Here is a 72089-nt window from a genome sequence, read left to right as displayed (position 1 = left end):
CATTTTTGTGACCTGCAGCAGCCATCCCCAGCGCCGGAGACTGATAGCTGGGCGACCACTCCCAGGAGAGACTTTCTGAATTTGTAATCTCTTCAGAACGGTGAAAGAGTTTTGTCATCTGGTGTTGTTTTTTGTATTGGGGAGTGTTTTGCTTGTTAAATAAACAGGTTTTTTTCCACTTCTCTCTGAGGAAATCCTTCCCGAACCAGGTGGGGGGAGGGGCCGTGGGGGGTTTGCTTTCTGGGGGCTCCTTCTGGAGGTCTTCCCCAAATTTGCCCTAAACTAGGACACATGGTTAAAATGTGCACAGTCTACACAAATCACCACCTTTAAACACAGTAAACGTCCTCACCTGTAATGAACAGTTTCCACGTGCTCCCCAGAGATGTGGGCAGGGCCTTCTTAGTTCCCATGGCAACACTGAAAAAAACCTACTAACTCTAGCTAAGTACCGATATTGAAATGTTAATTAGCTAATTGCTCTGTTTGTTTTCTCTAAAATACCTAGAGATAACTGGCCCCCCCCCCCCCCCCCCCCCCCCCCCCCCCCGCTGCCATTCTGGGACTAACATGCAAATAAAAAACCCTTAGGATCATGGGACTATTTTTAGGACATAAAGAGGACCCTAAATCAAAAAAACTAAACACAGTAGAGGGGTCTAGACAAATGCCCTAGCTAAGGAAGAGGGAAACACATCCCCTGACTGACTTTTACCCGTCACCATCACCTAAAAAATAATAGACTAGGTTAGGCTGTGAGAAGCAGGGGGACAGAAAGACAGAGAGCCCTGGTGCTGCCACCAGGGAAGGAGCGGGGACAGCTGTTGTTCTGAACTTCAGCAACAGACTCTGCACGCCACGCCTCCTCATCCTCTGCCCACCGGTGTGCCACAAGGAAAGAAGAAGGGACAGCTGCTGCTCTGGACTTCAGCGACAGGCTCTGCACGCCTCCTTCCTTTCGGCCACCTGTGAAAAGCTACAACAGCGGAGGCGAGCTCCATTTGGGCCCCCTGCCCAGCTGATCATTATTATAAAGAGCTGAACATTTATAAAGGCATTAGCCCTGTTCATTTCAGGACCCAAGTTCCTTAAGTGAGGATGAATCAACTAAAGTGCACTTACTACCTTTGTTTTTTATAAGGATCTAGAATGTTGGCAGACTTGTTGGGACACTGGTGTTCTAAAAATCCCAATCACTTGTTCCTTATCGTATGGTACCCTTTACATATATAGATATGGTTCAAAAGCAGTAGGGTTAACAACACTTCTGTGAATCAAATATCATTGTTACAAAAATGAAGACATCTTTAAGGAAATATTTTAAAGAGCCAAAATTAATGAGAGAGCTCAGAATACCTTGACCCGGGGAAGCCTCACCACTTCCGGGCTGGTTGCCTGTGAAGTGCGCGGGCAGACCCCCAGCTCCCCGGCCCCTATCGGGACATTGGGTGTGGAGCAGTGGCTGCCCCCAAGGCGGGCTCCGACGACCCACGCTGGGTACTCACCCTGACTTCTAGGCGGGCCGCAACCCATATTTAGGCACTCACCGGCCTCACTCGGCTGCTTCAGACGCGAGTAGAACTTCCACCCCCCTGTGCCGCAGGTACACTCACTCGTTCACTCCCTTTATACACCACACACTCACACGATTAAGAACACATAAACCACACAATGTCTGGACACAAGCACACAAACTTCAGGTTCATTTGATCCACCACCAGCATCGATAGCAGCCGCTCCATCGAACAATGAACCCCTCTCCAATCCAGCCGCCCTATCGGCTGGGCTGCCTGCAGGCACAGGAATGACACTGCGCACTCAGACGTCTCTTGAGTGACTTACCAGAAGTCCTGTCTCTCTCTCCCCCGGGGCCCTTTGATATACATACCGTTTATCCGCACACCAGCAGGTCGTTGTCTGTCTCCGCAGGTGGCAAGCCGAGGCAGAGTGGAGCCCCCTCCAGGGAAATTCCCCGGGGCGCGCCAAGGAGGTCTGTTCTCCCCTCTGCCCCTGTGAGGACAGAAATCCTCCTGGCTGGCTCGCCAAAAGAATTGCAGTGAAAAATCAAGACCCCACAATTCCAATAAAGATTTTTATATAAACAGCATATTTTACTTATGTTAGCAAGCTTAAAGTGGCACATTTCACCTAAATCCAAATGGATTTCTACCCTGTTTAATTTTCACTCTGTCTCAGTCCCAAAACCAGAAAGCTGTGCGGATCTCTTACATCATTACTGAGCATGGTCCCTTGGAACAAATGGCGGCGCCTTACAGGGAGTTGCTATATATCTAAATGGTGGCCCCCTACCGGAAATTGCCGTACAACAAGATGGCGGCCCCTCATGCCGAGCATGCGCACTGCCGCGGACGCCATTTTGTGTCCACTGAGACTGCCGACCTCACGCTACAGTGCCACCTTTGGCCGCTTCTATTATTGCAAGGAAAAGGGAAGAGAAAAAGTAGTACAGTTCTATAGAGAAACGCAGGCAGAAGAAACAAACCTACAGGATGCAGCTCAACTATATCCAAAGAAAGAACCACATTTATTTCCTCCAGATACCAGAGACTTTTCAAATTTTAAATCAAGTGCTCACTCAGAAAAAGCAATCCTGCAAACCCAACTAGTAGGAAGCCCAGAGGGCACATATACAGAAATAAGACAAGGGATATCTTAGCCATTCATTTCATCCCTAGACCACCTCACACAAGCCATTGCTGCAGTGCAAACAGAAGCCATCAAGACATGCTTCAAATGTAGGAAGCCTGGACATATAAACAAATATTGCTCAGAGCCCACAAAAAATATAAAGTAACCTAATCATTGTCCTAGATGCAAAAAGGGAAGAGACTATGCACATCAGTGCCATTCTAAATATGACATAGATGGAAATCTTTTAATGGGAAAAGTATTTCCCAGCTAGTAGAACCACCATGTGAAAATATAAGTCATAGTAGCAGTGATTTAACCATCCGAAATTTCTCCGAAGACAGAACAATTGGGGAACTTTGATGAGATCCTATTCGTAAAATTATCAGCTGTTTCCATTTTCCCTAATAATTCAAAGCTTTGGGGATTACTAATAGTGAGCTTATGACCTCTTTTATTTCTGTTTTCTATAGGTAACACTGATGAGTAGTGACTATTATTAATATTACATGAGTGTTTAAAAAAGTTGTCTTAACTTCCTCAGACACTTGCTGCTGATATATTGATTGTATAATGTGAATTCACTGATTTTTGAGATAAGAATCATTTAAAAGGCATTATTATAGTATTTACGGTCGGAGTCATCCCGAGATTGGGGTGACCCCGGGTGGTGGTAAAGTCTCTCCTCCAACCCGTGCCTTCAAAGAAAGACTTAGTAGTCTTCAGTCGTCTGGTCTCAAGGCAGTTTATTGCATGTTATCTCAAGGCACACACACTCCCTGGCATTCTTTCTGACTCCTTCTCCCTCTGCGTCTCTCTCCATCTCCCCCGCCCAAGGGGCTGGTGCCATCTTTTATATCACACATTACGTATTAAATGTTTATAGTTTTTCCCCAATGCCTGTCACCTATATTGAACAGTGACTTTCTACTCTAAACCAATCTGTGAGTGCCAACATCACCATGAACATGGGGGTTAGGAAGGAGAAAGAAGAAGGACAAGGCACGCCCAGATCCCTCCATCTTAGAACTTCTGACCCCTATGTGCAAAACTCAGACCCCTCTGTACAAGGCCTAAACCCCCCCTGTACAGCACTCAAAAATCCTACCTTTCACTTTGTGACTACTTCTATTATAATATCTAAACTTTTGTGATTTCTTGTTCTTCCTGCAAAGTTGGTAAATTGTTCCATGGGTCAAATTCAAAACCACAGGGGTTTCCGGCTGCCTGCCAGGGTCTCAGAGGCTTCTGACCTGGACCCAGAACATCCAAGAGTGTCTGAGGGACACCTTGGGTTCCAACAATTTACAGCCACCTTTCATATGTTTTACCATCTCTTTGTGTGATCACTTAAGACACATGACGCTCCAGGATCCTACTTTTGTTCTCTCGCTGCTTATGCATCCCTTAGACCAGGTTAGCTCTCTAATTAGTCCCTGCATTAACTCCATGGTTTGACCCAATGCTGTCTCATAATTTTAAGTATTTTTCAGAGTTCTAAGAAAATATATTTGAGCTTCATTAAAAGCCTCTTCCAGACTGTTAGTCTTGTGGCCTTCCTCAGTTATTATTAGAGAAGCACTCCAGCAGAGACTCCAGCTGCAACATTAATTTCTTTTTCTGGGTTTCATACTGGGTAATCAGTTTCTCATTCAGCTGCACTTCCTCCACCTTCACACTTTCAGTGTCCAGATAGGCTTGCAGTCCTGTCTGTGACCACTTCCAGATTTTTGAAGAAGAGTTTTGCTGTGTTCGAAGCATCTCTATCCTGAAGGAAACTTCGTAAGGATCCAGATATTAGATGGTTTGATTAGTCTGTAATCCTAAGGTCTTTACTCATAATTACTATTTTTAAGAGCCTTGTTTTAAAATGTGTTAAGAGACATCCACCAATTAGAGCTTGAGCTGTGGCCAGGTGTTGCAGTGTGCAGCTACGCAAACGGAGCAAAAGGGCTTTGTGAATTTGAGATGGGAGTTTCTATTTCTTAAACCTAAAGCTGGAGTTTCTATTCTGTATTTTTACGTGTATTCATCCTTCCCCCTGGAGTTATCCCCATTGGATTTTACCTATACTGTATTCACACTGGGCATTGTTCTACTGGTTTCACCTTATCTCTTATTTTCCCCTATAAAACCTTTGTCTGGACCCCTGATCGTGGTCACTTGTACGTGCGGCGATCGGGCAAATACAACCTACTTTGGACTGCACAACAAGTGTCCAATCTCTTGAGTCTCTTTATCCCGGTCTTGCTCGCGCTCTCTAAACAGCTCTGTCCGTATCAAACGAACCCACAAAGGTGTTTGTTGCCTCTCTCTCTCTCCGGCGGCTCCCGGAAGTGCCTGGCCAGAGCTCCGGGAAACTGTAACCGGGCGAAAACAAGGAAGTCGGAGAGAGAAGAAAAGAACGAAAAGCAACAGCCAGGCCCTGGCTCTACCTGGATGGGATGTTGGCCAACAAACCCAGATGTTTTCTGCATAAAAACTAGATTCAAGTCACTTTGGCTTGGCAATTTGACCTTATTAATATGACAGCTGAACTTATTTTTAAACTGAGCTTGGTGAATCGTTATCTGGACATGATTTTCCAATTCTCTACTGATCTGAGGTTTATCAGCTGTTTCAGACTCTGGGATGACAGTTCAGTGTTATAGTGCTTAGTAATTATATAATTGCACATGTGTTATTGATTGTGTGTATTATCTGATTAATTCTTAATTGCTGTCAGTTTCTTCTTCACTACATGCATTGTTTTGCTTTAATGTTTCCTCATGCTAATAATCAAAGAATGCTAGTAATGACAACTTAAGTTGTTATCTTACCTATTGTGGATATTCTCAGCTCAGTCAGAGAGAAAGAGAAAGGTTTTCTAACCAGGCAAGAGCCTGGGAAACAGGCGTCAGGTGTGCGTCATTCACTGCACACCAATGGTGTGGGATGTTTTTCCTCTAAGACCAATGAAATTAGTCTTCTCGATGTTCTCTATATATAGAGTGGTACATTTGAAATAAAGAGAGAACTCATTTTCTTAGCCTTCTGATCTGGAGTTCTCTGTTCCCATCCTGCTCAACAGCAACAACCTACCTCTATACACTTTTGTAAAACAGAACTAATCAATATTTTGTTTCTCATATCAGGGCTCATTTTTCACTTCCAGGTCTAATTAGCAGTCATTTTCCCCTCATATTGTTTCCTTTGCATCAACAGGTGGAAGAACTACCTTGGCTATCAAGGCAATCTGTAGAAGGCCTCACGGTTTTTACTGATGCCAGTCGAATGACTTCTAAAGCCAGTCTTACTTGGCAGTACAAAGACAAATGGCTCAGTGAAATCCTTGAGGGGCCAGGGGACTCTTTACAGGTTCTTGACTTACGTGCTGTTATCAGAGTGTTTGAAAAATGGCCAAATGATCCTATTAACTTTGTTTCTGATTTCCTCTACATGGTAGGTGTTGTTGAGTGCATAGAGCAAGCATTACTGAAGGAAATTCTAAACCGGCGGTTGTGGCAACTCTTTTTGCAACTATGGCAGTTACTTAATTCTCTAAAACAGGATTATTTTATTAGCCATATACAGAGTCACTCTGGATTGACAGGAGGCCTGGCCTTAGGAAATGAGAAGGCTAACCAACTGGTGGCACCACTTTGGGCCTCCCCTTTTCCCAACTGTCGTGGGGACAGGACATTTTCATGCTCATTATCCCAATCGTGGTTTCTGTTCCCTGTCCTCAGTTTGTTTTGTCTTCCTTCCCCCCCCCCGGCTGGCTGCTGGCTTGCTGCTTAGCTTGCTTGCTGCTTTGGCTTGCTGCTGGCTGCATGCTTTGCTGGCTCTGCTTTCCTCTCTTTTTTCTCTGCTTTTCGCTGGCTTGCTTTTTTGCCTTTTTTTTTCCCTTTTTCCCGGTTTCCGTTTTTCCCTTTCCCCCCCCCCCCCCCCGAAGACATCGGACCTACTCCGGGCAGGAGCTCCCCCGGGGTCTGCAAAAGAAGCTGCGTACCCTCTGCGGCGAAGAGAGATACAGCTCAACCCTCTTAGACTGGTGAAAACATCTGTGGTCATCTTGGGCTATTTCTCTTGTGCTGGGGAGTGTTTTTTTGTTGTGCCTTAATAAACAAGTTTTTTCCACTTTCCCCTCTGAAGGAATTCCTCCCGAACCCGGTGGTGGGGGGAGGTTGCGGAGGGTTTGGTTTCCTATAGGGGGCTCCTTTGGAGGTGTTTTCCCCTAATTTGTCCAAAACCAGGACAAATATTTTGGTGGCCCGTACGGGGAGGCCCAGACAAAGTGGAAAAAACTTTATTCTAATAATATTTTTGGCTTTAACCGTTCTGCGGGAATATTGGTATGTCTCTTTTTAAAGTTATGATGTCATTTGGAGTGAAAGCCTGCCTCTATATGTGGTCATTAGGGTTCTTCGAAGTTTTGATCGCTTTATGGTCCCTGGAGTTATTTTCTTATCCAGAAGTAGCTCCGGTATTGTCCCTAATACGTAGCTTTTGTAGCAGAGGGGCACTGACGAGAATATTTATCGGGCTGGGCTTGGCTGTAATACTCTGCAAGGGGCTTATAAAAATGTTGTTATCAGCTCCAGGAATGTATAACTCGTGGTTGTGGCTGTGTACTAAATTTGTTATGGGGGAGGAGGTTTTTCAGCCTTTGCTTTCCTTTTCCTCCTCCGAATTGTTTACATCTCTGTTAGGAAATGTCCTGTCCTCCCTGACTGCCAAGGATACCATCTTTCTGTTATTTAATTTAATAACCTTTCTCTATACTGTCCGCAGTTTATATAAGATGAAGGCTGAGATTTCTAGAGGGGCTGGTGAGACCTCTGATTTAGGAGAACAACTAAGGGTGAAAAATCCTGAGTGGTGCGGGAAATGGGAGGATATGGGCAAAATTTTAAAGGAGTTTTCTGATCCTGTAGTTTGGGACTTTCCATCCGAACACATCCAGAACCCAGCTGAAGTGGCAAAGTATCTGAAAGGGAAATGCCAGGATAACTCCAAGGAGAAAAGGATCATTGCAGTGAGCTGGGCCCTGGCATATGCTTATCGTACTCTGCTCGATACTGTAGGGCAGCAGACAGAGGAAGGGGGGCAGGGAGATAAACCAGCAGCAATCCCAGTCACTCAGGCTGCAGCCAACAGCCCAGGTTCGAACCCAGTAGTTAAACCAGACTGTAAGCCTCAACCAATGGCCGTGGCTACTAGCACACGAAGTGGAAAGTGCACAGAGAAGACTGATCGACCCGTGGATGACAATGATGAGTACGATGCAGGAGAAGGACCCTCAACACCTCCTGACATAAAATCAGGAGTCAAAGCAAGTGGCACCAGATCAGAGGCTAATATTGATTCCTTCTCCCTGAAGGACCTCCGAGGCCTAAGGAAGGATTATCGGCGACAGCCCGACGAATCTATAATTAGTTGGCTGGTCCGCCTTTGGGATGCGGCAGGGGAGGCTACCATTCTGGATGGCACTGAAGCAAGGCATTTGGGGTCCCTGTCACATGATCCTGTCATCGACCAAGGCATGATGAGGGGGGCTAGCCCTCAAAGCCTCTGGGAACGGGTCCTGGACAGCGTAGCACAAAGATATCTGTGTGCCGATGACCTCTATGTCCAGCAGACACGATGGAAGACCATAGAACAGGGGATCCAGCGCCTGAGGGAGATGGCAGTGGTGGAGATCATTTTTTCAGAAGACGTAACAATTAGGAATCCGGACCTTGTACCATGCACACCTGTAATGTGGAGAAAACTGGTGCGACTTGGGCCACCTGAATACGCTTCTGCTCTAGCAATAATGAAGCGGGAGGAGGTATATGAGACTGTACTCGATATGGCAAAGAAGCTTCGGGCATATGCGGATGCTGTACATGGCCCGACCCATGCCAGAATTGCAGCTGTGGAGACACGACTGCAGGAATTAGAAGGAAAAATAGAGGAAAGCCGCAAGAAACTCAGGGAAGAGATTAAGGAGGACCTCCTCCAAATCTCAGCTGTGCAAATTAGAGGCCCTGGCACCCAACGCAGACGTTCCTTTGTTGGGGAGAGAAGGTACACCCCACGAGCTGAGTTGCGGTTCTTCTTGCGTGAGTCTGGAGAAAACATGAGGAAATGGGATAGGAAGCCTACTGCTGTTCTGGCACAACGGGTGCGTGAATTGAAGGAAGGTCAGAAAAGGAAAGCAGCCCCAGTTGCCCGTAGCCGAACAGCCAGGTATGATGATGACACGTCTGATCCCCTTGAGGGAACCTCCAAGACATATGCCCAAGGAAAGAAGGATAATCAGGCATAGAGGGGCCCTGCCTCTAGCCAGGTAGAGGCATGGGAAAATCGTGTTTTCTGGACGGTGTGGATCCGATGGCCTGGCGCATCAGAGCCACAAGAATATAACGCTTTAGTGGATACTGGTGCACAGTGTACGTTAATACCATCGGGATATGTGGGGGCAGAGCCTGTTTTCATTGCCGGTGTGACAGGGGGATCACAACAACTGACCCTGGTGGAAGCTGAGGTGAGCCTGACTGGGAAGGAATGGAAGAAACATCCCATTGTGACTGGCCCAGGGGCTCCATGTATTCTGGGCATAGACTTCCTCCGGAGTGGCTATTACAAAGACCCGAAGGGATTCAGGTGGGCCTTCGGAATTGCCGCTGTAGAAGCAGAGTGCATTAAGCAATTAAACACCTTGCCTGGACTGACAGAAAACCCATCTGCAGTAGGGCTCCTAAGGGTGGAAGAGCAACGCGTGCCAATTGCGACCTCGACAGTGCATCGCCGGCAGTATAGAACGAATCGAGATGCCGTGATCCCCATCCACAAACTGATTCGTGAGCTGGAGAGCCAAGGGGTGGTTAGCAAAACCCACTCACCCTTCAACAGCCCCATCTGGCCTGTGCGTAAATCTGAAGGAGAATGGAGATTGACTGTGGACTACCGAGCATTGAATGAAGTGACTCCACCACTGAGCGCTGCTGTGCCGGACATGCTGGAGCTCCAGTACGAGCTGGAGTCCAAGGCAGCACAGTGGTATGCCACTATTGACATTGCTCATGCGTTTTTCTCCATTCCTCTGGCAGCAGAATGCAGGCCTCAGTTTGCCTTTACGTGGAAGGGAGTGCAATACACCTGGAATCGACTGCCCCAGGGGTGGAAGCACAGTCCTACCATCTGCCATGGACTGATCCAGGTTGCACTAGAAAAGGGTGAGGCTCCAGAACATTTACAGTATATCGACGATATTATTGTGTGGGGGAAAACAGCAGCAGAAGTGTTTGAGAAAGGAGAGAAAATAATCCAGATTCTCCTGAAAGCCGGTTTTGCCATCAAGAGGAGCAAAGTCAAGGGACCTGCTCGAGAGATCCAGTTCCTGGGAGTGAAGTGGCAAGATGGACGGCGTCAGATTCCTACGGATGTCATCAACAAGATCACAGCTATGTCCCCACCAACCAACAAGAAGGAGACGCAAGCTTTCTTAGGCGCCATAGGTTTTTGGAGAATGCACATTCCTGAGTACAGTCAGATCGTGAGCCCTCTTTACCTGGTCACCCGCAAGAAGAACAATTTCCATTGGGGCCCTGAGCAGCAACAAGCTTTTGCCCAGATTAAGCAGGAAATTGCTCATGCAGTAGCCCTTGGCCCAGTCAGGACGGGACCAGAGGTCAAGAATGTGCTCTACTCTGCAGCCGGGAACCATGGTCTGTCCTGGAGCCTTTGGCAGAAAGTGCCTGATGAGACTCGAGGCCGACCACTAGGATTTTGGAGTCGTAGCTACAGAGGGTCTGAAGCCAACTACACCCCAACAGAGAAGGAAATTTTGGCTGCCTACGAAGGAGTCCAAGCTGCCTCAGAGGTAATTGGTACAGAAGCACAACTCCTCCTGGCACCCCGACTACCGGTGCTGGGGTGGATGTTCAGAGGAAAGGTTCCTACTACCCACCATGCCACCAGTGCTACATGGAGCAAGTGGATTGCCCTCATCACGCAGCGCGCCCGTATTGGTAAACTGAATCGCCCTGGGATTTTGGAAGTGATTACAAATTGGCCTGAAGGTGAAAACTTTGGTGTCACAGATGAAGAACAAGAACCAGTGACACGGGCTGAAGAGGCTCCACCCTACAACCAATTGCCAGCAGAGGAAACACGCTATGCTCTTTTCACTGACGGTTCCTGTCGCGTCGTAGGAATGAATCGGAAGTGGAAAGCAGCTGTATGGAGCCCCACACGACAGGTCGCAGAGGCCACTGAAGGAGAAGGGGGATCAAGTCAACTTGCTGAACTCAAAGCCGTTCAACTGGCCCTAGACATTGCAGAAAGGGAGAAGTGGCCGAAGCTCTACCTCTATACTGATTCATGGATGGTAGCCAATGCTCTGTGGGGATGGCTGGAGAGATGGAAAGGGGCTAACTGGCAGCGTCGAGGAAAACCAATCTGGGCTGCTGAAGAATGGAAAGACATTGCTACCCGGGTAGAGAAACTGCCTGTGAAGGTTCGCCATGTAGATGCTCATGTCCCCAAGAGTAGAGCTAATGAAGAACAGCAAAACAATCAGCAGGTAGATCAGGCTGCAAAGATAGGGGTGTCAAAGATAGATTTAGATTGGCAACACAAGGGGGAGTTGTTCCTAGCGCGATGGGCCCATGATGCCTCAGGCCATCAGGGTAGAGATGCCACCTATAAGTGGGCACGAGACCGAGGGGTGGATTTAACCATGGATAGTATCTCTCAGGTTATCCATGATTGTGAGACGTGTGCTGCCATCAAACAGGCCAAGCGGGTGAAGCCCCTATGGTATGGGGGACGGTGGTCCAAGTACAAGTATGGGGAGGCCTGGCAGATTGACTACATCACACTGCCTCAAACCCGCCAAGGCAAGCGCTACGTGCTCACAATGGTGGAAGCCACCACAGGATGGTTGGAAACCTACCCTGTGTCTCATGCTACTGCCCGTAACACCATCCTGGGCCTTGAAAAGCAGGTCCTTTGGAGGCATGGTACCCCTGAGAGGATTGAGTCAGACAATGGGACTCATTTTAAGAACAGCCTTATCAACTCCTGGGCTAGGGAACATGGCATTGAGTGGGTGTACCATATCCCCTACCATGCACCAGCTGCAGGCAAGGTAGAGAGGTACAATGGACTGTTAAAAACCACCTTGAAAGCATTGGGTGGGGGATCTTTCAAAAACTGGGAGCAGCATTTGGCACAGGCCACCTGGTTAGTTAACACCCGAGGTTCCACCAATCGAGCAGGTCCTGCCCAGTCTGAGTCCCTGAATATAGTAGACGGAGATAAAGTCCCAGTGGCACATATCAGAGGTTTGTTAGGGAGGACAGTGTGGATCAATTCTGCCTCGAGTACAGACAAACCCATTCGTGGGATTGTCTTTGCTCAGGGACCAGGTTGTACATGGTGGATAATGCAGAAAGATGGAAGAACACGATGTGTACCTCAGGGAGACCTGATTGTGGGGTGAGACTCACATGCAAACATCTCAATTTGCTGGATGCCATTGTTTCTACATTAAACCACACAGACATGGGACAGAAGGAAATGTGTAAATGTCGAAAGTCAGAGCAAGTGAGAATGGAAGGGAATGTGTAAGTGTGGAAGGTTTGAGCAGGTGGGAAGGAAGCTCAGTAACATGTTCACGATATGGGATAAGGGGTGGAATGTCGTGGGGACAGGACATTTTCATGCTCATTATCCCAATCGTGGTTTCTGTTCCCTGTCCTCAGTTTGTTTTGTCTTCCTTCCCCCCCCCCGGCTGGCTGCTGGCTTGCTGCTTAGCTTGCTTGCTGCTTTGGCTTGCTGCTGGCTGCATGCTTTGCTGGCTCTGCTTTCCTCTCTTTTTTCTCTGCTTTTCGCTGGCTTGCTTTTTTGCCTTTTTTTTTCCCTTTTTCCCGGTTTCCGTTTTTCCCTTTCCCCCCCCCCCCCCCCGAAGACATCGGACCTACTCCGGGCAGGAGCTCCCCCGGGGTCTGCAAAAGAAGCTGCGTACCCTCTGCGGCGAAGAGAGATACAGCTCAACCCTCTTAGACTGGTGAAAACATCTGTGGTCATCTTGGGCTATTTCTCTTGTGCTGGGGAGTGTTTTTTTGTTGTGCCTTAATAAACAAGTTTTTTCCACTTTCCCCTCTGAAGGAATTCCTCCCGAACCCGGTGGTGGGGGGAGGTTGCGGAGGGTTTGGTTTCCTATAGGGGGCTCCTTTGGAGGTGTTTTCCCCTAATTTGTCCAAAACCAGGACACCAACATTGATAAGTTTGACCAGGCCAGAAGGGCTCATGAATTTTTTCACCAAAGTGCAGAAGTTTTACACAAACAATTTAGGATCTCGCTGCAGGATGCTCAAGGAAATGTTACAACCGGTCCGCAATGACACGGTATGATTGGTGGATTGGGTCCTGGAGTCAACCCTTGCGGCCTGGGTCCCTTGCAGTTGTGGCAAACCGATGTAACTATCTACGCCCCTTTTGGTTGCTTTAAACGCATTCATGTAACTATAGACACCTTTTCTGCCATGGTTTGGGCCACTCCTATGACAAGTGAAGGGTCTTGTTTTGTCATTTGACACTTGCCTCAGGAAATCAAGGCAGACAATGGGCCAGGATATATAGCCCGACGGACCTGAGATTTCTTGGCTCATTGGGGAGTGAAGCATAGCACAGGTATTCCAGGTAACTCTACAGGACAAGCTATCATTGAAAGAATACATCAGGTACTGAAAGGACTACTTGATAAACAAAAAAATGGGGGAGGATGGGCTGAGCCCGCAGGACAGAGTGCTGAAAGCAGTTTATATTATGAATCATCTGCAGTTAGTAGGTAATCGTAGTGAACCACCAGCAACCAGCACTACCTGAAATCATCCATTGCCCTCAGAACTGTGAATGCTTTTGATATCCTTGAGTGAGATTAGAATGTGTGGGGTGTGGATGAGATAGGTGGTGTGAGTTTAGAGGAGGGAGCTTCCCAAGGTGTATAGAGTGCAGACATTGTCACGCCCAAGAATTCAATACCTGGGTGGTGTTATCCCAAGTGACCCGAACAACAGTTAATTCCCCTGAAACCTGTTGGGAAGCACTGAGCTTGTTTGAGTCTCAGGAGCAATTGGGGCAGGCTATTCGGTGGTTTCATAATGAATGCCGAAAGCGTGAGCAAAAAGAGAGAGAGAATAAGATCAAGGCTATTGAATGTGGAAAAGGAATATTTCTCCCTGGGACTTGGGGAGTTAGACTGGATCAGTGGGAATAAATGAAGCGGAGGTGGGAAGAGAAGAAACAGAGAAGACAGAATAGGAGAAGGGTGTAAAGAGCAAGAGGCACAGTCAGTTTGGATTTTATCCCTGATATCATAGGGGAAGGGTTTCTTGCCAATGATAAGGATGAAGAATAGTCTTAAATTAGATGTGTGGGATTTTAGGAGTCTTCCTCTGTTACTCATGATATGTGGCAACATCTGTAGCACAGAAGAAATTAACCTGCCAGTATGGCATTGACAGAATATGTGGCTTACTGGGGCCAATGCTACTGGGGTGGATTCCTTTTGTTTATCTTTAGCCATGCCAGGAGATCCTTTCCTGTCGCCTTCTGATGAGAAGGCGGGCGACCTGGTTTCAAGACACAGCACGGCGACCCGGCCTCGCCCAGGTCACTCGGGCCACAGACATGCACAGACACCAATGTGGTGGATGGTCAAATGGCGTTTATTATCACATCTCGTGGGGTTAAATAGTCAAGGGGGCTTCACTACGTCAAAAGGGGATGGTGGGTCTGGCTGGGGTTAGTAAGGAGTGGAAAACTACTGAGTTTAGGAGGGGCTGCATGCTTTAGGGGTAATTGATTAACTATAGCAGGAAGAAGGGGGGAAGGGTCTAGCTTTCCGTCACATCCCGAGATCTTCTGTTCGCCTGTCCCTATCTACCACATTGAACTAAAGATTATTTATTTCCCTTCCTTTCTCTCAACTTAAATGCACAGCCACAACAAAAGACTAAGCTTCAAACTTTACAACCAACTTTTTAACACATGGAGAGGAAAATGCCTGTGCTGCTGCCACTCCCCACTCTCCCCTCCAACATCTCAATGCAGAAGAGGATTTACAGACATATGATAATTTACAAACAAGGTTAAGTTTGGATATGACAATTCTCTCAAGCTCTTTGCTTCTGTAAAATTTACTCACTGAAGTTCAAAAGAAAAAAAGAGTTTCTTAGGGTAATACAACTAAATTTTAAAGATAATTAATTTTTTTCCTCTTTTTTTTGTTTCCTCATTTTTAATCCTGCCAATAATGAAGCTACAGTTTCTGTTTTGTGTCAAAATTAAATTATAACAGTGCTATAATCTATTCCCCGAAAAATAGAACATAGCCCTGATGTAAAAATGTATTTGCATTAAAATCTTTTGTATGAAAATGTTTTTATATTTTGTGAATTTGATATGATAAAAGTTAATTTTTCATAGACTTAGCCAGCAGAACAGGAATACTACCGATTAAATTCTTCCAACTAGATGTGAATGCAGTCAAGAAAAAACCTGTGAAAAATGCATATTTTATGATTGGCTTTTCACAAATATTAAAATGAATATTATATGTGTAATGTCAGAAAGTTATGCTGTATTAATTCTCTTAAGTAGTATGTTAAATATAGTTTTAGGTTATAACACAGTGTTAAAATAGAAACTATATATGTGGGGTTTTTTTAAGAATGAGGTACTCACTTCGAGATAACAATCACAGAACACCTAAATCTTCCAGAGAAGAGGAATTTATGGTTTTCTTATCAGAAGAAGCTAATTTCTTCAGGCCTTGCTCAGACTCGAAGATGCTGTGGGGATTAGAAGAAGGAGTTGACATATTCCAGACAGAGTTTCTTATTTTAAATAGAATGTATGCATAACCATGAAGTATGTATGAATATGCAACAGTGTATGGTTTTTAAAGGTTATTCCTTTGTTCACAAGGTATGCTTGTCATGGCTTAAGTGCCTGAGAGCATCCGGATGTCTGTAAGTCTTTGCTTTTTATTGTCTTGTAATTGTCCTAACTCTAATTTTTTTTTACTGTAATTGTATTACTATTTTTATAACCATTTTATTATTATTAAACTTCTAAAATTTTAAAACCCAAGTGATTTGCGTTTTTCACAAACCTATTTTAAAAACTTTGAAGTATTTTTGTCCCAGGGTACATTTGTACTACAGGTACTGATGATCTCCTTGAAACTCAACCAATTGACACGTGGTTAATACTGGAGATAGAATTTAAAAATTAAAACCCTCTGTGTAGCTCTATGACCAATTTCAAAACATATTAAGTCAACATCCAAGAAATACAATATTGGGGAATCCCTCACACCCACTACCCAATAAATAAAACTGGTCTTTGGGTTCACAGGGTGGGAGGCACTTTCTAATAAGGATTGGATTAATGATTGCAGTTGAATTTACATTTTTGATGATTGGAATAACTAATGTATTACTCGCATTATTACTATTTCTTCTCTCTTCTCTCTTAATAACCACTCTATATGTCACCCACCATGGGCAACCCATAAACTGAAGAAACATTGGAAGAAAAGTCATTACAGTGTTTAAGTCACAGGGTGGATTGTCAGATACTGAAATATTGTTTATTACTTAAACATTTTCATGAAGGACTAATAGCAAAACTGTATTACAAAAGCTGCAGAGAAGACCATCACACCCTGAATAGGCCTTCTGACTGGGGCCCCGGTTTGCTCACTGATGGAGATAAGATAAAGTAACAACTCAGGGCTGGGGAAAAAGGATACATTCACAGAGCACAAGCTTAACACTTTTAGAATTGAGACCGCAGCCCCAGGGCTATCAGCTGCCAGACCCTCACACCAAAGGATGGGGGGAAGAGAGGCTTTGGGTGTGTGTTGGAAAAGCCTCTGGTCAGAGGCCCAGTAAACACCCATCCTCCACTGTGCAGACCAGCTCAGCTAAGGGGCCCCTTCACCCGGGAAAAAGCTTATCCACAGCAAAGGGGGTGTCATGGCCCATCAAAAGCCCCCCCAGGGGGCCCAAGACCCTGCACCTGAGCACTGCAGATGATGCAACAGTTCCCTAGTGTTGCAAGGGACAGTGTCAAACTGGCTCCCTGCAAGGGACGCACATGGGCATTTCCACCCGGCCCAAAACATATATTAATCCACGGAATTCTATACGCTTCAGTGTGATGGTGGTGGGTGACTCTCACCACCAGAAGACCAGATGGAGGGAAGCAATGAGACGTCATTGGGACTCCCGGAAGGGTGATATGGTTCTACCAAACCCCTGTCACTCTCTCCCTGTACCCCCACCCCTCCATGCACATCTTTCTCTATTTTTCTTTCTTTCTTTGCCACATTACTGTTAAATAAAATATGTCAATTTTTTGGCACCAACATCCAACCTCATTTGGTTTTAATCATGTTTCTTGGGTATATTTTGAACCTTCAAAGTTCTTTCCATTTTACACACAGACTTAGTTTTCTTTGCTCTTCTGGATTTAAACTGGATTGTAACACCAACCAATACAGAACTGATCTGATGAGCATTCTAACAGTGGACAATGAGGAAAAAAATTTCATTTGTTTCTTTAATTTACCTTCTGGCCTTTTCTAAAAAAAAAAAGTATGGTAACTAAAGCTTCCTGCAGAACAATGATGGGACAAAGTCCTCTGTCAAATTTGAGCACTTCCAAAAGTCTTATGCCAGGGTGTGAGAAGTGTATTGAATCAAACTCTAACAGTCAAGTTCTTGACAATAAAAAGCCAACACATCCCCTATTACAGACACAGCCCTAAAACTTAGCTTTACAGTGACTTAGCAAATACAACAAAAACACGTAAGAAAAATCCACCTTCGTTTCAAGTTAGGACCTGTAATGAACAGTTTCCAGAGTTCCCCAGAGACGCGGGCAAGGCCTTCTTAGTTCCCATGGCAACACCAAAAAAGCTACTAACTCTAGCTAAGTACCGATATTGAAATGTTAATTAGCTGATTGCTGATTGCTCTGTTTGTTTTCTCTAAACTACCTGGAGATAACTGGCCTCCCACCCCCCCACGCTGCCATTCTGGGACTAACATGCAAATAAAAAACCCTTAGGATCATGGGACTATTTTTAGGACATAAAGAGGACCCTAAATCAAAAAAACTAAACACAGTAGAGGGGTCTAGACAAATGCCCTAGCTAAGGAAGAGGGAAACACATCCCCTGACTGACTTTTACCCGTCACCATCACCTAAAAAATAATAGACTAGGTTAGGCTGTGAGAAGCAGGGGGACAGAAAGACAGAGAGCCCTGGTGCTGCCACCAGGGAAGGAGCGGGGACAGCTGTTGTTCTGAACTTCAGCAACAGACTCTGCACGCCACGCCTCCTCATCCTCTGCCCACCGGTGTGCCACAAGGAAAGAAGAAGGGACAGCTGCTGCTCTGGACTTCAGCGACAGGCTCTGCACGCCTCCTTCCTTTCGGCCACCTGTGAAAAGCTACAACAGCGGAGGCGAGCTCCATTTGGGCCCCCTGCCCAGCTGATCATTATTATAAAGAGCTGAACATTTATAAAGGCATTAGCCCTGTTCATTTCAGGACCCAAGTTCCTTAAGTGAGGATGAATCAACTAAAGTGCACTTACTACCTTTGTTTTTTATAAGGATCTAGAATGTTGGCAGACTTGTTGGGACACTGGTGTTCTAAAAATCCCAATCACTTGTTCCTTATCGTATGGTACCCTTTACATATATAGATATGGTTCAAAAGCAGTAGGGTTAACAACACTTCTGTGAATCAAATATCATTGTTACAAAAATGAAGACATCTTTAAGGAAATATTTTAAAGAGCCAAAATTAATGAGAGAGCTCAGAATACCTTGACCCGGGGAAGCCTCACCACTTCCGGGCTGGTTGCCTGTGAAGTGCGCGGGCAGACCCCCAGCTCCCCGGCCCCTATCGGGACATTGGGTGTGGAGCAGTGGCTGCCCCCAAGGCGGGCTCCGACGACCCACGCTGGGTACTCACCCTGACTTCTAGGCGGGCCGCAACCCATATTTAGGCACTCACCGGCCCCACCACTCCCACGCAATAACAGCAGCAGCCACCAACGCTACGCTGGAGACAATTCCCCTTGACTGCCTCGCTACAGGGAAAATAATGAGATTATACTCCTCTCCTCTCCTCCCCCCCTCCCGGCCGGAGTCTGCCCCCTTCCACCATCCTAGAGCTGTGAGAGCCCTCGATACAAGAACTGCGAGCGTCTGCGCGCACGCATCCCTACCCCACACCGCTCGCCTCACTCCCAAAATGGCGCCGCTCCGAGTCACAATCCTTGCAAGATTGGCCGCATAACCGCATGAGTGTTCGGGGAGGAGTTTCCCGGATGCCACCAAGGGTGCGAATCCACCCTGCTGACAGGAGTCCCCCTACCGTAACGTCACGGGAACAATACCGAACATTCCGCACAGGGCGGCGGGGAAATCCGTTGCGCCACAGCCGTAATTAAATGTGTGGTGGCACAGCTTTACAGTGTCACTCTTACTGACACCAGCAGTTGGTCAGGAGAGTCGTCTGGGAAGAAGACAGACACTGGGGAAACAATGACAACTCTGGCTGGCGTTTTGCGCTGCTGCAGCCTGGATTGAGCACTGTAATGTCAAAATCGAGATGCAGGTCATACAAATCAGCCTGGGACTGCTGGAAGGTCCATGCACTGAAATAGAGATTTTTGGAGTTCACTTGAGTTAACAAAATGAATTAAGCATTTAAATTTTAGCTTGTAGAATTATGTGTTGAATTTTAACCTTTTACTTAAGAAACCTCTGCCATGGTACAAAGGCCATAGGAAATTGCAAATTTCTGAAGCTTCTCGCATAAAGAACAATACTGGAGGAGACCAGGAGATGCAAAGAACCCAGATAAAGGGGCTCCTCTGTCTCCAAGCTTATCAAGACTGACAGACGTACTCAGATAAGCACCTGTGGATATTCTGAGCTCAGTCAGAGAGAAAGAGAAAGGTTTTCTAGCCAGGTGAGAGCCTGGGAAGCAGTTGGGAAGGAATGTAAATAATTCTCTAATCTATCTTGTTATTCACATTGTTTATAGATATGCTCTGCCACTGTGCGTCATTCACTGCACACCAGTGGTGTGACATGTTTTTACTCTAAGACCAATGAGGTTGGTCTTTTCGATGTTCTCTATATATAGAGCGGTATATTTGAAATAAATCAGAGCTCATTTTCTTTGCCTTCTGATCTGGAGTTCTCTGTTCCCGTCCTGCTCGACAGCGACAAGCACCAAAGGACCAAAAGCGTACGCGCAAAGGAGAAAAGTTCAAAAGTTCAGTCATGAGGAAGACCACAATCTTCAGCCTCAGAGACCACCGAGAGACCCCCATGCGACCACCACAGCAAACCACGCATGCCCAGAAGGGCATGGACTTATTTAGCATGAGAGGTGAAGACAGGTGGGGCCAGGGGTTGAATATGCATGGAAAAGTTGTGTAATGTATTGCATATGGAACACCTTTGTGAGTAAAGATGTGGGTCAGACCAAGGCTCAGGGCACAAGGTTTTGGAGAGCTATCTCACTTGTGCTGGGCGCTGACATACATACCCACTTCATAACTACATCAGGTTGCGGAGTGTATTTATTTATTCTGTGTATGGCTTCACTAGGTCAAGAAAAGGAGAAGAACCCGTTTTACAAGCCCCGCTCCAACAAGCAGTTGGCAACCAGGGGCCAATATATGTGAAGGTTCCATATTCCCTTATCGAATTAGAGCTGTGGAAAGCTACTGTGGGGAAATATAAAGAAAATCCAGATAAAGTGGCCCAATTGATAAAAAGAGCAATTGATTCACAAAATCCTGACTGGGCTGATCTGAAGTCGGTGTTAGGCACATTACTTGACCCCATTGAGAGATGAATGGTCAATAAAGTCATCACAACATTCGTTGAGGGGAACATAGCTAGTGGGCTGCTTCAAGGCGCTATCAATGAAATATTTCCCCCTGAAAATCCTGAGTGGGATGCAAATATACCAGAACAGATGGCAAGATTAAAGCGATATCAAAACCTTGTGGTATATGGGTTAAAACATGGGGTCTCTAAAGCTATAAACTGGTCAAAGCTTTACAAAGTGAGGCAAAACTATGATGAATCACCCACTGATTTTTTTAAACAGGCTAAGAGAAACTGCCATCAAATATACATATCTAGACCTTGAATCAAATTATGGTAAAGCACATTTAGTACTTTTGCTTATGGGTCAGGCTTCAAATGATATAAGAAGAAAGCTGCAGAAGACAGAGGGAGTTTGAGACATAGATAAATTGCTAGAGGTGTGGTAGATAGGGACAGGCGAACGGAAAATCTCGGGATGTGACGGAAAGCAAGACCCTTCCCCCCTCTTCCTGCTATAAGTGATCAATCACCCCTGAAGCATGCAGCCCCTCCTAACCAGTAGTTTTCCACTCCTTACTAACCCTAGCCAGACCCACCATCCCCTTTTGATGTAGTGAAGCCCCCTTGACTATTTAACCCCACAAGATGAGATAATAAACGCCATTTGACCATCCACCACATTGGTGTCTGTGCATGTCAGTGGACCGAGTGACCTGGGGGAGGCCGGGTCGCCGTGCTGTATCTTGGAACCAGGTCGTCCGCCTTCTCATCAGAAGGCGACATAGAGGTTGCCTGGAAAGTGTTTTGTGATAGAGGCCCAACTGAAAGAGTTAAATCCCAACCTAGTAAGAAGACTACTCAGGAAAAGTCATCCAAGAAAGCTTCCCCTACAGAGAAAGACCAGTGTGCATATTGCAAGAAGTGGGGACATTGGAAGAACGACTGTCCAGTGCTGAAAGAAAAATCCTCAGTTCTCCAACTCCCAGTAGTACAAACCTCAAGTGGTTCAAGTTCTGAGTGATGGGGACCAAAGGCTACCCCCTCCCCAGCAGAACCTTTGGTTATAGCTAAGCTGGGGAAAGATGACATCGGGTTTTTAGTAGATATTGGAGCGGCATATTCTGTGTTAAATACCTTAGAAGGGAAACTGAGTCGTGATACTGTACATGTTATTGGAGCGACTGGGGTAAGCGAAACACCGCCTTTCTTCCAACCTTAAAAATTCAAACTGGGGAAGCACTGGGAAACCCACCAATTCCTCCATATGCCTAACTCCCCTAAACCATTGCTGGGGAGGGATTTGCTAGAAAAATTGGAAGCAGAAATTAAATTCAAAAAAGGGAAGGGTGTATGAGTTGTAATTCCTGAATCTAAATTTTTCCAAGTTGCTGCACTTTTTATACAGGAAAAATGTAGTGAAATCCCCACTGAAGCTGAAAATGTGGTCAATCCAATAGTGTGGGCCAGTGATATCCCAGGAAGATCCAAATGAGCAGAACCAATGAGTATTACACTCAAACCAGGAGCTACACTGGTAAGGCAAACACAATACCCTTTGAAATTAGAGAACCATAAGGAATTAGTGTCTATAATTGAAACATTCCTACAACATGGTTTATTAGTGAAATGTGAATCTAAATTCAACACCCTCATTTTATCTGTTAAAAAAAGCAGATGGCAAGAGTTATCGATTAGTATAGGATTTGACAGCAATTAACAAAATCACAGAGGATATATACCCAGTAGTAGCCAATCCCTACACTCTTTTGACCACACTGACAGATGAATTAGGATGGTTTACTGTTGTAGACCTGAAGGATGCCTTTTTCTGCATTCCTGTGCACAAAAACAACCAAGAGCTTTTTGCTTTTGAGTGGGAAAATCCCAAGACAGGAAGAGTCAACTTACATGGGCAGTTTTACCACAAGGGTTCAAAAATAGCCCCACAATATTTGGAAATCAGCTAGCAAAAGAATTGGATGATTGGAAAAGACAGGAGCCAGAAGGCATTATTCTTCAGTATGTGGATGACATCCTGATTGCAGCCAGAACCAGAGATGACTGTATACGATTCACTGTAAGTCTATTAAATTTTTTGGGACTGAGTGGGTACAGAGTTTCTAGAGACAAAGTACAGATTGCTAAGGAAGCAGTAGTTTACTTGGAGCTTGAGATCTTCCATGGACACTGACAACTTAGTAAAGAACAGAAAGAAGCCATCTGCCGTCTTCCAGAGCCCCACACCATGAGAGAGATGCAAGCTTTCCTGGGGATGGTTGGTTGGTATAATTTGTGGATAGCAAATTATGGACTGCTGGTAAAACCCCTATATGGAGCATTAACAGCAGCTGAAAAGGGAATTATCATATGGACTGAAAACACCAGAGCAGCTTTTAAACAGCTGAAACACTCTCTGATGTCAGCTCCAGCACTGGGACTGCCAGACTTAGCTAAACTGTTTGAACCTTTCACACATGAGAGACTGAATGTGGCTTTGGGGGTACTAGCACAGCACCTTGGGAACCAGCAGAGGGCTGTGGCATATTTTTCTAAACAGCTAGACAATGTTGCCCAAGGCTGGCCAGGATGCCTCAAGGCTGTGGCGGCCACTGTCATCTTAATCCAGGAGGCCCGGAAACTCACCCTTGGGCAACACATTATAGTGTATGTACCCCATGCAGTAGCCGCCGTATTTGAACAAAAGGGGAGACATTGGATATCCAGCAACCAGATGCTTAAATATCAATCACTATTATTAGAACAGGATGATGTTACCCTGAAAACAACTTCTGCTGTTAACTGTTTCTGTCCTCCATGTTTCTGTCCTCCACCTTAATTGGCAATGAGCATGCACATGATTGTTTGCAGACTATTGAAGAGGTCTATTCCAGCCGACCAGACCTGAAAGACATACCCCTGGAAAATCCAGATTGGGAGCTTTTTACAGATGGAAGCATCTTTCTGAAAAATGGCAAAAGGATGACAGGCTACGCAGTGACCACACAGGATAAGGTGATCGAGGCAAAGGCCCTGCCAGCAGATCTGTCATCACAGGAAGCTGAACTGATTGCACTGACAAGAGCACTAGACCTGAGCGAAAATATGCATTTAGTGCTGTCCATGCCCATGGAGCCATCTGGAAGGAGAGAGGACTTCTGAACGCTCAAGGTAATCAAATCAAACATGCTGAACGAATACTTGCCCTCTTAGGGAGCATTAAAAAACCTGCAGAAGTAGCTATCATGCATTGTAGACGTCACCAAAAAGGGAAAACCACTCCAGAATTGGGAAATCGCTTTGCTGATAAAGCAGCAAGAGGGATTGCAGAAAAAGGTATTCTTGCAGTAATTCCACAAAAAGAGGTTGATTTGTCAGGGTTCACCCCAAAATATGACCAAGCAGACCACAAACTAATTAAGTTTCTGTCCTAGTTTAGGGCAAATTTGGGAGAAAATCTCCAGAAGGAGCCCCCAGAAAGCAAACCCCCACAGCCCCTCCCCCCACCTGGTTCGGGAAGAATTTCCTTGGAGAGAAGTGGAAAAAACCTGTTTATTTAACAGGCAAAGCACTCCCCAGCACAATAAATGAACAACACCAGATGACAAAACTCCTTCACTGCTCTGAAGAGATGACAAATTCAGAAAGTCTCTCCTGGGAGTGGTCGCTCTGTTATCAGTCCCTCCGGTGCTGGGAATGGCTGCTGCAGACCACAAAGTGCAAAACTCCTGGTGTTTTCCCAGGTCCCAGTCCAGAGCAGGTTCGAATGGTTCCAAGAAAAGGGAAAGAAAAACAGTCCAGGGAAAATTCGGACTGCTAAACTAACTAACAAGCTAAACTAACTAACAAGCAAAAAGCAAAAGCAAGCACAAGCAGGAGCAAGAGCAAAGGCAAAAGCAAAAGCGAAAAGCAAAAGCTGCACTATGTACCACCGTCTGTGTCCAGCAGACCGTGGGGGAGTGAGCAGGCTGATAACAAAACAAAACTTTGCTTTTCAGAGCCAGTCTTGAAGGCACAGAACATAATATCCAGCATAAACAGAACAGATGACTGGGGATATAAGCATCATAACGTCACCCTAGGACAGTTTCTTGAAGCTGAGATCACAGAGTGTGGATGGGCTGTTACACCAGCAAAACAGGTGGTAGTCCCACCCTTGATCCTTCGGGAGCTAGCTCAGAGAGAACATGAAAACACACATTTTGGGGTTGAAAATCTTCTGAAACATCTAAAAAAGGTAGTAATAGGAAAGGGAATGACTGATATTATACAATCAGTAATGAGCAAATGTGAAATCTGCTGTAAAAACAACCCTGACATGAGAAAAAGAGTTGTGTTAGGAGTTACAAAAGCAGGGGATCTTCCTGGAGATTACTGGCAAATTGATTTTGCTGAGTTACCACGCAAAGAGTGATACCAGTACACATTGGTATTAGTTGACACCTTCAGTGGATGGCCAGAAGCTTACCCCTGTTGCACTAACACAGCCAAGGAGGTGGTGAAATTTTTGCTCGATCATATAATTCCAAGGTTCGGGGTTCCTTTGGGGATGTCATCAGATAGGGAACCACACTTTGTTGCAACACTGGTTAAGGAAGTTAGCTGGATTTTGGAAATTTCTTGGGATCTGCATACACCTTATAGACCCCAAGCGAGTGGTAAAGTTGAATGTATGAATGGGACTCTCAAAACACAAATTAGCAAAATTTGTCAGGAAACATCCATGACATGGGTTCAGGCCTTGCCTATAGCTTTATTGAGAATCTGCATACAACCAAGGTGAAGGGATAATATCAGTCCCTATGAAATACTGTATGGCAGGCCATATCAGATTCCACATATTCCAGGTGAAATTCACATGAAGGGGAAACTTGATTTGCAGAAATATCTAATGGCTTTAGGTTCCACTTTGCAGAAGCTCCAGAATTACATTGTGCTATCCAGATCCATAGGACTGGACACACCTGCACATCACTTTCAACCTGGAGACTGGGTCTATGTTAAGTGGTGGGACAGTGATCCTCTACAAGCCAAGTGGAGAGGACCATTCCAAGTTCTACTGACCACCCTCACTGCAGTCAAAGTCATTGGCAAAGGACACTGGATTCACTACTCCAGAGTTAAGAAAGCTTCTGCTCCTGAAACAAGTGTAAAAACAGAGACTAATGCACGTGAAAATCTGTTTTAAATGATTCCTCTTCTGTGCCCAAAGAACTGTTCACAATAATCATTATTCTTCTTTGCAGGATACCTGACTGTGCAAGACATTACTATTGTTAGACATTTACTATTAGATATTTATCTGTTATTAGATGTTTATTATTAGATGTTTGTATGGATAGTTGGTTATTATTGTTAGATACTCATCTGTTATTAAATACCTATTATTAGTAAATATTTAGAGTAGAAACTCAACAAGGTAAAGGCCTTGTCAAGCTTCTGAAGGGGGGAAATGATGCCTCAGGTTTTAACTTTTATATTTTTCAGATTCTATTCTGCTTTAGTGTGTAAGTCTTGGCTTCACATTAGGGGATAGTAATCTCTCTTCACAGAATAGGTAGACAAAACAATCCCTTCTCTAGCTGGGGACCCAAGGACAGCCTATCCAGATCTCAGGCCCAAGAGCATAAACAATGGTGGACCAAAGAGAGAGAACAAGAAGGATGGGGCTTCATGGGCTGAAGCTGTAATTGGACAAATAGCTCCAATATGCTAATGGACCAAAACTTGTTGTGTTATGTTTTTAAGTTTCATGTAATGGTTCATCCCTTTACCCCCCCCCCCCCCCCCCCCCATGGTTTTACCCTGAACTACCCCTTTCCTTGTATGTCAATCCCCTCCTCCTGCCCTGATGTCAATCTCCCCCCAGTTTGCTGGATCATTCCCCTGTCCCCTCCCTGGTGCCTTGTCCATCACTCGACTCCCCATCCCACTCATCCAGAACCTTCCACAAAGGGCGTCAAGTGATTGGACGGGGGCCAGGGGTCCCTCCTTCCCACCTCCCCTATTGGATTTCCCACCTGTCTGTTTCCCCACCTTCCACTCCCCCGAACATTCCCATTGGTGGGTGGGTGACCTCCTCCCCTGTTTCCACCCCCGTTTATATTGTGCTGCACAGCCCAGTCCGGGACTTCTGTCGGTTGGTTCCCCTGGGTTGTGGATCTCTTCGGAGCTCTCCTTAATAAACCTGGACTTTACCCCCCACTGGAGTCTACCCCTTACTTCCACCATCGTCGTGACTGTCTCACCCCGCAAGGCCAAAAGCCTTAGCCGCCCTCCCGACCTCCCGAGGCACGGGAGAATATCCCCCGCCGTCCGCTGTGCCGGAGCGAGCCGGGAGTCCCCGAGTGGACACAAGGAATGGCATAGCGACAAAAACTTATAAAAGTGTGAGACCCCATGACCAGTGGTCCATTTTGCATTTTGTGGCCATTTTGGGTTGTGCTGCCCAAGGTGGGTCTATTGAGGCCTCTTAATAAATACCTACTTTATTCTTTAGCTCCATCTAGTCTCTGTTCTAGGTCAGCCTTCACAAGGCATCACCTGGTCAGCATATTGTCCCCGTCCGGGGGTCTTCCCAGCACTCTGTGGCTGCTCCGCCCATCCTCCTTTGTCGCTCATAATTCAACTGTTTTAACAAACCCCGAACAATTGTCCACAGCTTTATAACATCAATGGCTGTGTAATCGCCAATGGAGGCTACTGCAAGTATACATTGTCCAGCCCACTCCCAAATCGATAAGTCTAATGATGTTTTTTCGGGCACATCCAGTTCATGGCTCTGGCACCATGTGAGCAGGGCTTGCAAAGCCTGCTCATCATAATTAACCCCTCTTTTTTTAAGAAAGTCCATACCCTTAGAACGGGGTCTTCTGGTGCTGAAATCCAGGCCCCCATTGTCCCGACAGCAATTCCAATCCACAAAAACAGGGTTTGAAACCACGCAGCACTTTCCGCCGTCTGCTGAGGAGATTTTCGCCACAGCTTTCCACTGCCCACAGTAGTTCCACCGCAATACTGCTGTCTACCCAGCGAAGTCCTGGTTCTGATACTGTATTCCCAGCTATTACGCTGTTTGTCCCAGTTCCAACACTGTATTTCCAGCTATTATGCTGAAGTCCCAGCTATTACTCTGTTTGTCTACCTCGGTCTGTGCGCAGAATATAGCTGAGTTGCATCACGTTGGAGTCACCACTTGTGAGATTGTGGGGGAGTGGGCAGAGACAATGAGATCAGTCATCCCCATGTTCATGTGGTAACAGAGAGCGTTTATTCTCAAGTCCTTATTTATAAAGGGCATTTGAAAAACCCAGTCTTGATATCTCATTGGTTTGATCTTTCACGCCTCTCAACCCCTGCTCCAGTGAAATGCCTGCAGCCTTAGGAAAGATGTGATTGGCTGAAGCCCCTGTTAGTCAACCTAGGGGCTGGTTAGTTTGCTCAGTATAAGTCATCTTGTACTGTGATATGTGGCAACAATTACTAAAACATGACAGCAGCCAACGAAAAGAGGTGCTGTCCTGGGGTGACTTTATGGTGCTGGTATTCCCATTGTCTGTTTTTTTGCCAAGAAATGGGTCCTGTAGCTTTAAGCTAGGCCCAGAGAGACAGAAAGAACGAAGGGTGGGGAGAAGCAGCATGCAATTTGTGTGTGAATAGTTTACTTCCTTCCCCGGATTCTTTCTCTCGGCATGTTGTCTGCAGCATGGACAGAGGAAGGACAGCTTTCCTTTGCTTTTTTAAGCTAGTTTTCTCATATGTGAGCTGAGTCAATAAAGTTTCTCCTGGGATGGTGTTTTTTTTCTTGGACTGTTCAGCTCTGCTCCAGACTGAAAACCCAGAATAACACTGGGAGCTCACACCTGTGGCCCACCGGGCCTGGGACACTGCATTCCAGCACAGGAGGGCCTGAGAGAGACAGAGAGCTGAGGCCGCACCCATGAAAGGACTCTCTGATCTACAAAAGGACTCTCTCTGAATTTGCCATCTCTTCAGAGCAATGGGAATTTCCACTGTTTAATATTATTCTTTTTTTTCATGTTTGTGAGTACTTTGATTGTGAAATAAACAGTTTTTCCACTTTTCTCCAAGGAGATTATCTCCCAAACTGGTTGGTAGAGGGGCTGCTGGATTCTGCCCTTTAGAGGAAACAGCCTTTGGGAAGTTTCCTTCCAAATCTGTCCCAAACCAGGACAGGTGCCATGCTTGACCTTGGGCTCACCAACAGGGAGGAGCTGGTGGGGAGTGTGCTGCTCCAAAGCAGCCTTGGCTGTATTGACCATGAGATGGTGGAGTTTGAGATCCTCAGGGCAGTGAGGAGGGCACGCAGCAAGCTCACTGCCCTGGACTTCAGTAGACCAAGGCAGAGGGGCCCAAGAATGTTTGCTGATATTCCAGGATCACCTCTACCAAGCTCAGGAGCAATGCATCCCAACAAGGAGGAAATTGGGCAAAAACACCAGGGTGCCTCCATGGATGGATAAGGAGCTCAGGGAAAACTCAGAGTGAAAAAAGAAGCTTTCAGAAAGTGGAAACAAGGACAGGTGTCCTGGAAGGAATACAGGGAAATTGTGCAGGAAACTAACTAGGGACAAGGTTAGGGAAGCCAAGGCTCAGTTAGAACTGAGTCTGGCCAGGGATAGCTAGGATAACAGGAAGGGCTTCTATAGAATTGTATGATATTGGTTGCTGAATGACACTGTTACTGTGTGCCATAACTCCCATGGCCAATGAGGATGGACTTCTCCAGATACACAAGTTGTGAGCTCCTGATGCAGCAACCAGCCAACAGCACACCAGCCCTCCTGCCCTGGAAGACATCTAGGACACATAGAGCCCACAGTCATGGACTAAATAAACTCAACAGACATCTTGGAGGGATGGCCATTGACTATGGAAATGATACCTATGCTTGTATATATATATGTATATAGTTGGAAGGTGTAGGATCTGGGCATGACAAAAAAGGTTTAGAATAAGGGGTGGATAATATCCTGGTTATGGCCAGGACAGAGTTAACTTTTTTAAGTAGCCGGGAAGGGGGCGTGGCCAGACCTATATACTAGACCAGTATTCTATACTGCCTCATATCATTGCCATGGGCAGGGGAAGGTGATGCATGGTTAGAATTTGTCCCGGTTTTCCATGCACATAATTTCTTTGTCTTATGCTTTTTGCTATTAAATATTTGTGCTGTCACTGTTCTTTTTCTTATCTCATTGGTGTTTTTAGTGAATTGTTCTTATCTCAGCCTGTGATCTTTGGCTTTTGTGACTCCAATTCTCAAGTCCATCCAGCCACAGTGGGGAGAGGGGAAGGGGAAAGGAAGTGAGCGACGTTTGGTTTGGGAGAGTCTCTGTGAGTGCTGAGTTGGGGATTACTTTTCCTAAATCACGACACTCCTCTTTCACTTGGATATGGGAGTTATCATCAATGCATTCTAGGAACCTCCTGGATTGCCTGTGCCCTGCTGCGTTGTTGCTCTGTATTGGTTTGCATGGCCTGGTTTTGGCAGCAGAAGGGGCTACAGGGGTGGCTTTTGTGAGAAGCTGCTGAAAGCTTCCACCATGTCCGGAAGAGCCAATCCCTGGTGGCTCCAAAGTTGGAGGCACCACTGGCCAAGACTGGGACAATTAGAAATGGTGGTAATGCCTCTGCAATAACATATTTAAGTAGAAATCAAAACAAAAAGTTGTTGTGCAATTGTAATTTCAGCCAGAGAAGAGTGGAGTGAGAACATGTGAGAACAACTCTGCAGATACTAAGGCCAGTGAAGGAGAGGGAGGAGGTGTTCCAGGCACTGGAGCTGAGATTCCTTGGCAACCTATAGTGAAGGCCATGGTGAAGCGGGCTGTCTCCCTGCAGCCCATGGAGGGCCATGGGGATTCAGAGATCCACCTGCAGCCTGTGGAGGAGCCCCATGCCAGAGCAGGTGGATGCCTAGAGGAGGCTGTGATCCTGTGGGAGACCTGTGGAGAGAGGGGCCTTGCTCCCATGCTGGAGCAGCCTGTCCTTGAAGGACTGCACCCTGTGGAAGAGTGACCCATGCTGCAGAAATTTGAGGGGGACTGTTGCCCATGGGATGGACTCATGTTGTAGCAGTTCACAGAGAGCTGTTGCTCGTGAGACGGACTTACATCAGAGAAGTTCATGAAGAACTGTCTCCCATGGGAGGGACCCCACAGTACAGCAGGGGAACTGTCGATTTTTCACTTCTTTTTTCTGCCAAGGTCAGGATTTAATGCACGAGATGGTATTTCTTGTTCAGACTCAGATGTTTATTAGTTCTTATCTATATTCAGTCTCACAAAGCATGAGTTCTACAGCACTTCTCTCTAACAAGCTAAAAATGGAGCCATATCTCTCTCTCTACAAGGCCTTTTAAGGATAAACTGTCCAATTAAGAAATTACACCTAAATTATTTTTACTTTTAAGCCAATAACCAACCACCCGTGGCCCGCAATGCGGACTTTTTTATCCAATTACACAATACCATCCAAACCCATGAAGAAGAAGGTGAAGAAGGACTAGCCACCACCCTAAAACCTCCATCTTGCTATATATATATTACTATATTCTAAAACCTTAAACTCTGAGTTTTCCACCATGTGATATTACACACTTCTATTCAAACTACACACCCATAATCCCAGTTCTATCATTCAATTTTGAAAGCCTTCTCCATGGCCTCAGGTCAAATGCAATGTTCTCTTGGGGGTCAGTGCCTGTCAGCACAGAAAGTCTAACATTCTCAGTTTCCAAGGGTTCCAACAGGGAATGACTCCTCTCCCTGAGCAGCAGGGGAAGCCACAGGTGATGAACCAACCACAGCCCACATTCCGTCTCCTTATGCCATTGGGGTAGGAGATAGAGCTGGAAGGAGGGAGGGGTGGGGGGGAAAGGTGTTTTTAAGGGCTTATTTTACTTCTCATTATCCTGCTCTGATTTTGTTAATAATACATTTACTTTATATATCTAAGTTGAGCCTATTTTTCCCGTGGTGGTATTTGATGAGCGATCTCTCCCAGTCCTCATCTCAACCCATGAACCCTTTGTTAAATTTTCTCTCTGTCCAGCTGCAGAGGGGAGTGAGTGAGCAGCTTTAGTGGGTGCCTGGCATCCGGCCAGCGGCAACCCACGACACCCTCCAATAGATGTCGGGGTGGTAGAAGATTCCCATGAGGACCAGGGCTTATGAACATAAGGTTGTTCCCATTTGTCTGTAGATCTGTCTTCCCAGTCAGGTGGCATGTAGCAGACCCCCACTATAATGTCACCTGTCCCTGCCCTCCCTTTAATTCTTACCCATAAGCTCTCAGTCGGCGCCTCATCCATCTCCAGGTAGCATACTATGCGCTCTAGGTGGTCAGTGACATAGAGGGTAACACTGCCTCCTCATCTCCCTGCCTGTCTTTCCTAAAGAACCTGTATCCTTCCATTTCAACACTCCACACATAGAGTCATTCCACCATGTTTCTGTGATGCCAATAAGGTCAGAGCCCTGCAGCCATTTGCACATCTATAACTCCTCTTTCTGTGTGTGTTTGCATAGAGGTGTTAAGGTTTGGCCCCTGATGAAGGTGGCTTACTGGCTGGAGTGCCTGGAATTTTTTGGTACTGTCCTTCACATGCTCTCTTGCTGTTATAGATACAAATTATAATATTGGCTTTTCACAAATGTTAAAATGGATTTTATATGTGTGATGTTAAAGTAACTTTGTTAAAAATATATAGTTTTTATTTCTGTTGTTAATTAAGCTTAGACATAATAGTGAAATAGCTATGCTTGTGTTAAAATGCCTGCTTGGATGGGATAACATCCTATCACAGCCACAGGCTCCTGGCCAGGTTATAATTGATATAGACTCCATGTATTCACAGAAGGCTGATCAATAATCTTTATTAAGAAACCCATTGCTCTTTTATATCCTAGTTCGCTACACATGGACCTCATTGGTCCTTTACTTAAAACACCATCACCATTGGCTAATTAAGAAACCACCCTTTGGTAAACAAATCTCCATAACACATTCCACATGTTCACAATACCAGGTGCAGCAAGTTAAGATAAGAATTGTTTCTCATTCTTTTCTCTGATCATCTCACAGACCTTTCCCAGAATGATGCCTGGGAAAGTTGTCTGTTTCTCTCTGTGGCCAGAGAGCTGCTGCCACAACATCCAATGAACATAGGATGAGGACACCTGCTACAGATATGCCAATGTCGTGGGGACAGGACATTTTCATGCTCATTATCCCAATCGTGGTTTCTGTTCCCTGTCCTCAGTTTGTTTTGTCTTCCTTCCCCCCCCCCCGGCTGGCTGCTGGCTTGCTGCTTAGCTTGCTTGCTGCTTTGGCTTGCTGCTGGCTGCATGCTTTGCTGGCTCTGCTTTCCTCTCTTTTTTCTCTGCTTTTCGCTGGCTTGCTTTTTTGCCATTTTTTTTTTTTCCTTTTTCCCGGTTTCCGTTGTTCCCTTCCCCCCCCCCCCCCCCGAAGACATCGGACCTACTCCGGGCAGGAGCTCCCCCGGGGTCTGCGAAAGAAGCTGCGTACCCTCTGCGGCGAAGAGAGATACAGCTCAACCCTCTTGGACTGGTGAAAACATCTGTGGTCATCTTGGGCTATTTCTCTTGTGCTGGGGAGTGTTTTTTTGTTGTGCCTTAATAAACAAGTTTTTTCCACTTTCCCCTCTGAAGGAATTCCTCCCGAACCCGGTGGTGGGGGGAGGTTGCGGAGGGTTTGGTTTCCTATAGGGGGCTCCTTTGGAGGTGTTTTCCCCTAATTTGTCCAAAACCAGGACAAATAATTTGGTGGCCCGTACGGGGAGGCCCAGACAAAGTGGAAAAAACTTTATTCTAATAATATTTTTGGCTTTAACCGTTCTGCGGGAATATTGGTATGTCTCTTTTTAAAGTTATGATGTCATTTGGAGTGAAAGCCTGCCTCTATTTGTGGTCATTAGGGTTCTTCGAAGTTTTGATCGCTTTATGGTCCCTGGAGTTATTTTCTTATCCAGAAGTAGCTCCGGTATTGTCCCTAATACGTAGCTTTTGTAGCAGAGGGGCACTAACGAGAATATTTATCGGGCTGGGCTTGGCTGTAATACTCTGCAAGGGGCTTATAAAAATGTTGTTATCAGCTCCAGGAATGTATAACTCGTGGTTGTGGCTGTGTACTAAATTTGTTATGGGGGAGGAGGTTTTTCAGCCTTTGCTTTCCTTTTCCTCCTCCGAATTGTTTACATCTCTGTTAGGAAATGTCCTGTCCTCCCTGACTGCCAAGGATACCATCTTTCTGTTATTTAATTTAATAACCTTTCTCTATACTGTCCGCAGTTTATATAAGATGAAGGCTGAGATTTCTAGAGGGGCTGGTGAGACCTCTGATTTAGGAGTACAACCAAGGGTGAAAAATCCTGAGTGGTGCGGAAAATGGGAGGATATGGGCAAAATTTTAAAGGAGTTTTCTGATCCTGTAGTTTGGGACTTTCCATCCGAACACATCCAGAACCCAGCTGAGGTGGCAAAGTATCTGAAAGGGAAATGCCAGGATAACCCCAAGGAGAAAAGGATCATTGCAGTGAGCTGGGCCCTGGCATATGCTTATCGTACTCTGCTCGATACTGTAGGGCAGCAGACAGAGGAAGGGGGGCAGGGAGATAAACCAGCAGCAATCCCAGTCACTCAGGCTGCAGCCAACAGCCCAGGTTCGAACCCAGTAGTTAAACCAGACTGTAAGCCTCAACCAATGGCCGTGGCTACTAGCACACGAAGTGGAAAGTGCACAGAGAAGACTGATCGACCCGTGGATGACAATGATGAGTACGATGCAGGAGAAGGACCCTCAACACCTCCTGACATAAAATCAGGAGTCAAAGCAAGTGGCACCAGATCAGAGGCTAATATTGATTCCTTCTCCCTGAAGGACCTCCGAGGCCTAAGGAAGGATTATCGGCGACAGCCCGACGAATCTATAATTAGTTGGCTGGTCCGCCTTTGGGATGCGGCAGGGGAGGCTACCATTCTGGATGGCACTGAAGCAAGGCATTTGGGGTCCCTGTCACATGATCCTGTCATCGACCAAGGCATGATGAGGGGGGCTAGCCCTCAAAGCCTCTGGGAACGGGTCCTGGACAGCGTAGCACAAAGATATCTGTGTGCCGATGACCTCTATGTCCAGCAGACACGATGGAAGACCATAGAACAGGGGATCCAGCGCCTGAGGGAGATGGCAGTGGTGGAGATCATTTTTTCAGAAGACGTAACAATTAGGAATCCGGACCTTGTACCATGCACACCTGTAATGTGGAGAAAACTGGTGCGACTTGGGCCACCTGAATACGCTTCTGCTCTAGCAATAATGAAGCGGGAGGAGGTATATGAGACTGTACTTGATATGGCAAAGAAGCTTCGGGCATATGCGGATGCTGTACATGGCCCGACCCATGCCAGAATTGCAGCTGTGGAGACACGACTGCAGGAATTAGAAGGAAAAATAGAGGAAAGCCGCAAGAAACTCAGGGAAGAGATTAAGGAGGACCTCCTCCAAATCTCAGCTGTGCAAATTAGAGGCCCTGGCACCCAACGCAGACGTTCCTTTGTTGGGGAGAGAAGGTACACCCCACGAGCTGAGTTGTGGTTCTTCTTGCGTGAGTCTGGAGAAAACATGAGGAAATGGGATAGGAAGCCTACTGCTGTTCTGGCACAACGGGTGCGTGAATTGAAGGAAGGTCAGAAAAGGAAAGCAGCCCCAGTTGCCCGTAGCCGAACAGCCAGGTATGATGATGACACGTCTGATCCCCTTGAGGGAACCTCCAAGACATATGCCCAAGGAAAGAAGGATAATCAGGCATAGAGGGGCCCTGCCTCTAGCCAGGTAGAGGCATGGGAAAATCGTGTTTTCTGGACGGTGTGGATCCGATGGCCTGGCGCATCAGAGCCACAAGAATATAACGCTTTAGTGGATACTGGTGCACAGTGTACGTTAATACCATCAGGATATGTGGGGGCAGAGCCTGTTTTCATTGCCGGTGTGACAGGGGGATCACAACAACTGACCCTGGTGGAAGCTGAGGTGAGCCTGACTGGGAAGGAATGGAAGAAACATCCCATTGTGACCGGCCCAGGGGCTCCATGTATTCTGGGCATAGACTTCCTCCGGAGTGGCTATTACAAAGACCCGAAGGGATTCAGGTGGGCCTTCGGAATTGCCGCTGTAGAAGCAGAGAGCATTAAGCAATTAAACACCTTGCCTGGACTGACAGAAAACCCATCTGCAGTAGGGCTCCTAAGGGTGGAAGAGCAACGCGTGCCAATTGCGACCTCGACAGTGCATCGCCGGCAGTATAGAACGAATCGAGATGCCGTGATCCCCATCCACAAACTGATTCGTGAGCTGGAGAGCCAAGGGGTGGTCAGCAAAACCCACTCACCCTTCAACAGCCCCATCTGGCCTGTGCGTAAATCTGAAGGAGAATGGAGATTGACTGTGGACTACCGAGCATTGAATGAAGTGACTCCACCACTGAGCGCTGCTGTGCCGGACATGCTGGAGCTCCAGTACGAGCTGGAGTCCAAGGCAGCACAGTGGTATGCCACTATTGACATTGCTCATGCGTTTTTCTCCATTCCTCTGGCAGCAGAATGCAGGCCTCAGTTTGCCTTTACGTGGAAGGGAGTGCAATACACCTGGAATCGACTGCCCCAGGGGTGGAAGCACAGTCCTACCATCTGCCATGGACTGATCCAGGTTGCACTAGAAAAGGGTGAGGCTCCAGAACATTTACAGTATATCGATGATATTATTGTGTGGGGGAAAACAGCAGCAGAAGTGTTTGAGAAAGGAGAGAAAATAATCCAGATTCTCCTGAAAGCCGGTTTTGCCATCAAGAGGAGCAAAGTCAAGGGACCTGCTCGAGAGATCCAGTTCCTGGGAGTGAAGTGGCAAGATGGACGGCGTCAGATTCCTACGGATGTCATCAACAAGATCGCAGCTATGTCCCCACCAACCAACAAGAAGGAGACGCAAGCTTTCTTAGGCGCCATAGGTTTTTGGAGAATGCACATTCCTGAGTACAGTCAGATCGTGAGCCCTCTTTACCTGGTCACCCGCAAGAAGAACAATTTCCATTGGGGCCCTGAGCAGCAACAAGCTTTTGCCCAGATTAAGCAGGAAATTGCTCATGCAGTAGCCCTTGGCCCAGTCAGGACGGGACCAGAGGTCAAGAATGTGCTCTACTCTGCAGCCGGGAACCATGGTCTGTCCTGGAGCCTTTGGCAGAAAGTGCCTGATGAGACTCGAGGCCGACCACTAGGATTTTGGAGTCGGAGCTACAGGGGGTCTGAAGCCAACTACACCCCAACAGAGAAGGAAATTTTGGCTGCCTACGAAGGAGTCCAAGCTGCCTCAGAGGTAATTGGTACAGAAGCACAACTCCTCCTGGCACCCCGACTACCGGTGCTGGGGTGGATGTTCAGAGGAAAGGTTCCTACTACCCACCATGCCACCAGTGCTACATGGAGCAAGTGGATTGCCCTCATCACGCAGCGCGCCCGTATTGGTAAACTGAATCGCCCTGGGATTTTGGAAGTGATTACAAATTGGCCTGAAGGTGAAAACTTTGGTGTCACAGATGAAGAACAAGAACCAGTGACACGGGCTGAAGAGGCTCCACCCTACAACCAATTGCCAGCAGAGGAAACACGCTATGCTCTTTTCACTGACGGTTCCTGTCGCGTCGTAGGAATGAATCGGAAGTGGAAAGCAGCTGTATGGAGCCCCACACGACAGGTCGCAGAGGCCACTGAAGGAGAAGGTGGATCAAGTCAACTTGCTGAACTCAAAGCCGTTCAACTGGCCCTAGACATTGCAGAAAGGGAGAAGTGGCCGAAGCTCTACCTCTATACTGATTCATGGATGGTAGCCAATGCTCTGTGGGGATGGCTGGAGAGATGGAAAGGGGCTAACTGGCAGCGTCGAGGAAAACCAATCTGGGCTGCTGAAGAATGGAAAGACATTGCTACCCGGGTAGAGAAACTGCCTGTGAAGGTTCGCCATGTAGATGCTCATGTCCCCAAGAGTAGAGCTAATGAAGAACAGCAAAACAATCAGCAGGTAGATCAGGCTGCAAAGATAGGGGTGTCAAAGATAGATTTAGATTGGCAACACAAGGGGGAGTTGTTCCTAGCGCGATGGGCCCATGATGCCTCAGGCCATCAGGGTAGAGATGCCACCTATAAGTGGGCACGAGACCGAGGGGTGGATTTAACCATGGACAGTACGCGATGGGCCCATGATGCCTCAGGCCATCAGGGTAGAGATGCCACCTATAAGTGGGCACGAGACCGAGGGGTGGATTTAACCATGGACAGTATCTCTCAGGTTATCCATGATTGTGAGACGTGTGCTGCCATCAAACAGGCCAAGCGGGTGAAGCCCCTATGGTATGGGGGACGGTGGTCCAAGTACAAGTATGGGGAGGCCTGGCAGATTGACTACATCACACTGCCTCAAACCCGCCAAGGCAAGCGCTACGTGCTCACAATGGTGGAAGCCACCACAGGATGGTTGGAAACCTACCCTGTGTCTCATGCTACAGCCCGTAACACCATCCTGGGCCTTGAAAAGCAGGTCCTTTGGAGGCATGGTACCCCTGAGAGGATTGAGTCAGACAATGGGACTCATTTTAAGAACAGCCTTATCAACTCCTGGGCTAGGGAACATGGCATTGAGTGGGTGTACCATATCCCCTACCATGCACCAGCTGCAGGCAAGGTAGAGAGGTACAATGGACTGTTAAAAACCACCTTGAAAGCATTGGGTGGGGGATCTTTCAAAAACTGGGAGCAGCATTTGGCACAGGCCACCTGGTTAGTTAACACCCGAGGTTCCACCAATCGAGCAGGTCCTGCCCAGTCTGAGTCCCTGAATATAGTAGACGGAGATAAAGTCCCAGTGGCACATATCAGAGGTTTGTTAGGGAGGACAGTGTGGATCAATTCTGCCTCGAGTACAGACAAACCCATTCGTGGGATTGTCTTTGCTCAGGGACCAGGTTGTACATGGTGGATAATGCAGAAAGATGGAAGAACACGATGTGTACCTCAGGGAGACCTGATTGTGGGGTGAGACTCACATGCAAACATCTCAATTTGCTGGATGTTACTGCCATTGTTTCTACATTAAACCACACAGACATGGGACAGAAGGAAATGTGTAAATGTCGAAAGTCAGAGCAAGTGAGAATGGAAGGGAATGTGTAAGTGTGGAAGGTTTGAGCAGGTGGGAAGGAAGCTCAGTAACATGTTCACGATATGGGATAAGGGGTGGAATGTCGTGGGGACAGGACATTTTCATGCTCATTATCCCAATCGTGGTTTCTGTTCCCTGTCCTCAGTTTGTTTTGTCTTCCTTCCCCCCCCCCGGCTGGCTGCTGGCTTGCTGCTTAGCTGGCTTGCTGCTTTGGCTTGCTGCTGGCTGCATGCTTTGCTGGCTCTGCTTTCCTCTCTTTTTTCTCTGCTTTTCGCTGGCTTGCTTTTTTGCCATTTTTTTTTTTTCCTTTTTCCCGGTTTCCGTTGTTCCCTTCCCCCCCCCCCCCCCCCGAAGACATCGGACCTACTCCGGGCAGGAGCTCCCCCGGGGTCTGCGAAAGAAGCTGCGTACCCTCTGCGGCGAAGAGAGATACAGCTCAACCCTCTTGGACTGGTGAAAACATCTGTGGTCATCTTGGGCTATTTCTCTTGTGCTGGGGAGTGTTTTTTTGTTGTGCCTTAATAAACAAGTTTTTTCCACTTTCCCCTCTGAAGGAATTCCTCCCGAACCCGGTGGTGGGGGGAGGTTGCGGAGGGTTTGGTTTCCTATAGGGGGCTCCTTTGGAGGTGTTTTCCCCTAATTTGTCCAAAACCAGGACAGCCAACTATCAGCATCTGCCATCTGAAGAAAGTATGGACCAAGGCTCAAACTGGAAGTGATAAAGAGAAGGAGCCAAAACCACAGCCAAGAAACACGCATGCTCTAAAAAGGCAGACCCAAGGAGGGGCCATGTAAAATAGTTCCTGGAATATGTAAACTAGTTTATGGATATGCATAAGGGTCTATGAATATGCAAAGAGCTGATGTAATGGAAAAGGTATTTAAGGGGTATCCTTCAAGTATCCCCGAAGGTGTGGTCTTGACTGAGTGCCAAGATGCACCCGGCCGTAATAACCTTTGCTCTATGGTCCTTGTCTCCTACTGTCCTTTATTAAACTTTTTTAATTTTCACAGAAGAGTGAACATGTTTTTCACACTGCTGACCTGTGATCCCTCTCCATGCTCTGGGCATCTCTTGCTGGCACTGGCATCAAACTGGCAGGAGTGAGATGGATTGTTGCCCCCCTTTCCCAGCAACTTTAGTTTAAAGCCCTCTTCACCAGCTTGGCAAGCCTATGACAGGAGATGCTCTTCCCCCTGTCTGATAGATGGACGCCAAAATTTAATAATTGCAAAAAGATTTCAAAACTGCACAATCTTAATTCAGGCATTTAGTTCCCAAGATGCAAAAATCCATCATGTTTCTTTCAAAAAAGCACATGTTTAATTACTGCACATACATTAAATGTATTTCTACTGTTCAAGATTTTAAGTTGAAGCTATTTCTAGTAATTCATTAAAGATGCTATTTTTTTTCTTGTTTAAATGGTGGTTATAGACTCTTTTACTTGCTTCAGGCCCTGCTGGTGCTAATCTGTTGCATTTGCGAGATCTGCTCAGCATCTATGAGGTGTAGAAAACCTTCAGTCTGCTTTCTCTGCCTGCAGCTGCAGGCACAATGTAACCCCACGGCCCACATGCCTCACTTATGGGGGCAGCAGTGCTCTCCCTGCCACCAACCACGTTCCTCTCAAGGCTAGTGGGACCAGGGTTGCACTCATTGGCCGTTCCATGCCCACAGTTGCAGGTCCACAGGAAGGCCGGTACCTGGCTGTGAAAAATGCATATTATATGATTGGGTCTTCACAAATATTAAAATGAATACTATATGTGTTATGTTGGAAAGTTATTCTGTATTAATCTCTTTTAAGAAGTGTGGTAAATATAGTTTTTAGGCTATAGCATAATATTAAAATAGAAACTATGTGATGTAAGATACTTTTTGTAACTAGCTCAAGGAATGGATAAGATAACCAAGAAATTCTTTGCATTCTGATAACAGCAACAAGACACCAAAAATTCTAAGAGAAGAAATTGATTTACAAGATGGGGGGGGAGGGGGGAGGGCAGAAACTAAGGAGAAGACATCCTTTGTTTGAAAAGAATTTTTGAATCATGTATGAGATATATGAATATGCAACAGGCTATTGCTTTTAAGGGGTAATCCTTTGTTAGCAAGGTGTGCTTTGGGGGATAGCAAAGCACCCGGATGTCAGTAATTCTTTGTTTTTATTGTCCTTTATTGTCCTAACTCTGATTGTCCAAATTCTCATTGCTCTAATTTTTATTACTATTTTTATAACTATTTTATTACTATTAAACTTTTAAAATTTAAAACAAGTGATTGGCATTTTTCACACTGGCCGTATGTCACGCTGAAGCGATACACAGAATAAATAAATAGACTCCGCAACCTGATGTAGTTATGAAGTGGGTATGTATGTCAGCACCCAGCACAAGTGAGATAGCTCTCCAAAACCTTGTGCCCTGAGCCTTGGTCTGACCCACATCTTTACTCACAAAGGTGTTCCATATGCAATACATTACACAACTTTTCCATGCATATTCAACCCCTGGCCCCGCCTGTCTTCACCTCTCATGCTAAATAGGTCCACGCCCTTCTGGGCATGCGTGGTTTGCTGTGGTGGTCGCATGGGGGTCTCTCGGTGGTCTCTGAGGCTGAAGATTGTGGTCTTCCTCATGACTGAACTTTTGAACTTTTCTCCTTTGCGCGTACGCTTTTGGTCCTTTGGTGCTTATCTGAGTACGTCTGTCAGTCTTGATAAGCTTGGAGACAGAGGAGCCCCTTTATCTGGGTTCTTTGCATCTCCTGGTCTCCTCCAGTATTGTTCTTTATGCGAGAAGCTTCAGAAATTTGCAATTTCCTATGGCCTTTGTACCATGGCAGAGGTTTCTTAAGTAAAAGGTTAAAATTCAACACATAATTCTACAAGCTAAAATTTAAATGCTTAATTCATTTTGTTAACTCAAGTGAACTCCAAAAATCTCTATTTCAGTCCCCCATTTTCTTAAAGTATAGTAAATTCTTTTACTACAGGGATCCTGGTCTAAATTCTGACCTACCATCATGACAGTTCCCCTTCAGCAGGATTCCATGAATTCTAGAGAGTGAATTCAGAATGGCCACACGTTTTAACATCCTCCAATTCCACATGAGTGTTAAAATAGACATCATTAAACTTATAGTAGCGAAAATTAATAAAACTATAATGGGGTGACATAAAGTGTTCATGATCCCAGTTGAAGTTGGTGACCATCCAAATAGTGCATTCCACCAGTTATGACTTGTGTCTTGTTTTCCTCTTTGCGTGACTCTGTTTATTTCAGTTATGTCATAATGGACAGTTACCAGAGTTATCTGTCCATTCTTTTGAATCTCTTCTAAAATTCTGATTAGATCTTGATGTTTCATGAATTGTTTTACCAGGGTTAACTTCATTCTAATGGGTGTGGGTGGTAACTTGTTGTATGTCGTGTAGTTTGATTTTATTAACTGGTGGGATACGACTGGTGCTGAATATACAAAGTCACACCCAGTAACATTAATAAAGGTGCAAATACAAAAATTGGAATGATTCTTCATAGATAAGGGGACCTTCTTCTTATCCATTTCTATGACATCACACACAGACCTTAAACATACACAGCCATCACCTATATACACTAGTACAGTTTGTTGGTTGGTGTCTGGGTGGATCTCAAAGTGGCAAATGCCTTGGTCAGTGTCAAGGCATACGTCTTGAGCACTAATCAAATTACTCTCACAGATGAATCCGTATTACTCCTGAGCAATGCAAGGCTCTAAGTTAATGGTTTGCCATTTCCCTTGGATTTTCCAAGCCCATACCCTGTGTTCTGAGGGGTATAATACTGACTTTTCATGACTTAACCCTAAGGCAACAATGGGGTGAATAGCGTGAACTGTGGCATTACGTATAGTGAGCACAAAGGTAGTAGCTGTGTTAGTCGTGGGATTATATGTAAAATTTACCATGGTCCACCAAGATTGGAAGTCTCTCTCAAAGTCTGTAGCACTGTCCCAGACAACCTTTCGTACTTCAGTTGGAAACACCCCTTCACTCCCTTCTCTTATGATTAAAGCAGCTGTTGACTGTATCCATAATTGTGTTTATATACAGCTAAGGGCTAAAGATATGTTATCCTGTGCCCCCTTTAATGCATCTACTAGTAAGCTGTGGTGTTGATCTTCAATTTCTCTCCATCTTGGCAACACCCTTGAGACTTGCCACTGACTATTTCCCAATGCCAATAGAGATGATCGTAAAGGCTGTTTTAATGTTATCAGATCGCTAGTTGCTACAGCTAATCTATTCATTAATATTTCTGAGTCAATCCCATTCAAAACCCCTAACCCGGTCCCTAACATCCCGGTTAGATCCCTTCGCATTCTGTCTCTGAAGTGTACTTGTTTTTGTAGCCATTTTGTCCATCCCTCAAAGGATGACCTTAGGAAGAGGGAGCAAGCTGGCTAAACCATCGAGATATTAGTTTGCATTAACAGTTCGACACGTTTAAGGGACCATTCTGGGTTAAATAACAGTTTTTGTTGAGCTGTATTCCTTATAACACATGGGCCGATTTAATAAACCTTAGGTTCAAGCTTAAATGGCATATTTTGGGTTTGTGCTTGAGTGCTGGGTTGGGTTGTAACGGGCTTGGCTATAGCGCTTAGTGTAAATTTGAAAGACAGCCCAATAGTGTTGCAGGCCCAGAGGCAAACCACATTGACAGTTTGTCTTAATGGGAAGTTGTACCAACAGTCTAATTCATTTGGACGATTGCAAATCTTCCAGCGCTTAGTCACACTGATTTGGGTTGCTTTACTATGGGTAGTCCCATTAATCATTCAACACCCTATCTTAATTACCTCCCCTATGGTCCCTTAAAGTGACCACATGTCGTGGTTTGACATGGAAGTGAATTTTTTTTCAGGAAGTTGGGTCAAACCAATCAGTGGTCAGGTTTGGATATTGGCACCTGGAGTGACCACTGAAAGTATGGACACGCCTCTGAGAACACAGGGGGTTAAAAGCAAGAACTCCCAGGAGAACTGTCTCTTTGGTTCCGGTCTTCAGAGAGTGCAGACTCTCCCCTGCCCAGCCTCAGGCTGGGTGGGGGAGGGGAAGCCACGCAGCCTTGTCCAGGTAGGCCGAGGGGCTGAGGGTCTGGAACCGAGCCAGCTCCTGGACGGAAGGGTGGAGAGAAGCGGAGATGCCTTTGTCCCCCCCCCCCACAGAGGGAAAGAGACAGAGAGCCTGACAGCACCTGGAAATTTGCTGGCAGAGGAGAAGGAGAAAGGAGGGGGGGGTGATGCCCAGCGTGGGAGACGGAACGCTGGACCGAGATATCAGCCGTCCAGGGAGTCTGAACTTTTAACCCTTTCCGGGAAATGAAGGCTTTGTAAAATATTACTCCTCCTTGATTTGTAGTGGAAGAGAGACAGTCCGGGACCTGAGATGTTAGAAGAAGAAATATTTAGGTGGGAGGAGATGATGAAGTAGCTTTTGGCTGGACTTTTCTTGTTAGCCATGGACTGAACCAAAATCTCCTGCATTTTAGGGGGATGCAGTGGTGACCCAAGGAGACCTGCTTCAGCTTCTAAAAGCACAGGAATGGCAAGAACAGAAGAAAGTTGAGGAGGGAATGGTGATGCCCTCTGTCTTCGGGAAAGAAGATGATTTTCTGTTCTTGGACCCTTGGCCCCAGGGGAAAATGGGGGGGACGGTAGACCCAAGATGAGGAGCTGAACTGTTGTATCTTTGGGTCCGTGGCAAAGCATCCTTAAAGGAGCCCTATGAGCAGTCTGTCCATGCACGGTGGTGAGAGCACTGTGACATGGAAAGGAGAGTGTCACACTGGCAGATTTTCTCCGGGCGGTTGCCATGTGTGACAGGGAAACACAGGAGGTGGCAACTGTGTTTCCTGGGGGGGGGGGGGGTCTGTGGTGCAAGAAAGACTTCTCTCTCCCTTGATAGCTTGAGTATTGATTATCTGAAGGGTGATAATTTGATCAGGAATCCCGGGTGATGTTTCATGGTGGGTGTTTCAGGAATTGGGAGGAGGAGGGGTGTTTTAAGAGGTCTTCATCCTGGATTTAGTTTATGTGTTTTCAGTAGTAGTAGTAGTTTAATAAAGTTTTTTTTTCCCTTTGTTATTAAGCTTGGGCCTGCTCTGCTCGGTTCCTGATAACATCTCACAGCATTTATTTGGGGAAGGTGCATTTTCATGGGGGCGCTGGCATTGCGCCAGTGTCAAACCATGACAACACAACCTCTGTTTCTGCTACTCTTGCTTTTTATATATCTGGTTACTGTGCATGACCAGAGTTGTTAGATTTAAACCTTTTAGATCGGAAGGTTTTCCCATAGATCCGGTGTACTGAGTAAAGGCTTGGGACCAAGGCCATTCAGCATTGCTCTGGCTAGGAGTACTTTCTAATTTTTGGATTACAACTATGATTGTAAACAACACTTCAGCAAAAATCCCCACCCACCATGATATATTCATTTTGTCTGGGTAAGTTTCAGTTTCAGTTCACCATTGTCAGAACCCAAGGTGTCTCTCAGACACTCTTGGATGTTCTGGGTCCAGGTCAGAAGCCTCTGAGACCCTGGCAGGCAGCTGGAAACCCCTGTGGTTTTGAATTTGACCCATGGAACAATTTACCAACTTTGCAGGAAGAACAAGAAATCACAAAAGTTTAGATATTGTAATAGAAGTAGTCACAAAGTGAAAGGTAGGATTTTTGAGTGCTGTACAGGGGGGTTTTAGGCCTTGTACAGAGGGGTCTGAGTTTTGTACATGGGGGTCAGAAGTTCTAAGATGGAGGGATTTGGGCGTGCCCTGTCCTCCTTCTTTCTCCTTCCTATCCTCCATGTTCTTGGTGATGTTGGCACTCACAGATTGGTTTAGAGTAGAAAGTCACTGTTCAATATAGGTGATAGGCATTGGGGAAAAACTATAAACATTTAATACGTAATGTGTGATATAAAAGATGGCACCAGCCCTTGGGCGGGGGAGACGGAGAGAGACGCAGAGGGAGAAGGGGTCAGAGAGAATGCCAGGGAGTGTGTGTGCCTTGAGATAACATGCAATAAACTGCCTTGAGACCAGACGACTGAAGACTACTGAGTCTTTCTTTGAAGGCACGGATTGGAGGAGAGACTTTACCACCACCCGGGGTCACCCCAATCTGGGGGTGAACCCGAGACACCATCACCCGATGTTAATCTCCAAGTGGCTTCTGGAGCTTTCTTAACACGGCTGTGGTGGATCCATGCGCTTTGTTCCTTAATCTTCATTACAGTGAAGGTAGTAAAGGAGCACTTGGTACAGTCCCTCCCATTGTGGTTCCAGGGCCTTCTCTGTAAGAGGCTTAACATATATTGTCTCCAGGTTGTATGTAATGTACTGGTGCATTGAGCCCTGTACCCCAAGTTCTGGCCACATATTTTTCAATTGCTCTAAGTCGTTTATTTAGAGCAATCATATAGGAGGTTAGTGATACGTCCTGGGCAGACATTCCCTTCTGCACCCCATATGGTCTCCCATAAATCAATTCAAAGGGACTCAGCTTTTCTTTAGTCCTGGGTTTGGTTCGAATCTGCAGTAGTGCTAATGGGAGGGATTAAGGCCATGGCAAATTAGCCTCTTGTCCCAATCGTACAATTTGTTGTTTGATCAAATGATTAATTTTCTCTACCTGACCACCTGATTGTGGGTTATATGGGGTGTGAAGTTCCCAGTCTATGCCCAAGTATTGGCTAACCTGTTGCACCAATTTTGCCATAAAAATGTGGTCCTCTATCTGAGGAGACTGTGGCCGGAACTCCAAAGCGTGGTATGATTTCCTGTACCAATACCTTAGTTACCTCCTGAGCTTTAGAAGTCCTGGTGGAGAATGCTTCTGGCCATCCTGAAAAGGTATCTGTTAGCACCAGTAAAAACTTATACTCCCCCTTTCTTGGCAATTCCATCAAATCGATCTGCCATTGCTGTCCAGGCCCATGACCCTTCCCAATCTGGCCAAGTTTTGGTTTGGGAATATTCTTGGGGTTGGTCTGGAGGCAAAGGTCACATTGTCGAGTCACTTGGGTGATAGTGGCTCATAAATGTCTAGCTATGATCCTTTCATTTAGATATTTATATAGGGCATCAATTGCCCAATGTGTTTTCTGGTGTTACTCCCTTATTAGGGACCATAATAAATAGGAGGGTATAACTAATTTTCCTTCTATGGTGGCCCATCCCTCTTGGTTATAGTCTCTTTTTTGCTCATGGATCAATTTTTTGTCTAATTTGTTGTATTTTGGCTTACCTTCGAAGGAAATTTGCCCATCTGGAATCAGGGCCGCCTCAGTTATTACCTCAATTTTTGCAGCTTCTTCTGCTTCCCTATCCACTAGCTCATTCCCTTCTTCCAGTTCTGAGTTTATCTTCTCATGTGCCTTAATGTGCATGATTGCTACTTTCTCTGGCAACTGGACTGCTTCCAGAAGTTGCAGTATTTCGGATACATGTTTAATATTTTTCCCTTGAGAGTTCAGCAGTCCTCTCTCTTTCCAAATGGCTCTGTGAGCATGCACTACTCCAAATGCATACTTTGAGTCCGTATATATGTTTATTTCTTTCCCTTTTGCCAATTCTAAGGCCCGAGTTAGAGCAACTATCTCGGCCCTTTGTGCAGAGGTATTCGTTGGCAGGGGCCCAGATTCTATTACCTCCTTGCAGGTAGTAATTGCGTACCCGGCATGTCATCTTCCACTGATGATATAACTGCTTCCGTCGGTAAACCAGACTTCTGCATTCTTGAGAGGGGTATCCTTCAAGTCAGGGTGGCTGGAATAGGTGGCCTCGATGGCCTCCAGGCAGTCATGTTACACTGGTTCCCCTTGGTTTCCACGGAGGAAGGAGGCTGGATTGACAGTGTTAGTCACCACTATCTCCACATCATCTTGCTCCACCATAATAGCTTGGTATCTCAGGAACCGTTGTGGGGAAAGCGAATGCTCGCCTTTCACCTCTAGCACTGCAGACACCGTGTGAGACACTAGCACAGTCATCTTCTGGCCCAGGGTGAATTTGCGTGCCTCTTGGATGTTCAGTACGACTGCTGCAACAGCTCTGAGGCATCCAGGCCACCCTTTATCTGCTGCTTCCAATTGCTTAGAGAAGTAAGCAACTGCTCTCTGGTACGGGCCAAGGTCCTGTGCTAATATTCCCAAGGTGATTCCTTGCATCTCATGGGAGAACAAAAGGAAAGGCTTACTCACGTCTGGCAATCCCAGAGCTGGAGCTGACATGAGGGCTTTCTTCAGTTGGTTGAAAGCCTGTGTAGCTTCCTTTGTCCATTGGATGTCCCTGCTTTCAGTTGCAATCAGTTCATATAAGAGCTTAACAAACAGTCCATAGTTATAGATCCATAACCTGCACCACCCTGTCATCCTCAGGTGACGCTGTTGAGGCAGGACGGGAACAAAGAACTCCAGATCAGAAAGCTAAGAAAATGAACTCTCTCCTTTATTTCAAATGTACCGCTCTATATATAGAGAACATCGAGAAGACTAATTTCATTGGTCTTAGAGTAAAAACATGTCACACCATTGGTGTGCAGTGAATGACACACAGTAGCAGAACATATCTATAAACAATGTGAATAACAAGATAGATTAGAGAATTATTTACATTCTTTCCCAACTGTTTCCCAGGCTCTCGCCTGGTTAGAAAACCTTTCTCTTTCTCTCTGACTGAGCTGAGAATATCCACATTTCCTCTGTTTTGTTTACAAAAAGAAAAAGAAAAGGCGGTGTTTGTGCCCTCCTGCAGGGCCCTTGCAGGAAAGAGAACAAACACAGCTCGAGAGCTTTATCAACTCCAATCAATCAAAACCTCAGTTTGGATATTGACTCAGAACAGTCGAAGAGATTCCAAACTCTTATTATAAATTTCAAGAAAACAATTACCAACTCTAGGATAATAACAACTCATTGTCAGTATGCCAAAGGACTGGCAGTCCAACTTGTCAAAACCCATTTCCCAGTGTGAGCAGATGCCACATGACAGAAAAGAAGGTATTAACAACATGTGCACATACCCAAATCAGCCAAATTCGGAATTTGGCAAGATGAGTAACATCTGTTTGCCACAGCTGCAAAGCCTTTAGGCCTCTGGGATTTATCCCAGCCAGTAAGGTGCAGCAGGGCAAGCCTTGGTTGGCATTCATCAAATTGCTTTTGCAAGGTGTGTGCACTTGATAGAAGAATCATGCAAGGCTTTTGGCCCATGCAGTCATGTCCTCAATGAACCACTTGACTGACATATGAAATGCCATGAAATCTCTGAAATGCCATGGCCACAGCCTTTAATTCAATCACTTGGGCCGAGGCTGTTGTGGCTTTCCAGTACTTTGAGCTGTTAGCTCGTTCCCCTTTTTTTTTTTTTTGAAAAACCAGCAGCACCTGCGGGCTCTAGGACCCTGTGGTGCGAGGCGAGGCGAAGGACCCGGTCCAGGGGGCCGGGCCAAGCATCCCAAACGTGGCCGGGGGGGCGGAGAGCCCAGGCTCTCTGCCGAGCCAAGATCCACACGGCTCGGTCCCTCCCCCCAGCTTCTCATAGGTATCACTTGGGGCCCCTGAATCTGGGGTCCCTGGGACACTCCATGGCCGCCCGCAGATGGGCGACCTATTCTAAGTTTATATTTCGGTGCACGCCTCCACCAGGCTGCGAGAATCCCGGCAATTCCTCCGGCTTTTCGCCCTCCCCCCACCCCACCTGGCCATGGACCATGCCACAGCTTCTCGGCATCCCGCTCTGCAAACAGGAGCAGAACGCGCGGGGCGCGGGCAGGGGAGGTTTTCCCGGGAATATAAAATTCCACCCTGGTTTTGGGGATCTTGGCACCACTCATGCCTGCCCAGTACAAGGGGCTGCTCCTCGCTCTCAGTGTGTCCGTCCTGCCGCGGGATACAATGGACTGAATCGCGGCCCCACCCCCATCCCCAGCCACGGTACCAGCAGCAGTGGCGCTGCTGCGGACCAAGCCGGAGTTCGCTCCCGCTGCCTCTGCCTCAGTGGGACAGAGCTCGGGGCAGTCTGGGGGAAGCGGAGGGAGTGGTGGGCTGGATGCAGGCTCTGAAACAAACAGGCTGGATGTGTTGTCCAGCACAGGGCTGCCTGCTTCTGCTGGCGGCGGTGGATCACAGAGCGAAGTCGCTGCTGATGAGTCGGCTTCAGGCAGCGCGGCGATGGGAGCCGCTGTGTCCTGCGGGCGCTCCCCGCCCGCAGCGAGCGGCGCGGCGGGTGCAGTTTCCCCCGCGGCGTGGCACGCCGCCAGCCCAAGCGGAGCGGGCGGCGCGGCTTCGGCAGCGTCTTTCGGCGCTGGCGGTCGCGGCGGCGGATGCGGCGCCTCTGCCGGTCCCGGGGTGGGGGTCCGCGGCGGCGGCGGCGGTGGCGGCAGTGGGCTCGCTCCAGGTGGAGCGGTGGGTGGAGCGAGAGGCACGGCTGCTGCCGCCGCTGGAACGGTGGGCGGAGCGGCAGGCGGCGCGGCAAACCCCGCTGCCAGCAAGTGTGGCGCCATGGCCGGCGCTGGTATCTCAAAGGATATCAAATCCGTCCGTCCGCTCAGTGCGTAGGGAAGCGGACCGGGAGACAAAGCCTGTCCCGTTGGGCGGGGGGCGTGCCAGGGGATGGATCAGAGGCTTCATTGCCGGTCCCGGCAGTGCAAGAGGGTGGGACCGGTACATCTGCGCAGGCTCCATCAGCGAAGGAGTCGGGGTGGCTCCAGCCCCCACTGCGCCGTGGACTGCGGGCGGCGCCGGCCCCCCCGCGAATGCGGTCTGGAAAGGGGGGGGCTGCGGAGCCGCGGGCTGTGGCGGCAGCCACCGGTCCGGGGCCGCCCCGTGCAGTCCTTGCAATGTCAAGTGTGCCGAAGCTGATAGTTGCGGCAAAGGCACCCCCGCCGCCTGGTAGGCGGATGGTGTCACCAGCACCTCGCTCAAGGCAAGGTGCGTCTGCGCAGCTGGTCGCGGCGCGGCGTGCTGCGCAATCAGCGGCCGATCTGTCGGCAAAGAATATCTTGGCTGAACGTAGTCACAGGGATGGGAATACTTGGGCTTAGCATGAATTCCCGGCGACATGTAAAGTCCGCGGGGCGTCCCAGCGTCTCTTGCAGACCCACTCTGCGCCGTGGCGGGCCTGGGCACCACCCTGCCCGCCTGTCACCCACTGATTCCCGAAACGCCGTTGCATACCGAAGCGGCATCCTCATTTCCCGACAGCTCCCATTCGGAGTCACTGCTCCTCGGGGTCTCACGAGGCAAGGCCGTATAGATGCACCCCCAGACTACAACAAGAGCATGTGATAAGTTGGAAAAGACTCTTTGTTCATCAAGACAGAAAGAAGAAGCCTTGTGTAGATAACAGAGAATCAAAGGAGAAGCCTTGTGTAGATAACAGAAAACCGCCAGACAGAAACTAGTTAGTGTTATGAACAGTTTCCAGGTGTTCCCCAGAGACGCGGGCAGGGCTTTCCTAGTTCCCATAGCAACACTAAAAGAAAACAACTAACTCTAGCTAAGTACCGATATTGAAATGCTAATTAGCTAATTGCTCTGTTTGTTTTCTCTAAACTACCTGGCCTCCCACCCCTCCACGCTGCCATTCTGGGACTAACATGCAAATAAAAACCCCTTAGGATCATGGGAGTATTTTTAGGAGATAAAAATGAATATAAATCAAAAACTGAACACAATAGAGGAGTCTAGATAAATGCCCTAGCTGAGGAAGAGGGAAACACATCCCCTGACTGGCTTTTAACCGTCGCCATCACCTAAGAGAGAACAGACTATATTAGGCTCTGAGAAGCAGGGAGATAGAGACAGAGAGCCCTGGTGCTGCCACCACGGAAGGAGCGGGGACAGCTGTTGTTCTGGACTTCAGCAACAGACTCTGCACACCACGCCTCCTCATCCTCGGGCCACCGGTGTGCCACGGAAGGAGAAAGGACAGCTGCTGCTCGGGACTCCAGTGACAGACTCTGCACGCCGCCTTCCTTCTGGCTGCCTGGGAAAGCTACGACTGCGGGGGCGAGCTCTGCGTCGAGCCCCCTGCCCAGCTGATCTTTTTAATAAAGAGCTGAACATTAATAAAGGCATTAGCCCTGTTCATTTCAGTTAGTATGTTGATTACTTAAGCTGGGTGTGTAATTATGTGAAAAATTTAGGCGAATAATTTGATTCAGCCTTTTTAAGATCAATTAGAATTTTATTAATTACAGCAAGCAGTAGCAAGCAAAACAGTGCTGGGTGGGTAGGGGTCTCCAAGCCGCCCCTCCTGCAGTGCCCCACACCCCACTCCCTTATTCAGTCTCTTTTTATAGTTTCTTGGAGGTTTCTTCATTCGTGTCTCTTGCGATAGCGGTGTGCGTAGCTTGAGCATCCCTCTGCATCGTCTCTGCGTTGTGTCGAGGCAGGTGATCGTTGATTTCACAATCGGTTCCGGACAGTGATGGGCGTACCCGGAGCACTCGTACGTTGTCTAGTCCGGTGGCCGTTGCCTGGTGGTCGCTGATTTCATAATCAGCTCCGGCCATCCCCCAACATCCTTAGCCTGTGTCTGCAAAAAAAAGCTAAGAAAAGCTCCCTATATGGTGATTAATCATACTTGTGATCTTGCAGTTTTGCAATATGTCTATAGCCTTGCGGTTTGTAGCAGTTGCTTCTTTATTGTCCTTTTTTTTTTTTTAGTAAAACCCACAAGTTGCTGTTTCCCAACTTCACAGATGCTTCCCCTATCTCCTAACAAGCAGGCTAGTCCCTTATACTTTAATTTTATATTTCCTCCTTTAATATTCCAATTCTTTTGATGAACAAACAAGTTACCACAGTTTATCACAATCCCCCATTTTCTCTTTTACCATTTTGTTCATCAAATCGCTTTGCTGCTTCGTAGGCTAGAAGTGAAGTGTCTTCTATTTCAGGACAGTTCTTTTTCAGCAGGATTCCATGAGTTCTAAAGAGTGAAGTCAAAGTAGCCATGCGTTGCAGCATCCTCCAATTCCATATGAGTGTTAAAATGGACATTATTAAACTTATAGCGACTAGAATTAGTAAAACTATAATGGGGTGACTTAAAGTGTTCATGATCCCAGTTGCAGTTGGTGACCATCCGAATAGTGCCTCCCACCAGTTATGGCTTGCATCCTTTTTTACTCTTTGCAGGACTCTGTTTATTTCAGTTATGTCATGATGGACAGTTACGAGAGTTTTCTGCCCATTCTTGTGAATTTCTTCTATAATTTTGATTAGATCTTGGTGTTTCATTAATTGTTTAACCAGGGTTGAATTCATTCCAATGGGTGTGGGTGGTAATTTGTTGTATATTGTGTAGTTTGATTTTATTAATTGGTGGGATACAACTGGTGCTGAGTAGTTAAAGTCGCACCCAGTAACTTTGATAAAGTTGCAAATACAGAAATTGGAATGATTTCTAGTAAATAAGGAGACCTTGTTCTTATCAATTTCTATAACATCACACACAGTCCTTAAACACACACAGCCATTACCTATATACACTAATACAGTTCGTGGGTTGGGGTCTGGGCGGATTTCAAAGTGGCAAATACCTTGGTCAGTGTCAAGGCATATGTCTTGAGCGCTAATTAAATTAGTCTCACAGATAAATCCCTGCTGTTCCCGAGCAATGCAAGGCTCTAGGTTAATGGTTTGCCATTTCCCTTGGTTTTTCCAGGCCCATACCCTATGTTCTGAGGGGTATAATACTGACTTTTCATTACTTATTCCTAAGGCAACAATAGGGTGTATAGTGTGAATTATGGCATTCCGTATAGTGAGCACAAAGGCAGTAGCGGTGTTAGTGGTGGGATTATAGGTAAAATTTACCAAGGTCCATCAAGATTGGGAGTCCCTCTCAAAGTCTGTGGCATTGTCCCAGACGACCCTTCGTACTTCAGTTGGAAACACCCCCTCACTTCCTTCTCTTATGATTAAAGCTGCTGTTGATTGTATCCATAATTGTGCTTGTATACAACTAAGGGCTAAAGATATGTTCTCTTGTGCCACTTGTAACATGTCTACCAGTAAGTCATGGTCGTGATCCTCAATATCTCTCCATCTTGGCAGTACCTTTGAGACTTGCCACTGATTATCTCCTAGTGCTAATAGAGATGACTGTAAAGGCTGCTTTAATTTTGTCAGATCGTTAGTTGCTGCAGCTAATTTGTTCATTAATATCTCAGAGTCAATCCCATTCAAAACCCCCAATCCGGTTCCTAACATCCCAGTTAAATCCCTTCGCATTCTACCTCGGAGATGTACTTGTTTTTGTAGCCACTTTGTCCATCCTTCGAAGGATGACATTAGGAAGGGAGAGCAGGCTGGCTGAACTGTCGAGATATTAGTTTCCATTAACAGTTCAACACGTTTAAGGGACCATTCTGGGTTAAAGAGCAGTTTTTGTTGACCTGTATTTCTTATAACATATGGGCCAATTTCATAAACCTTGCGTTCAAGATTGAATGGTATATTTTGGGTGTGTACTTGAATGCTGGAGTGGTTTGTAAAAGGCTTGGCCATGGCGTTTATTATAAATTTGAAAGACAACCCAATGGTGTTGTGAGCGCAGAGGCAAACCACGTCAACAGTTTGTCTTAATGTGAAGTTATACCAACAGTCTAATTCACTTGGATGATTGCAGACCTTTGAATGCTTGTGATTATCCACACTGATTTGGATAACTTTATTGTAGGTAGTCCCATTAATCATTCGACACCCTATCTTAATTTCCTCTCCTATGGTTCCTTGAAGTGACCACCCCTCCTGTCTTTTCCACTCCTGCTTAGTATATATCTGGTTATCGTGCATGACTAGAGTTGTTAAATTTAAACCTTCTAAATCAGGCTGGCTTCCCATAGATCCAGTGTATTGGGTAAAGGCTTGGGACCACAGCCATTCAGCATTGTCTTGACCAGAAACACCATTAGGACAAAGCAATAGAAAACTAATAATTTGCCAATAAGGGTGGAGTCCTAGCCTTGTTTTTGTTTTGTAACATCCTGCTTTCCCCTTTTGGGCTTGCTGCTCCCTTGGTGTTTCGGAGGCACTTAGACTGGTCCTTTGAGGGAGCCTAGTACTCGGCTGGCAATGGTTGGAGCATTTTAGCATTGTTCCACTTAGAGGGGGCTTGGCCTTTTCCTCTCTGCCTCGCTCGCCGACTCGGGTGCTTCGAGCCGCGAGGTAAACCATCTTCTCGGCAGCAGTGGTACTCGCCTGAGCGTCCCCTTTTCCGCTCCTGCCTAGCCTTGTTCTGCTCCCAGTTCTTTCTTATCTTTGACCAGAAGTGGGTTGCAAGGAATCCCCTTCAGTTCCTTTCAACAACACCCTTTTATTATCTGAGCAGCAAATGGAGTAGGCTTGTTAGTATGTAAACAAAAATACTCAGGGTATACTCCCTTGGTAAATATTTCCCACCACTCAGATCCAAAACTGACCCACCGATTTTCCAATTCTCCTATCCTTAGCACAGTTTCAGTTAGTTTTCGCTGAGTTTTTATAGCACTCAGTACAAACCCCAATGGGTGGTCTTCCCCTCTGGCAATGGACCCACCACCGTTCTTGGCAAATTTTACATATAAAGCACACAAAAGGATAACAATCTCCACAACCTTCCTTATTACAAATCACTATAGAGTCTAAAGCACACAAAAGAATAACAATCTCCACAACCTTCCTTATTACAAATCACTATATAGTCTTCAGCTAGTTTGTAATTGTATCCCTTTTGCTCCCCCTTTTGGTTGATCTGGATAATGTCCACAGAGTTCATTAGTTTTTCTTAAGAGTCACTTTCAGGTTCCCAGGCTGGCTAGTCACTCTCCACTGGTTATTTGTAGCAACCGGGCCTTTCACTCGGCTGGCGTGAGTCCACCCCTTTTCGGCCGTCCTGACTGCCGTTTCTGTGGTAAGCAAAACAAGAAAAGGGCCGTTCCAGCATGGAGTTAAGGAATCTTCCTTCCAAGACTTAATAAGTACTTGATCCCCTGGTTTTATCTTATGGATTGTTATATCCAGAGGTGGTCTCTGTGCCAACACTCCTTTCTTCCTCAATTCCTGCCTTCTGCTCATAATTTGGGTGATGTAAAATTTAATATGAGAATCTTTAAGGCAGGGGTGATCTGTGGGGGCTTCCATATCATAAGGCATTCCAAATAGCATTTCAAATGGGGAGATTCCCACATCAGTTCGGGGTTGAGTTCGAATGTTCAATAAGGCAAGAGGTAGGCACTTAACCCATGACATTTTTGTTTCCAGCATTAATTTTGTGAGTTGTTTTTTTATTTCTCCATTCATCCTTTCCACCCTCCCCGAGCTCTGTGGATGCCATGGGGTGTGATATTTCCATTGAGTTCCCAAAGCTGTCAGGACATCTTTTGCAATTTTAGAGGTGAAATGGGGTCCCCGGTCCGAGTCTAAACACTCAATTAATCCATACCGGGGGATAATTTGCTCTAATAATACTTTTACCACAGTGTTCGAAGTAGCTCGGGCCGTAGGATAAGCTTCCATGTAATGGGTTAAGTGGTCTACCAGTACCAATAAATATTTATACCTCCCCACTTTTGGTAATTCTGTAAAATCTATTTGTATATGTGAAAAGGGTCGTTGTGCCAGTTCCCTTCCGCCCATTGGTCTTTCTCTTAATTGTTGTTTATTTATTCTTTGACAGGTTAAACATTGTTGGGTTACCTGTTTTGCAAGATTATAGACCCCTATGCACATATATTTAATTGCAAATTGGTCAACCAGGGCTTGAGTTCCCCAGTGGGTTTTCTCATGGATTGCTTGCAGGACCCTCATTGCCATTCCTTTTGGGAGTACCTCTCGCCCATCCGGTAGTATCCACTTGCCTCCCTCTTTTTCCTTCACCCCCATTTGGTTTAGTTTTTGTTTTTCCTGTACCGTGAAGGCTAACACATGGTTAATGGGTCCATGGAACTGGCAATGTTTCTCTTGGGGGTTATCACAGGCACACTGTATCGAATCAGTCCCGTATGCATCCCAACAAGCCCAACATGGTTCTTCCTCTAAGTCAGCTCCACAAGTGGAGCAATCTTCCCTTTGTGCGACCCCCCCCTTATATGGTTTTAAATTCATTAGAGCTGCCTTTTTCACCTCCTGGTTGGCTAAGTTATTTCCCCGTACTGAGTTTCCCATCCCCACTTGATGTCCTTTTACATGAACAATAGCTCTTCTTTCCAGACCTCTCAAGGCCTGGAGCACTTTCCGAATTAATTCCCCATTCCTTTCCCTGTGAATTGATAAGTCTCCTTTCTTCCCAAATTTTACCAAATGTATGAACCATCCCATAAGCATATTTTGAATCAGTATAAATGGTCCCCACCTTTCCTTTTAGTAGTTCTAAAGCTCTGAGTACTGCATACAATTCACATGCATGTGCTGACCAGCTGGGACTAAGAGGACCAGATTCTATTTTCTCAAGAATCTTTCCATCCACAATAGCATACGCTGATTTCCTTTTTCCTTCAAGGACCTGAGAGGATCCATCTACATAATATCGATATCCTTCTTCTAATTCCTCCTCTTTGAGATCTGGTCTTATTTTTGTTTGTTCCTCTATTTGCAAAAGACAATCATGAGTTAGTCCCACTACTGGTTCCCCATATAGAAACTGGGCTGGATTTTGTAAGCTTGTGGTTTCAATACTTAACCTAGGAGAAGAAATTAGGATGCCTTCATACTTTAGGAGTCTGGCATCTGTTATCCATTTATCCGCTTTTTGTTGTAGTACTCCACAGATGTTATGAGGAGATAGAGCCTTCAGTTCACTCCCAAAAGTTATTTTTCCTGCTTCTTCAACCAAAAGGGCAGCAGCCACTATCGATTGCAGACAGGCAGGCCACCCTCGACTAACGGGGTCGAGAAGCTTTGAAAGATATGCCACTGGTTTCTTTCCTCCAGCCCATTCCTGGGCTAACACCCTGTATGCCACCCCTTCATTGACATTAATGAATAAAAAGAATGGTCTTTTTAGATCCGGGAGGCTGAGAACCGGGGCATTGACCAATTCAGTTTTTAATGATTTTAACCGGGTCTCCTCCTCGGAGCTCCATTTTAATAGCCCGTCTGTTGTTAATTTTTCATACAGAAATTTAACTTTCCCACTAAAATTTTCAATCCATTGTCTGCAATACCCAAAAAGTCCCAGTAACTGTCAAACCTGCCTTTTAGTTTTTGGAGCTTTCAGGGAAAGTATTCCTTGGACTCTATCAGTATCCAATTTCTTAGTCCCCTGAGTCAGCCAGTGTCCGAGGTATTTAACTTCCTCTTCCACGAATTGTAATTTCGACTTTGAAACTTTGAGTCCCTTAAGGCTTAAATAATTTAGGAGTTTTATAGTTTCTTCCCTTACTCTTTCTTCTTCTTTCCCTGCAATTAATAAATCATCTACGTATTGTAGAAGCACAGTCCCCTCCCCCTGTGAATATTCTGCCAATATTTGTTCCAGAGCTTGCCCAAACAAATTTGGGGATTCGGTAAACCCCTGGGGAAGGACTGTCCACCTCAATTGTTGTTTTCTATGTGTATCCGGGTCTTCCCATTCGAAAGCAAAATAATCTCTAGAAGTTTCCTTAAGGGGACAGGCCCAAAAAGCATCTTTAAGATCTATTACACTATACCACTGGTTTTCTGGGCCAAGTTGGCTTAAAATAGTATGTGGATTGGCTACGACCGGGAATCTTTCAACTGTTCTTTTATTAATTTCCCGCAAGTCATGCACCAATCTGTAACTGCCGTTCGGTTTCTTTACCGGCAGGATGGGGGTATTGAAAGGGGACATGCAGGGTTCTAAAAGTCCCTTTTCCAAAAGTCTCTTTATTTCTGTTTTTAGTCCTTCCCTCCCCTCCTTGGGTATGGGATATTGCCGAATCCTGACAGGGATTTCTGGGTTCCTGATAGTTACCTCAAAGGGTTCAATATTTAATTTCCCCACACTGTTGGGGGTATACCAAACTTCTGGGTTAATCTTTTTTTCGTCTTCAGCCCGGAGAGGATATAGTTTTACTGTTAGTTCTCCCTTTTTTGCCTCTATCCCTATCCTCAACTCGACCATCAAATCTCTCCCTAATAGATTATAATCTGCTTCTGGAACTAGTAAAAATGACCCAATTCCTAATTTAGAATCACTTTCTAAGAGTACATCCTTAATTACAGGTACTCCAAAGGGTTCCCCTTTGGCCCCAATCACCTGTATTATTTCAGGTGAAACCTTACACCCTTGGGGAAGGGTCTGGACGGTTGATCTCTCCCCCCCTGAGTCCACAAGGAACTCATATTCTTGTTGCTGGGGACCTATTTTTAATTTTACCAGGGGCTCTGTTCTTTCTCTTGTCCCCAGCAGATAGAGCCCCCGACCCCCCTAATCTTCTTTGAACTGTTCCTCATCAGCAATCCTCTGCCGACACTCTCTCCTCATGTGTCCCTTCTTCCCACAATAGAAACAGACAATGCTCTCTCCACCTCTCGACTTCCCTTCAAACCGACTTCGCTGCTCTCCACCTCTCGACTTCCCTTCAAACCGACTTCGCTGCTCTCCACCTCCCGACTTCCCTTCAAACCGACTTCACTGGACGTCAGTCTGACCTCTGGAATGACCTCCAGTTCTTCTTTGGGGATTCTGTTGTCCCTCCCTTACTGCTGCCAACATGATTTTAGACTGCTTTTTAAAACTCTCATCTTTTCTCCTAACATACACCTTTTGAGCCTCTCGCAACAACTCATCCAATCCTTTCGCTTGCCATCCTTCTAATTTCTCCAACTTCTTCCGAGTGTCTACCCAAGAATTGACTACAAAATGCACCTTCAAAAGTGTCTCACCCTCTGGAGTATTGGGGACCACCCCTGAATACAACTGGAAAGCTTTCTTCAATCTCTCCAACCGTTCTGTTGGATCTTCATCTTTTTTCTGGTGCTCTTTAAATGCCTTTTGTACATTCTGCCCACGAGGAACGGCCTTCCTTATTCCCTGTAATATTATATTCCGCAAATCGCTCATGTGTATGCGATGTACCGGGTCTTGGTTATTCCACTGGGGATTCTGGAGGGGCCATTTGGTGTCTGCTAACGGTCCTTGCTGGTGTTCATCGTCCCAGATCCTCATACCCGTCTCCCTAATCATTCTCCTTTCCTCCACAGAAAATAGGATTCCCAAGATGGATTGCAGCTCCTCCCAAGTGTAAATGTTAGGTCCTAAAAATTGGTCTAATCGCTCCGCCACCCCCAGGGGGTCTTCCAACAGATGTCCCATTTCCTTTTTAAAATCCCGGACATCTCCCGGACTTAGTGGGACAGATATATATCCCACTCCCAAAATCTGGGCTGGCTGCCCTGGTTGTGCTGCATTTGGGTTGGGTACCATTCCCATCCCATGTTCCCTAAGAGGAAATATGCCCAGTTCTTGTTTCTCCCTTTGTCGGGTTTGACTCCTAGTGACTCTCCGGGACATCCTGGGGGTATTCCCCTCCGACCCCCTAACCTCTGATCCCTCGTCATCAGATAATTCTTGAACGGGGGCTGAGGGGTCTGGGTATTGTAGCAGGGGTGGAGGTACTGGAGGAGGTGGTGGTATACAGGGAGGAGGGATAACTGGGGGTATTTCCTCCTCCTGCATGCTTTTCTTTTTCCTTTTACTATTGAGAGCAAATAGCTTTGTTCTTGTCTCTCCCACTATCCAAAGAGCTGCATATTCGCTCTCCTCTTGGTTAAAGGGCTCTTTGGAGTTAACATATATATTTAGAGCTTGACAGATCCAATCCTCAAACGACCCAAATACGGGCCAATATAGTTGGTCTCCCCTTATTCGTTTACCTCCCCAAATTTCCATACAATAATGGATCATTTTAACCTTATCTTTTCCTTTTCTAGAAGGAAAGGCATCCCAATACTCTACCATTAAGCCTAGTGGACTCTCCTCTGGGATCTGAGGAAGTTTTACCGAGATTCTCCCACCCATGGGTTCAGCAGATTTACTTTTTCTCTGACCCATCTTCTAGAGTGCCTTCTCACACTCAACACAAACAATACGACAGTCGCTTCCCCCAATTTGTGGCCCACTCCGTCGCCGGATATGGGAAACGCACTACTATGGGGTCCACACTCACTTGGGGAATCTGAGCTGCCAGTTCCCCTCTCACACACACGTTCGCATTCGCTACACTCCAGGACTCCCACCCCTGACCGAGCGACCGAGCGGACCGGACTACTCACGTCTTTCTGGCGCCTCCGTTTCTCGACCGGGGCTTCGCCCTGTGTGTCTTCTCACTCACCTCAATCACCCCGGGACTACACACCCCTAAACGACTCTTAATGACCCCGTTTCTGGGGTCGAGGCTTTGTCCCTTTCACACGCACTCCGGAGCCCGCTTGTACGGGGCCCACCGAGCACATACACTTATACCAAATTAGTAAGCCGAAACTTGGGGAAGTTTCTCCAGGGATCCCCCGCCCCAGGAACTTTGACGCAGTCCACCTCCACGTCTGGATTAGGCCCGCTTGCTCTCCTCCTAACCCAGGAGCCTCCCCACCGAGGGTAACTCAACGCCGAGGGGGTGCAGCTCTCCCCCTCCTACGTCACCCAACCCTGGAAAAAAAAGAGGCCCACCACCCACCGGGAAAAAGAGGCCCACCGCCCACCGGGGGCTACTTACGCTTCCTGCGCGTTCACTCTTCCGCGGTTCTTCGTGCACAAAGATTAACGGGGGTACCTTTGCTTGCTACTGAGTTTTAGGTTCGTCGGTAAAGGCCCAAGGAGGAAGCCCCCCACTTAGGGCCACCGCAAAAAGGCGGTGGGGCGCCTCACCCTAGTGGGGCCTCCCTCCCGGGTTTCCTTTATCCGAGTCACGGCACCAAATTGTGAAAAATTTAGGTGAATAATTTGATTCAGCCTTTTTAAGGTCAATTAGAATTTTATTAATTACAGCAAGCAGTAGCAAGCAAAACAGCGCTGGGTGGGTAGGGGTCTCCAAGCCGCCCCTCCTGCAGTGTCCCACACTGCAGTGCCCCACACCCCACTCCCTTATTCAGTTTCTTTTTATAGTTTCTTGGAGGTTTCTTCATTCGTGTCTCTTGCGATAGCGGTGTGCGTAGCTTGAGCATCCCTCTGCATCGTCTCTGCGTTGTGTCGAGGCAGGTGATCGTTGATTTCACAATCGGTTCCGGACAGTGATGGGCGTACCCGGAGCACTCGTACGTTGTCTAGTCCGGTGGCCGTTGCCTGGTGGTCGCTGATTTCATAATCAGCTCCGGCCATCCCCCAACATCCTTAGCCTGTGTCTGCAAAAAAAAGCTAAGAAAAGCTCCCTATATGGTGATTAATCATACTTGTGATCTTGCAGTTTTGCAATATGTCTATAGCCTTGCGGTTTGTAGCAGTTGCTTCTTTATTGTCCTTTTTTTCTTTTTTAGTAAAACCCACAAGTTGCTGTTTCCCAACTTCACAGATGCTTCCCCTATCTCCTAACAAGCAGGCTAGTCCCTTATACTTTAATTTTATATTTCCTCCTTTAATATTCCAATTCTTTTGATGAACAAACAAGTTACCACAGTTTATCACAATTAGAACTTAGGTGCATATGGGAGAGACCATTGCAGGGCCGTGGACTTTCGCCGGGGAAGAAGAGAGGAGCTTCCCTCGGGCGACCAACAGAGAGTAGAAGACGACCCCCTAGCAACAGAAGGCGCAAGCGCAGAGTACACCCAGAGATATCACGGCCCCGGGAAAAAAAAAAGTGTAAAAAGACTGTGGGAAGGGGGAAAACGGTGTGTGGGCCGTTTTTGCAGAGCGGGGACTCCCCAGCTGCACCCAGCGCTGTTTGCTTGCCATCGCTTGCTGTAATCAATAAATTTCTGATTGACTCTTGAAAGGCTGAACAAATTATTCGCCTCTATTTATAACAAGCAGACGCTGTAGCGTTCCCCTTCTTCTCTTGCTTCATGAGGCACTGGCCCAAATCGTTCCAGTCTATGATTAAAGGCGCGTCTGAGATCCGCAGGAAATACATGGTCCCGAGCCCAACTCAGGAGCCTGATGAAGTCATCATCGGAGACCTGGATCCCCAATTGTGGGGCGCAGCCTTGCCAAGCGGCCAAGACCACCCGTTCAGCCGTAGATGGCTGGTTCCCCATTGTTAGAAAACCCTCCCTTAGCAGACGTCCACTTCAAGAGACAGACAGTCCACTAGTTCAGGGAAAACTGTCCCACTCAGTTCTCGGCTTCTAAGAGCCGACCTGCGGTCCAGACAGGACCAAGCCTTCTCTGGAAGGCATGCGGTTTCAGCGTTACCTCTCTCAGGAGGCCAAAGGTGTCCGGCCAGAGCCTCCAGGCTACTGGCGTGGAGGCTGCCGCAGAGCCCCCTCGCAAGACGCTGAGGTTCAGGGCTTCAGCCGAGACTGCAATTCCACGAGGGGTCACCAGATGACGCTGTTGAGCAGGACGGGAACAAAGAACTCCAGTTCAGAAGGCTAAGAAAATGAACTCTCTCCTTTATTTCAAAATATACCGCTCTGTATATAGAGAACATCGAGAAGACTAATTTCATTGGTCTTAGAGTAAAAACATGTCAAACCACTAGTGTGCAGTGAATGACGCACAGTAGCAGAACATATCTATAAACAATGTGAATAACAAGATAGATTAGAGAATTATTTACATTCTTTCCCAACTGCTTCCCAGGCTCTCACCTGGTTAGAAAACCTTTCTCTTTCTCTCTGACTGAGCTGAGAATATCCACATCCCTGGGCGGGGGGAGTGACACACTGCGATACGAAATAACTCACAGAAGCAGGCTAGCTGTAAAAGGAAAGAAAAAGAACCCAAAAAAGCCAACTTTATTTTCTGACTCCACTATATATACAATAGCAAAAATTACAGTGGATTGGAGGGTGAAACTGCCACCTCTCCAACCACACTGGTCAAACCAACAGTCCATCAATTCTCTTCACCCACAAAGAAGAATGCAAAACAGTCATTATTTACATGAACATTTCTCTCTGACTGAGCTGAGAATATCCACACCCAGGAAAGTTTGTAGTTCTTTTACAGTCTGAGGTTTTGGGGTCTGGCATATTGCCTCCTTCCAGCTTTGGCCCAGGGTATGTTGTCCAGCACTGACTTCGTAACCCAGATAAGTTACTTTCTGTTTTACTACTTGGGCCTTTTCCTTTGATACCCGGTACCCTTGGAGCCCCAGAAAGTTCAAGAGGCTTACCATCCAGGCCACGCATGCTTCCCTTGTCCATGTGGCTATCAGGATGTCATCTACATACTGTAGCAGCTTCCCTTCCTCTGGAGGGGCTTCCCAGGTCTCTAATTCCTTTGCAAGTTGTTCTTCAAACAAAGTGGGTGAGTTTTTGAATCCTTGTGGGAGTCTGGTCCATGTAAGTTGAGTTCTTCACCCGCTTTTAGGACTTTCCCATTCAAATGCAAAAATATTCTGGCTGGCTTCGTGGATAGGAAGGGAAAAGAAGGCATCTTTTAAATCTAAAATGGTAAACTAAGTTAGTTCGGGTGTTAAGCAAGTTAATAACGTGTAGGGATTGGCCACCACAGGATACAGATCCTCAGTTACCTTGTTCACGGCTCTCAGATCCTGTACTAACTGGTATGACCCATCAGGTTTGCAAACTGGTAGGATAGGGGTATTGAAATCAGATTGACATTCTTTTAATAATCCTAGACCCAAAAAGTTCTCAATTACTGGGCTAATTTCTTCCTTATCCTCCCTCCTCAAGGGATACTGTTTAACCCTGACAGGTTGCTTTCCCTCTTTTAGCCTGATCTGTATAGGGGGAGCGTTTTTTGCTCTCCTTGGTACATCAGAGGCCCATACCCCAGGGAATACCTGATTCATTATCTCTTCATCAATTTCAGTTTCCCTCGTGACTTTGCTAGTGGTTAATATCAAACTCAACATTTCTACATACTTTTGATCATTTACCTCCAGAGTAATTTCCCCATTTTTAAATGTAATAGTTGCCTGTAATTGTCCCAGCAAATGTCTGCCCAAAAGTGGCTAAGGGCAGTTGGGCATATATAGAAATTTGTGAATCCCCCACTGTTTTCCCAGTTTGTATTTTAGTGGCCTAAAGAAAAATGCCTTTTCAGTTTGTCCAGTCGCTCCGGTAACTATAGCATAATCATCTCCTATGGGCATCAAGGCTGTATTTAGAACCGAGTACGTTGCCCCAGTATCGACTAGGAATTTTACTTCTTTCTCCATTTCCCCCAGCTTCAGATTTACAACCAGAGGGCCTGCTGGGGTAGTCTCCTCCAGTCCCCCCTAATCCTCCTACACATGGGCAACCACCCCTCTCCTTTGATTCCCTTGACCATTCTGTTTCCGGTCTGCACAGTCCCTCTTCCAATGGCCCTGTTTCTTACAGTTTGCACATTGATTTCTGCCTAATCGAGGAGGGCCTTGCCTGGATTGCCCCTGCCCACTTTCACATTTTTCTCGCCCCTCCTCCTGCACTATTGCTATTAAGTTTTTCATCCCTCGTTTATACCCCTCTTCCCCGTTGCTAAAGACCCTCCAAGGCTCCCCCGGTAAAATTTCTAAATTCCGTGCATCTTCTTGTCGGATTGTTTGGAGTTTGTGCCTAATATCCCCTGTGGACTGTCCCAAAAATAGGTTAATTAGTTGTTGTATCCCCATATCGGATGCAGGGTCCAGTGGTGTATAGCGTCGCATTGCATTTCTCAGATGGTCTAGGAACTCTGTGGGGGATTCTGAGGGTCCCTGTTTAACAGCATATAAAGCTGACCAATTTATAGTTTTAGGCATTGCACTTTCCACTACCAATATAATCCAATCCTGATACTTCTTTAGCCTCTGCCTTTCTTCTGGTTGGCTGGGGTTCCAGCCTGGGTCCTGAAGTGGAAAATATTCTTTTAGATCCACTTGTTGTCTAAAGTGGTCTGCTACCAGGTCCCCTGCTGTTTTTAGAACCAACTATTTTTCTGTTTCAATGAATGCGTCTAATAACAATTGAATACCACCCTGGTCTGGATTGTGCTGTTTCATAATGTATCGTAGATGTTTAGCAGTGTTTACTGGGCCATTTTGGTAATCTCCCACAACCCTTTCCCATGCTTCCAAATCAAGGGTGGAGAAAAGCACCTTAACTAATATCTTTCCTCCACCTGGTATTACTGTCTCCCGTAAAGGGGCTTGCAGTATTTGTCCTCTGGTGTCGGGATCTGTGATATTTAGATGCTCCCGAGATTGTAGAAAGTCTCTGTCTTTCAGCCCCGCTGCCAAAGAAGGAGTCGTGATTCATCTGTGCTGGTTTTCAAGGTTGTTTATTTCTTCTTATCTAAAATATTTTCTCTCTGACCTGCAGAAGGTCTGTCTTGCAGGACAGTGTGCAGGGCTCTGCCCCTCAGTGGGATGTTGCAAACATTATATGCTAGAAACTACATGTGCTATATTTACAATAACGTGCCAAAATCTATCACCCATGTTGAACAGTGTGTCCCCAGCCTAAACCAATAGAAAAATGCCAACACCACAGTGAAACATGGAGGGCATGAAGAAGAAAAAGGACAAGGCACGCCCAGTTTCCTCCATCTTGCCTCCTTTGAACCCCTTATCTAGAATCCTAAAATTCTACTTTTGCACCCGTGCCACACTAATTACTACTTATATCAAACACTCAGAGCTTGTAATTCATTCTGTAATATTGAAAACTCTTTTCCATGGACAGAGATCAGAGACAGTGTCTCTCGGGGCTCTGTACAGGGGGGTTTCTGACCCCCTGGCAGGGTTCCAGACCTTCCAGGGCAGCCAGAGAGGGATGCCCTGGATTCCCACACTCTGGTTCGGGATGCAATTGGGCTGCTTGGAGGGGTTGGAGCAGGTGTCTTCTCCAAAGGAGGAGAAGGAGTAGGAGTAGAAGTAGTAGGAGGAATAGGAGGAATAGGTGGAATAGGAGTTGTAGGTGGGATAGGTGGTGTAGGTGGTGTAGGCAGTGTAGGTGGAGTAGGTGGTGCTGATGTCCCTTCCAAGTCTCCACCCCTTCCCCCCTGCCCTCCCAAGTGTGGGCTAAATAGGTTGCCTAGATCTTGTTCTTGTTCCTCTAGTGCTGTGCAATAAACTTTATCTGTCCTGGTGCACCTCTGTCTTATGCTACAGGCTGAGCAGCACTGTTTAAGTTGTCCCATTTTGCTGCTGTTTTCTTTTTCAAGAGCCAGGATGAGGGGGTCAGAGGGGGCCCTGATGCCACAGTCCCTTTGCCAATCAGGGTTATTTCGGAGGGAGAAGAACATATCACAATAAGAAACCTCCTCCCATTCCCCTTCCCTCCGTAGAAATAACATTAGCTGTAACAAGGTATTATATTCCAATGTACCTGTAGGAGGCCATCTTGCCCCCTCTTCTAGGCGATATAATGGCCACCAATGGGAGCAATATTTGATTAAACCTTTTTTATTTTCCATGCCCCCTTTGCCTGCTATTTCTCTCCAGTGTGCTAAGACACACCCTAATGGGCTGGCCTTGGGTACTTCCTTACTCTGTTTTGCTCCCATTATGTCTTTTAGAGCAAACTTAACTTATTCAGGTCTGAGTGTTCAAATATAAGTCACAGATCAAAAAACCCCTTTTTTTAATGATAAAAATTTTAATAATTTCAAATTAAAATATTGATGACAATTTATGGTTAATCAAATAACTAAAATAAAATATTAATAGCCAAATTAATAATCAGAAATACTTTAATTACCTTTAATATTAAAATATTAATGTATTAATTAATAGATCATAATTGACCATTGACTTTTATAAAGTTGTTGTTTGCCCAGTCCCACACAAATTTATGAACTCCTAAGGGTTCAATCCAAACCACTGGGGAGGAAAGAAGAGGAAAAAAAAAATCCTTAGTTTTTTTTTTAATACTAACAGTGTGCCACTTCTTTATCCTTTCCCAATCTTCTTCAAACGTCCCAGGTTTCAGGGACTAGGTGGCTTTTCCCACTACCAGTGGGAGAGACAGAGGACCATATCCCACCTAGATTCTAGAGCACAAAAGACTCCCTTCCCACCTAACTTAGGTGCTAAACAGAATACCCCTTTATCTACTCACGCGTCTCTGTCAGGTCTGAAGGTTCTTGGGCTCCGGTACCCTCTGGACTGCAGCTGGGCCCCCCAGGAGTGCTGTGTGAGTGAAGGCAGAGGCAAGAGCTGGACGTTCTTCTGGCTCTGGTCCAGGGGTTTCCCAGATGCCTTGCATCCCTTTGTGGGTCGCCAAAAACTGATGTCTTGTGAAGGCTGACCTAGAACAGAGACTAGATGGAGCTAAAGAATAAAGTATTTATTAAGAGGCCTCAATAGATCCACCTTGGGCAGCACAACCCAAAATGGCCACAGAATGCAAAATGGACGACCGGTCACAGGGTCTCACACTTTTATAAGTTTTGGTCCATTAGCATATTGGAGCTAATTGTCCAATTACAGCTTTAGCCCATGAAGTCCCATCCTTCTTGTTTTTCTTTCTTTGGTCCACCGTTGTTTATGTTCTTGGGCTTGAGATCTGGATCAGCTGTCCTTAGGTCCTCAGCTAGAGAAGGAATTGTTTTGTCTACCTATTCTGTGGAGAGAGCTTACTATCCCCTAATATGAAGCCTAGACTTACACACTAAAGCAGAATAGAATCTGAAAAATATAAAAGCTAAAAGCTAAAACCTGAGGCATCACAGGTGATCTTCTGCTGCACAGACCTGTGGGTCTGGCCCACACCAGGATGCGCTACTGGCAGGGCATTCCCGTGCGGAGCAAAGAGGCGGGGAAAAGCCATGCTGCCAAGCCACACTGGGTGGCAGCGCAGCTGTTTCTCTGTGCCCTGCCCCCCCCCCCCCCCCGCCCCCATGCTGGCACCGGCCACCCCTGGCTGCTGCAAAAACATGTCCTGCTCCAGTGGGACTGCAGCTGACCGCTACAGAGCGACTGTGGGGAGCGGTGCAGCCCTGGGGAGTGGGGGAATCTCGGCAAGCAGAAACAATCCGTGGGCTGCCCGCGCCATAGCTGCCAACATTGCCCAGGGAGGTGGCGAAACGGATTATGCAATCCAGCCATGTGGAGTCATGGCGGCCGCCATAGGCCCTACAAGCTGTGCACCTCTGGCAGCGCTGAGATGCTCCATGCGCACTCTGGACTGCTGTGCCGAGCTGAATTGCTATTCAGTCGCCTCAGGCTATCATATCTCCAGTCCAGGTGGGCACACCATGCCGCCTTCCTCTGGGGGACCAGATCACGTGGCAGCCGCTCCGATCCCTCCCTGCACCACCAAGCTGGGTGAGAATCCCACCACCATGGCATCACACAATGCTGTCGCTGGAACTGCCCCCCTACTATTCTCGCTGGGGCCACCTCCTAAGGCCAGGTGGCCCAGTGTCGTCGCAACGGGCCCCCGGCCGGGTAATTAGCATTGACTCCAAGACTCACCAGCTGCTACATATAGAGCAGGGAAAGCCTGATCTGCTGGTCATGGCACAAGCACTCCCACTGCCATCTGTGGTGCGGGAAAGGCCAGCGGCCACCCACGTGGGGGGAGGCGGTCCTCCAAGTCCAATTGGGATGTGCCTACCGAGGTGGATTCGCTTTCCCTTGGGGTCCAGCCCCATATTGCTCTGTAAAGGATCCCCCAAATCGGTAGTAGTCGAGGCACACTCACATCTTCCCTCGTGAGGTCTTCACACAGACAAAAACCCAGTGAGTCCCAGGCTCGCAGGTCCAGTGAGGTTTGCACATCCACGGGGAAACCATGAATTTCAGCCCAACTTAAAAGCCTGTAATGAGTGTCTTCTGACACAGGAAGTCTCTTATGACAGATCATATGCCCCACACTGTAAGGGTTACATGTTCTGGCATAGAAATTCAGATGCCCATTTTTGCAGGCACCTCTTCCCAACTGCAAGCCCACTCCGGGTTGCAGGCAGTACTATTTTTGGGAAATCTGTTCCCCGCCTCAGCTTGTAGGCTATGAGGGCAAAAACATGGTCCTGAGGGACAGGTCTTCTCCAGGAAGATGAGGGGAAAGGTCACTTTTACCTCTCCATGGGAACAGAAGTTGTCCGGTTACGCGCGGGCTGCACGGAGCACCACGGGGTCCTAGTGGGGGTCCGAGGCATCTCCGCCCCTCCTGCTACTCCACAAAGGGTTGCCGGACGCGATTTCTGTGAGGGGTCAACAGACGCCTTCGTCTTCAGTCTCAGCTGCGAACTCGGCCGGATCCATTAGGGTCCTGTTTCTTCAGCCTAGCCTGTACCGAGCGTCAGGGTCCGCTCAACCCCCGGTTCGTCAGTCTTGGCTGCAAACACTTCAGGGTTCACCAATTGTTGTCTCATGGCATCCCCGAACTGGGTAATAATTAGCATTGACTCCATGATTCATAGAAGGCTGATCAATCTCTTTATTATATCATTATTAAGAAACACACTGCTCTTTTATAGACAGTTACGATACACCTGGACCTAATCGGTCCTTTAATTAAAACACCATCAACATTGGCTAATTAAGAAACCACCCTTTGGTAAACAAATCTCCATAACACATTCCACATGTTCACAACAACAGGTGCAGCAGGTTAAGATGAGAATTGTTTCTCATTCTTTTCTCTGATCTTCTCATAGCCTTTCCCCAGAACGATGCTTGGGAAAGTTGTGTTTTCTCTCTGTGGCCAGAGAGCTGCTGCCACAGCCCAGCCCCAAACATCTGTCAGAGGACATACCTACACCCCCAATCCAGCCTACGTCAGGGGGCAGAGCCCTGCCCCCAAGCCAACCTCTGTGAGACACCAAGTTACTACTCTTCAAACCTCAACAAAGCTTCACAGCCACCCTGCCTTCTAATGCTTCAACTATACAAAAGTTCTCATATTCCACAGACTCTAATACTAAATATGTCCTAGAATTCATAGTACAACATTTATTACTGTTGTTTGCATTTGCAAAAACCAAAATTAATAAGTCTGTTGCAGTTACTAAGAAAGTATTAAGTTTCTATCTCAAGTATGGGTTACTGTATATCAAAAGTATCCTAGAATGTATGTTACTAAGCTTACTCATAACACTTCTATCATTATTACTTACAATGCTACTAGATCGACCTGGACAACTCAAAGAATTTACTCATTCTAACATTCTAGATCCACTAAAGCACACATAAAAACATTAATTTAGTAATATCATAAGCAAATTTCAGTTATAAGGTCTCTTAACTGAGAATTTACCACCTGTCATCATTTTGAAAACCTAAAAGTCACCTACTAAAATCAATAACAAATTTCTAACTTCTAACAAAAAAAAGTATATTCCTTGCACTATTATCATAAAAACTAAAAAATTTAAATGCCTGTATTTCTTTAATTATTCATAAATTGTTCATGTTAAAAAAATTTTTGCACTAGATATTAATAAAAGCTTGTTTTGAAAATATAAATACGAAAAACCTCTTCCAATCAAGTTCATGGCCCTGATAAAGCCATGAAAGTGGCTGGTAAAGAAAAATATATTAGTAAACCTTGGCAAACTTTACAAAAACTAAGCCCTTTTTCCTTTGAGATAAACAAGAAAGCCTTGTCCAGAAGATGTTCTTTCAAGTCCTCATAGTGAAAAAGAAACCCCTCAGTAATAAAAGAACCTACCAAATAGTACCTTATTAATACTGTACAAAATCCAGGGTTTGTTCCTATTTTTATTTATTAATACAAAGAAATGAGGAAAAAGGTTGGGGTGAATGTACACCTCCCTTTAAGTCCGAGGTAATATAATGTTCTTGTAGCAGAATTTCTGAGAGAGAGAGGACACGATTTGTATGTTTAGAGTGAAGGTTGAGCTACCCCAGCCTAGGCCACATATATGGGCCTCGGTGAGGCCTTGAAGCCTATGACGCAGTTAGAAATAGTCTGAGGTGCAGTTAGAAATTGTGCAAACTATTCTTTCTATTCTCCCATGTAGCTCGGGACTTGAATTCATACCAGAGGGCAGTTGCTTACTTTTCCAAGCAACTAGATGCAATGCCAAAGGATGGCCAGGTTGCCTCAGAGCTGTAGCAGCAGTCACGCTGAATATACAAGAAGCAGGCAAGTTTACCCTGGGACAGAAAATGACTGTACTAGTGTCCCACACAGTGTCCGCAGTACTAGAAGTAAAGGGTGGCCACCGGCTCTCACCACAGAGGTTCCTGAAGTACCAGGCCATCATGGTAGAACAAGATGAT

The 72089-nt window shown here is 46.4% G+C and overlaps 1 pseudogene; it reads left to right on the top strand.

The window, feature by feature from the left end:
- The first annotated feature begins 19008 nt into the window (after positions 1-19008).
- LOC128822729 (uncharacterized) lies at positions 19009-50752 on the top strand (annotated as a pseudogene).
- Positions 50753-72089: the final 21337 nt, after the last annotated feature.

Source organism: Vidua macroura (assembly GCF_024509145.1).
Source record: "Vidua macroura isolate BioBank_ID:100142 chromosome W unlocalized genomic scaffold, ASM2450914v1 whyW_random_scaffold_38, whole genome shotgun sequence".
NCBI classification, from domain to species: Eukaryota; Metazoa; Chordata; class Aves; order Passeriformes; family Viduidae; genus Vidua; species Vidua macroura.
The sequence above is the reverse complement of the archived record's forward strand: the minus strand, read 5'-3'. Positions and strand labels throughout refer to the sequence as shown.